At 38.0% G+C, this 72,089-nt stretch overlaps 3 protein-coding genes and 1 long non-coding RNA gene across 4 annotated transcripts; 1 reads left to right on the top strand and 3 right to left on the bottom strand.

Moving 5' to 3' along the window:
• The first annotated feature begins 17,369 nt into the window (after positions 1 to 17,369).
• LOC103972970 (probable serine acetyltransferase 4) lies at positions 17,370 to 18,625 on the top strand. The gene has a single exon (XM_009387396.3). The coding sequence runs from the start codon at positions 17,501 to 17,503 to the stop codon at positions 18,440 to 18,442; it is 942 nt and encodes a 313-aa protein (XP_009385671.1). The 5' UTR covers positions 17,370 to 17,500; the 3' UTR covers positions 18,443 to 18,625.
• A 1,038-nt stretch (positions 18,626 to 19,663) lies between these two features.
• LOC135598164 (uncharacterized) lies at positions 19,664 to 22,660 on the bottom strand. Its single transcript, XR_010481506.1, has 3 exons — positions 22,230 to 22,660; positions 21,964 to 22,095; positions 19,664 to 20,013 (listed from the first exon to the last, which is right to left on the bottom strand). It is a non-coding gene; the product is annotated as an uncharacterized LOC135598164 (long non-coding RNA).
• Positions 22,661 to 23,428: 768 nt separating this feature from the next.
• On the bottom strand, positions 23,429 to 31,347 carry LOC135599099 (pentatricopeptide repeat-containing protein At5g65560-like). Its single transcript, XM_065093832.1, has 3 exons — positions 28,253 to 31,347; positions 28,063 to 28,163; positions 23,429 to 23,887 (listed from the first exon to the last, which is right to left on the bottom strand). Exon 1 carries the CDS (start codon positions 31,219 to 31,221, stop codon positions 28,441 to 28,443), a length of 2,781 nt encoding a protein of 926 aa, XP_064949904.1. The 5' UTR covers positions 31,222 to 31,347; the 3' UTR covers positions 23,429 to 23,887; positions 28,063 to 28,163; positions 28,253 to 28,440.
• Positions 31,348 to 54,535: 23,188 nt separating this feature from the next.
• LOC135598163 (uncharacterized) lies at positions 54,536 to 55,267 on the bottom strand. Its single transcript, XM_065091701.1, has one exon. The coding sequence runs from the start codon at positions 55,176 to 55,178 to the stop codon at positions 54,747 to 54,749; it is 432 nt and encodes a 143-aa protein (XP_064947773.1). The 5' UTR covers positions 55,179 to 55,267; the 3' UTR covers positions 54,536 to 54,746.
• Positions 55,268 to 72,089: the final 16,822 nt, after the last annotated feature.

Here is a 72,089-nt window from a genome sequence, read left to right as displayed (position 1 = left end):
ATGGAGAAAGGGTTTCATTTAAATTCAAAGCATCAAAATTAACATCATCATCAAAATCATTTTTCTTAACTTCGGAAACCTAATTAAAACAAGAATAGATTCTTCTATAATCAAAGTCTTTTATTAAAGATACGAAATGCTTTAGAAATAGAAGAATAGCTAAGAAAAATTCCTTCATCGGATTTAGCATCAAATTTTTCTAAGGTGTCTTTTTCATTCAAGATAAAACACTTACACCCAAAAACTTTAAAATATGAAATATTAGGTTTTTTGTTGTTCTACAACTCATAAGGAGTTTTGGTGAGTAAGGGTCTTACTAGAACTCTATTCATGACATAGCATGCCGTGTTTACAACTTTGGCTCAAAAATATTTGGGTAGGCTATGTTCATTCAATATGGTTCTTGTCATTTCTTATAAGTTTCTATTCTTTCTTTCTACTACTCCATTTTGTTGAAGATTTCTTGGAGTAGAGAAGTTGTGGTTGTATCCATTAGATTCACAAAATTCTTGGAAATCATAATTTTGAAATTCACCACCGTGATCATTTCGAATTGATGAAATCATAAAACCCATTTTATTTTGAATAAGTTTACAAAACTTAGAGAAATACCTAAAGCATTCACTTTTGTGTGCCATAAAATAAGTCCATGTGTACCTACTATAATCATCCACGATGATAAATGCGTATTTGCTACCTTCTAGGCTTGATGTAGAAATTGGTCCGAACAAGTCCATATGGATCAATTACAAAGGTCTAGAGGTGCTTATTTGGTTCTTAGGTTTCAAGCTACCTTTTATTTACTTTCCTAGTTGACATGCATCACACACATTATCTTTAATGAACTTGATATGAGGAATTTCTCTCACAAGTTTTTTAGATGAAATTTGAGAAATTAGTTTCATGCTAGTATGACCTAATCTCCTATGCTAAAGCCAAGCATCGTCATTCAAAACCGAAAACATATTTCATTGCAAAGATCATTAATGTCAATAATGTATACGTTATTTTGTTTTAGTGCAATCATAGATGTATTTTTGTGTAGTTTTTCAATAATGTAAGCATTAGATTCAAATTTAATAGTATATCATTTATCACACAATTGACTAATGCTCAAGAGGTTATACTTTAAGCCATCAACTAACAACACATCTTCAATAAAGAAGTTGGATTCGTTACCTATGGTTCATTTACCAATAATTTTACCCTTGTTGTTGTCTCCTAACGTGACATATCCTTCGTCTATACTAGTGAGCTTAGAGAATTGAGATGGATCTCCGGTCATATGCCTTGAGCATCCACTATCAAGGTACCATCTCTTGCTCCTAGCTTATGATGGTAAATGTTTCTATAAACAAGGATGATTTTTAGGTACCCATTTGACCTTAAGTGCCTCAAAAATCGATCTACATAGCTTATTATTTTGCATTGAGTCATTTGAGGTTCTTTTCAGGAACCCAAATCAATTTGTGTGGACTACATTTCTTAAATGGACAATGATAAGCTACATGCCCAAATTTATAACAAAAGTTACATTTCTTTCAGGGTGAAACATGCAAAGTACAACCTTTAACAATGGTGGTTGGATTTTGGTGAGAGCTACTCATAAATCCGATTCCGCCTTTTTTATGAACGTGACCCTTGTTGGCAAAGATCATGCTCATGGACTTGCTACCAACCTCAAATTTCTTCAAGGCTTCTTTGAGTAGCAAGTTTTTCTTTTGAAGTATTTCTAGTTCATGGCATTTTTTGCAAGATGCCAAGCTATTTTCATGCTTAATCATTACTCTATCAAAGTTGTTAATAACATAAGCATGTTCTTTTTTCAAAGAGTTGTACTTTTTACTTAAGATTCTACATTCATCAAACAATTCATGAAAAGCACTTGAAAGCTTATCTAAAGTTAAATTTACGTCTAATGAACTTGTTACCTCATCTCCAATAGGCATTAGCACATAGTGAGTAACTTGCTCGGTGTTGGTTGGTTCTTCTTTAGAGGCCAATGGGATGAAGCATCAGTTGGGATCACTTATTCTGAAGCCTTAGGAACCATCTTCGATAATCCTAATTTATCTATTTTTCCAAAAAACTGTGAACATTTATTACCTTTCAATACCAAACTACTTCATCACACCTTGATAAGCATTATATTTCCAAAACAATATCATCATGATGAAGTTAACCAAATGGAAGTAGGAATGATGTATTGGATTATAAAAGGATATGAAAATTGTTTTGGCTACCTAATTCAATAAAATATGATTGAACTATCGAGAAAGGATATGATAATTCCATATGGTGGCTTGATCACAAGACTAATCCATGCTCATGACATAGTTATCCTACCTAACAAAGAAGTTATGAAACTAGATAGATTTAATGTCATAAATAGAAACCTACTTCGAAGATTGAGGTGTACATTCAAAAATGGGATATGGTCTAGATTACCTAGAATGACTTATCCACTTCCACCTGAACCATAACCGGAAATACTAATATTTAGGGGTAATCAATCTCCTCCTACTGGTCCCTTTGAGGTAACACCTCCAACAAAGCAAGTCCCCCCCTCATCAATCGACGACATAGGGACTCGAATGGATCAATTTGAACAACGTTAAGATAGATTTGAACAATGTCATGATCAAATTTTAACTGAGTTACAACATATGCATCAATAGCTTAATACCTTATTTAGACATTTTGACTTGCCTGAATAAGTTGTGTATGTCTTTTTGCTAATGACAAAGGGGGAGAAGTGGACGAAATTTCTCTCTTTTATTGTGTTTACTTTGATGTTGTAATCTTATGCTGTTTTACTATAATGTTGTAATCTTATATTGTTTACTTTGATGTTGAAACTTTAAATGTTGAAAACTTCTATGATATTATGATCTCTTCAATGCTAAAAATTTCTATGATGTTGTGATCTCTTTATCATACAAATGATGCATTATCAGATTCTTAATGTTATGAACTTTTGAATACTAAAATGTAATAATAATGACATTTCATGCAAGTAGTGATGAAAGGCTATACCAAAATATTTTATAATGCATAAAGTGATTGTGCATTTAATATCTTGATAACTTGAAATTATGGTGATGCACAATACATGTGATTTTTAGTTTCAATCAAAGCTTGAATTCAAGGCTATGAATTCAAGTTTGTATGGCATATAGATAGGGAGAGTTAAGATTAACTACTTCACCAATTGGTTGTCATCATAAAAAAAGGGGAGATTGTTGAATCTTGGATTTGTTGAATCTCAGATTTTGATGATGAAGTCAATTGTCATTTGTTGTCTAATTTATGTGTTGAGATAAGTTTGCAGGATTAACTATGATGAAAGTTAGACATGCAGTAGGAGTTGCGCCGGAGTCAAGACAATGATCACGTTGGGAGTTCGAGAGTTCGACGGAAGTTCGGACAGTCGTCGGAGGTTCTGCGGGAACAAATCCGAGAAGTCCATAAGCTTGCCAAAAGAAGCTCATCGGAACTCACCAAGTGGATCGTTGCAAGTCCAGGAGTTTGCCGGAAGTCCGCAGGAGCATCACCGAGGGTTCAACGGATGATCGATTGAAGTTCGCCGGAAACTCACCGAAAGAAGCGATTGACGCACCGGAGCAAGTTGCAGAAATTGTCTTAGGATTTATCGTAGTTAGCACAATGATTAAGTTGGAAATGGGAGGTGATCCCATTAGCTTAATCTTGGGGCAATTGGGCCCTGAAAAATCCAAACTGGGCCGAATGGATCTACCCATTCGGACCCTGATTGCTGTGGGAGGTGCAACCGCCCAAGCCAGGATGTAGCACTGCCTGGGCTAAGTCTCCCAGGGAGATTGGGCGGTGCAACCGCCCTAGCCAGGAGGTAGCACCGACTGGGCTCAGTCTCCGAGCGAGACTAGGCGGTGCAACCTCCCCTGACAGGAGGTAGCACCGCCTGAGCTCGGTCTTCGAGCTCTGGCAGGCGGTGCAACCGCCCCAGTCAGGAGGTGCAACCGCTTGAGCTCGGTCTTCGAGCTCTGGCAGAGAGGTGCAACTGCCCCTGACAGAGGTGGCACCGCCCAGAGGCTCAGTCTTCGAGCTCTGCCAGGCGGTGCAACTGCCCCAGTCAGGAGGTGCAACCGCCTGATCCCGGAATTCCGGGAATTGACAGTTTTGAGCTCCAAATTTGAACTGGGTTGGGGCCTATAAATACCCCACTCATTCAGCACTGAAAGAGAACAACTTACACTCAAAATCTTGATCTTTTTCTGTGATTCTTAGAGCTCAAAATTGTTGTAAAGGCCAAAAGTTCTCCTCCCTCTGTTCTTCAAAGTTTTGAGTTGCAAAGAGAGGAGAGAAAATTTCTGTAAGGGTTGTCTCCTAAGCCCATCAAAAGGAGTGAAACTGTAAAAGGGTAGTTGGCCTTTGCCTATTGAATGAAGGCCTCTAGTTGACGTCGGTGACCTCATCGGTGGAGGAAGCCAAAAGTGGAGTAGGTTAAGATTGACCGAACCACTTTAAATCTCGGTTTGCATTTACTTTGAGCATTTTATCTTTACTGCAAACCTCCTAAATAGCTACTGCCTTCTGCGCTTTTACGAACGAGTTTCTAAGTTCAGAGCTTTCCGAATCTGCGTTTAGACGTAAATCAGCTTTTTCGTACGATCATTACATTTCAGTTTACGTTTACGTTTTGATTTCAATCATAACTGCAAACTACCTTCTGCGCATTTATAAAACTTATCTCAAAGATCAGTATCTTCAAAATTGGCATTTAGACGTAAACCGATTTTATCGTACGAAAGTCGCATTTCAGTTTGCGCTTGCATTCTGATTTTCATCATAAACTGCAAATTGCCTTCGTAGATTTACTTTAACATCATCTCGCTTAATCTTAAGTTAAAGTAATCTTAGAATCGACTTTTACATCGAAATCGTTTTTATCAAATGAACGCAGCTTTCGATTTTAATAGTGAAAGATTTCCGCTGCACTAATTCACCCCCCCCCCCCTCTTAGTGCTCTTGATCCTAACAATTGGTATCAGAGCGGGGTTAACTCTCAAACGGATTAAAACCCAAGAGAGATGGCTTACACCGGAAACCAAGAGGGCCATTCTATTACACGTCCACCCATGTTCAATGGGACGGACTACACCTATTGGAAGACCCGAATGAGGATCTTTCTTATTTCTATGGATTTTGAACTTTGGAATCTTGTCGAAAATGGTTTTTCGAAGTCTTCTCTTCCAATGATCGATTGGAATGATTTGGAGAAGAAGGCTTTCGCTCTTAATGCAAAGGCTATGAATGCCTTATTTTGTGCACTTGATAAAAACGAGTTTAATCGTGTTTCGATTTGTGAAACCGCATTTGATATTTGGCACATACTCGAAGTGACTCATGAAGGCACAAGTAGAGTGAAAGAGTCAAAAATCAATCTTTTGTTACACTCTTTTGAACTTTTCCGGATGAAACCGAGTGAGACTATTGGCGACATGTTTACCCGTTTCACGGATGTCGTCAACGGTCTAAAAGGACTCGGAAAAAGTTTTTCGGATTTTGAGCTCGTAAATAAGATTCTAAGATCCCTTCCTAAAAGTTGGGATCCTAAAGTCACTGCTATTCAAGAGGCGAAAGATCTAAACAACTTCCCTCTTGAAGAACTAATTGGGTCATTAATGACATACGAGATGACTTGCAAAGCTCATGAAGAGCAAGAAGACATCCTTCCAAAGAACAGGAAGGATATGACACTTAGAACTTCAGAAGACCACTTGAGAGAAAACTCAAGTGATGAGGACTGTGACGATGACTTAGCATTTCTAACAAGAAAATTTAAAAAATTCATTAAAAGAAACAAGTTTAAGAATGACACAAAAAACAAACTTGAACCCAAAAAGGACCAAGTCATTTGCTATGAGTGCAAAAAGCCGGGACACTATAAGAGTGATTGTCCCCAAATCAAAAAGAGAATACCAAAGAAGAAGGCGCTCAAAGCAACATGAGATGATTCGAGCGCATCCGAAGAAGAGGGGTCCAACACCGAGTAAGTTGCTCATTACGCCCTAATGGCCATCGGAGAAGAGGTAACGGATTTAATTGATGCAGATTTACCTTATCATGAATTATTAAATATTTTTCATGAATTATTTGATGAATGTAAGACAATTAGTAGAAAATACAAATTGCTAAAAAAGGAGCATGATAGTCTTATTTGTAATTTCGATAAGTTAAAAGCTGAATATCATGATAGTTTAAGCTCATGCATAAAATGTCATGATCTAGAAACTCTCCAAACGGAAAACTTGCTACTTAAGGACACCTTGAAGAAATTCGAGGTTGGTAGCAAGTCATTAAACATGATCCTTGCAAACAAGGGTCACGTTCCCAAAAGAAGTGGAATTGGATTTGTGAGAAGTCCTCACCAAAATCCAACCACCTTCATAAAAGGCCCCATCTTACATGTTCGACACCAAAGCAAATGCAACTTTTGTTGCAAACTTGGACACAAAACGCATTATTGTCCACTTAAGAAGATTAGTCCGAATAAATTAATTTGGGTCCCTAAAGGAACCATGATAAACTCTATGCAACATGATAAACAATGTAGATCTATCTTTGAGGCACCCAAAAGCAAATGGGTACCTAAAAATCATCCTTTCTTGTAGAAACTCATACCATCGCAAACTAGGAGCAAGAGATGGTACCTTGATAGTGGATGCTCAAGGCATATGACCGGAGATCCATCTCAATTCTCTAAGCTCACTAGCATAGACGAAGGCTATGTCACCTTCGGAGACAACAACAAGGGTAAAATCATTGGCAAAGGTATCATAGGTAACAAATCCAACTTCTTTATTGAAGATGTTTTGTTAGTTGATGGTTTAAAACATAACCTCTTGAGCATCAGTCAATTATGTGATAAAGGATACATTGTTAGATTCGAATCTAATACTTGCATCATTGAAAAACCACACAAAAACATGTCTATGATTGCATTAAAACAAAATAACGTATACACTATTGACATCAATGATTTGTGTAATGAAATGTGTTTTTCGGTTTTGAATGAGGATGCTTGGCTATGGCATAGAAGATTAGGTCATGCTAGCATGAAACTAATCACTCAAATATCATCTAAAGATCTTGTAAGAGGAATTCCTCATATCAAGTTCATCAAAGATAATGTATGTGATGCTTGCCAATTAGGTAAACAAATTAAGGGTAGTTTCAAATCTAAGAATCAAATAAGCACCTCTAGGCCCTTACAATTGATCCATATGGACTTGTTCGGACCAATCTCTACATCAAGCCTAGGAGGTAGCAAATATGCCTTCGTCATTGTGGATGACTATAGTAGATACACATGGACTTTCTTCTTAAAATAGAAAAATGAATGCTTTAGATCTTTTACCAAGTTTTGTAAACTTGTTCAAAACGAGAAGGGTTCTATGATTTCGTCAATTAGAAATGATCATGGTGGAGAATTTCAAAACCATGATTTTCAAGAATTCTGTGAACTCAATGGATACAACCATAATTTCTCTACTCCAAGAAATCCTCAACAAAATGGAGTAGTAGAAAGAAAAAATCGAAATTTACAAGAAATGGCAAGAACCATGTTGAATGAACATAGCCTACCCAAATATTTTTGGGCCGAAGCCGTAAACACTACATGCTATATTTTGAATAGAGTTCTAGTTAGACCCTTACTCACCAAAACTCCTTATGAGTTATGGAACAACAAAAAACCCAATGTTTTATATTTTAAAGTCTTTGGGTGTAAGTGCTTTATCTTGAATGAAAAAGATAACTTAGGAAAATTTGATGCTAAATCCGATGAAGGAATCTTTCTTGGTTATTCTTCGGTTTCTAAAGCTTTTCGTATCTTCAATAAAAGAACATTAATTATTGAAGAATTCATTCATGTTGTTTTCAATGAGATTTTCGAAATTAGGAAAAACGATTTTAATGATGATGTTAATTTTGATTCCTTGAATTTAAATGAAACCCCGTCTCCAACTAGCAACTTGAATGCATCCACTTCCGAAACATCCTTACCCAAGGATTGGAAGTATGTAAATGCTCATCCTAAGGAGCTAATCTTAGGAGACACATCAAAGGGGGTTCAAACACGATCCTCTCTTAAAAATTTTTGTGCCAACACTGCTTTTCTCTCCCAAATTGAACCCAAATGCGTTGACGAAGCCATGAAAGATGATTCATGGATTATCGCAATGCAAGATGAATTAAATCAATTTGAGAGAAATGAGGTGTGGAAGCTTGTTCCTAGGCCAAATGACCATTTAGTTATTGGTACTAAATGAGTCTTTAGAAACAAGCAAGATGAAAATGGTATCATGGTTAGAAACAAGGCTAGACTAGTGGCCAAAGGTTTCAACCAAGAAGAAGGTATCGATTACGAATAAACCTTCGCTCCTGTGGCTCGATTAGAAGCCATAAGGATGCTCCTTGCCTATGCTAGTAGTAATAATTTTAAGCTGTTTCAAATGGATGTTAAAAGCGCTTTTCATAATGGTTTTATTTCTGAAGAAGTCTATGTTGAACAACCTCCTGGATTTGAAAATAATAGCCTCCCTAATCATGTGTTTAGATTAACTAAAGCTCTCTATGGTTTAAAACAAGCTCCGAGGGCTTGGTATGAGAGACTTAGTTCTTTTCTTATTAAAAATAATTTCATAAAAGGCAAGGTTGATACTACATTATTCATCAAGAATTTTGAAAATAATTTTCTCATTGTTCAGATTTATGTTGATGATATTATCTTTGGTTCTACGAATGAATCTCTTTGTGAATCTTTTGCTAAAACTATGAGTCTTGAATTTGAAATGAGTTTAATGGGAGAGTTAACATTCTTCTTAGGTTTACAAATTAAACAACTAAGCAATGGCATCTTTATTAGTCAAACTAAATATGCTATGAATTTACTAAAAAAGTTTAATATGAATAACTCAAAAGCTATTGACACTCCTATGAGCACCTCCACTAAGTTAGAAATTGATGAAAGTGGAGAAAGTTTCGATCAAAAAACTTATAGGGGTATGATAGGAAGTTTACTTTACCTCACTGCAACTAGACCAGACATCATGTTTAGTGTAGGACTTTGTGCTAGATTTCAATCAAACCCTAAGATATCTCATCTCAAAGCAATTAAAAGAATACTTAGATATCTTAATGGTACCATAAATCTAGGATTATGGTACCCAAAATCAGAAAATCTTGAGTTAATTGCTTATGCTGATGCAGACTTTGCTGGCTGTAGACTAGATAGAAAAAGCACATCAGGAACATGTCAATTTTTAGGACATGCCCTTGTTTCTTGGTCATCTAAGAAACAAAACTCGATTGCACTATCAACAACCGAAGCTGAATATATTGCAGCAAGTGCATGCTGTGCACAAGTTGTATAGATGAAAAACACTTTAGAATATTATAAAGTTCATCTTAAAAATATTCTCATTAAATGTGATAACACAAGTGCAATATGCTTAACAAAAAATCCTATACAACACTCAAGAACAAAACATATTGATATTAGACATCACTTTATACGAGATCATGTTACTAATCATGATGTAATCATAGAGTTCATTGACACTAAACATCAACTAGCCGATATTTTTACAAAACCTCTAAGTGAAGAACAATTTGATTTCATAAGAAGAGAATTAGGAATGTTGATGTGTCCGAACACATAAACTAGTTAAAATTATCTTTCGGACTTTATTGAATGATCAAATCACTTGACTACCATTACATGCCTAAATAACATGTTGGAAATTATGTGTTGAATACAAAAATATTTTATCTTTTGATTATATTTGAAAATATGTAGCATAGTCTTGTCCGAATGCATGAAAGAGTTAATTTCATTTTCGGATTCGCTTAACAATTGGAATGCTAAAAATCGGATTTTCTTGTACACTCTTATGAAAAATATTTTTCTGAAATGGATTTGATGAAATGATTCCATCTTGAAATATGGATGATAGTATTTCTATTTACAAAAAGTTGTTTCACATATCTTGACTCAAAGCAAACTCACAAATAGCATGAATCAAAGCAATCAACATATCATGTTTTCCTTTATGTGCTTGAACAATTAATTTCCTATCATTTACTATTGGAAATAACATGAATCAAGTAAAGGCATGAAACAATCATCGCACTTATACTCAAAATTTACTTGTATTGTTCTCCTGATATCACAACTACCTTGCTTTTTGTTGATGAGAAAGGGGGAGAAATATATGAATTGATGCTATAAACACTGATGCTATAATTATGCCATGCTTGCATCACCAAGAGATATATGAATAAATGCTATGATTTGCATTATGCCTTGTATCGTGTCAAGATATCAAACAAAAAACTTGCATCGTAATTTTACGAGTTGATATCTTACCGTGTGATGAAATGCAATACTTGCTAAAATATTTGAAATGTGTACTTGAAATGTGTACATCACGTAATGATATCAAAATCTTACTTCACAATTTTACATGCTGATATCTTACAATATGATGAATTGTTACTATTACCATCATTCAAACTTGTAATGTAAAATTTGAAAATGAATGTCAAGCCTTGACATCATCTTCAGAGAGATACATCATGATAGGAATCATAATGGGAATATTGATAAGTTCTAATGATTTTAACTTATCAATATGTCTCTTGAATTCTTAAGGTTTTGAATTCAAAAATGACTTATCTCAAGTATGGCATATAGACAGGGGGAGTTAAAGTTAACTCAATTATCAATTGATTGTCATCATCAAAAAGGGGGAGATTGTTGAATCTCAGATTTTTATGATGAAGTCAATTGTCATTTGTTGTCTAATCTATGTGTTGAGATAAGTGTGCAGGATTAACTACGATGAAAGTTAGACATGCAGTAGGAGTTGCGCCGGAGTCAAGACAATGATCACGTTGGGAGTTCGAGAGTTCGACGGAAGTTCGGACAGTCGTCGGAGGTTCTACGGGAACAAATCCGAGAAGTCCATAAGCTTGCCAAAAGAAGCTCGTCGGAACTCACCAAGTGGATCGTCGCAAGTCCAGGAGTTTGCCGGAAGTCCGCAGGAGCATCACCGAGGGTTCATCGGATGATCGACGGAAGTTCGCCGGAAACTCGCTGGAAGAAGCGATTGACGCACCGGAGCAAGCTGCAGAAATTGTCTTAGGATTTATCGTAGTTAGCACAATGATTAAGTTGGAAATGGGAGGTGATCCCATTAGCTTAATCTTGGGGCAATTGGGCCCCTGAAAAACCCAAATTGGGCCGAATGGATCTACCCATTCGGACCCTGATTGCTGTGGGAGGTGCAACCGCCCAAGCCAGGAGGTAGCACCGCCTGGGCTAAGTCTCCCAGGGAGACTGGGCGGTGCAACCGCCCCAGCCAGGAGGTAGCACCGCCTGGGCTCAGTCTTCGAGTGAGACTGGGCGGTGCAACCTCCCCTGACAGGAGGTAGCACCGCCTGAGCTCGGTCTTCGAGCTCTGGCAGGCGATGCAACCGCCCCAGTCAGGAGGTGCAACCGCCTGAGCTCGGTCTTCGAGCTCTGGCAAAGAGGTGCAACCGCCCCTGACAGAGGTGGCACCACCCAGAGGCTCAGTCTTCGAGCTCTGCCAAGCGGTGCAACCGCCCCAGTTAGGAGGTGCAACCGCCTGATCCCGGAATTCCGGGAATTGACAGTTTTGAGCTCCAAATTTGAACTGGGTTGGGGCCTATAAATACCCCACCCATTCAGCACTGAAAGAGCAATGAACTTACACCGAAATCTTGATCTTTTTCTGTGATTCTTAGAGCTCAAAATTGTTGTAAAGGCCAAAAGTTCTCCTCCCTCTATTCTTCAAAGTTTTGAGTTGTAAAGAGAGGAGAGAAAATTTCTGTAAGGGTTGTCTCCTAAGCCCGTCAAAAGGAGTGAAACTGTAAAAGGGTGGTTGGCCTTCGCCTATTGAAGGAAGGCCTCTAGTTGACGTCGGTGACCTCGTCGGTGGAGGAAGCCAAAAGTGGAGTAGGTCAAGATTGACCGAACCACTCTAAATCTCGGTTTGTATTTACTTTGAGTATTTTATCTTTACTGCAAACCTCCTAAATAGCTACTGCCTTCTGCGCTTTTACGAACGAGTTTCTAAGTTCAGAGCTTTCCGAATCTGCGTTTAGACGTAAATCGACTTTTTCGTACGATCATTACATTTCAGTTTACGTTTACATTTTGATTTCAATCATAACTGCAAACTGCCTTCTGCGCATTTATAAAATGTATCTCAAAGTTCAGTATCTTCAAAATAGGCATTTAGACGTAAACCGATTTTATCGTACGAACATCGCATTTCAGTTTGCGCTTGCATTCTGATTTTCATCATAAATTGCAAACTGCCTTCGTAGATTTACTTTAACGTCATCTCGCTTAATCCTAAGTTAAAGTAATCTTAGAATCGGCTTTTACATCGAAATCGTTTTTATCAAACGAACGCAGCTTTCGATTTTAATAGTGAAAGATTTCTGCTGCACTAATTCACCCCCCCCCCCCCTCTTAGTGCTCTTGATCCTAACAGGATTTTGATGATGAAATCAATTGGTAAATTGTTTAACCTAATCTATATGTTGAGATAAGTGTGCAGGATTAACTATGATAGCAGTAAGGTGTAAAGCAGATGATGAGCTGGAATCAAAGATTCGGATGATGTACGAGGAGCTCCCCGAGAGCTCGTCTGAAGATCGCCAAGAGTTCGTCGGAAATTCGCCGAGAGTTCATCACCGGAAGCACGTTGGAAGATCGCTGAGAGCTCGTTGGAAGATTATTGAGAGTTCGTCGGGAGTTTGCCAGAAGTGCGCCAGAAGACTTGCCGAGAAGTTCATCAAAGGATCGCCGAGAGAAATCGACATATCGAACTAATTGCTTGCCTTAATTGTAGTTAAGTACATTCATTGGGAGGTAATCCCACTAACTCAAATAGGGGCCAATTGGCACCTTAACATGGCTAATTTGGGCTGGATTGAATAGCCCATTCAGCATCTGAAATCACGGCTGGCGGTGGCACTACCTAGGACTCGATCTCCCAAGTGTTGTAGATTGTGGTACCGCCGACAGTTAATGCTGTCAGGCGATGGTACCGCCCCTATCAAGTGGTAGTACCATTAGAGCTCGGTCTTTGAGCTTTGTCAAGTGATCGTACCACCTAGACTGAGCGATGGTACTGTCTAGTGTCAGTCTGCAAGCGGTAGTACCGCCCAATAATGACGGTAGTACCGCCAGTACCCCAAAATCCAAGGAAGTGACACTTTTTAGCTCCAATTCAGAAGCCATTGAGGCCTATAAATACCCCATCTTTTTTGCATGAAAGTGTAACAAAGTGCAATTGATAGTGTGAAAAATTCTAAGTGTTTAGTGTGTTAAAAGTATTGTAAAAGTGAAAAGTGTCCTCCTCCTCTCTCTCTTAGCTTTGTAACCATTTAAGAAAGAGGAGTGAGACTTGTAAGGGTTATTTCCTAAACCTGGTAAAAGGAGAAAGAGCTATAAAAGGTGGTTGGTCTTCGCCTATTAAAGGAAGGTCATTAATGGACACCAATGACCTTGACAGAGGAGGAATTCGAAAGTGGATGTAGGTCACACCGACCAAACCACTCTAAATTATGGTTTACATTTCGTCTTAAGTAATTTACCTTTCTTGCAAGCTACTTTACCTTCCTTGCAAGCTACTTTACCTTCTTACTGCCTTCCCTTCGCTCTAATACGCTTTTAAGTTAAAATCTTTATGAAACGGTTTTCGTTGGAATCGTGTTTAATTGAAACGAAGACTTTTGAAATGAATAATTTTTCCACTGCACTAATTCACCCTCCCTCTTAGTGCCACTCTTTATCCTAATAGGTACCACTGCATGGGAGACTGTGTATGAGCGATACCACCGCCTAACATAGTCTCGGAGATTGTGTCATGATGTTGCCACTTGTTGGGTCACTATTTGGGCCTTTCACTTGGCCCAACACAGTCTATACATGGGCCCAAATGGCTCCTAATTAGGTTAGCTTAATTCTAATCTTAATTATATGCTAACTACAAAATTTAAGGCATACACTAAGCAAATCTGGTCTGATTAGTCTTGGTTTCTTCTAGCGAGCTTCCGGTGATCTTCTGACGAACTTCCGACGATCTCTCGGCAATATTCCAGCGAACTCCCGGCAAGCTGACTTCACGATGATCTTCATGGCGAGTTCTGACGAGCTTCTTCGGCAAGCTCCTGGACTTCTCGATCAATTCTAGTAGAACTTCCGACGAACTCTCGAACTCCCAAAGAAATCTCGTTCTGGACTCGGGGGCTTCATTGTGCTTTATGCCTTGATCACTATCGTGGTTAATCCTACACAAATAAAACCTACTTCGATCTAGACAATTATTACAAAGCTTGAATCATGTTGTCTGGCATATTATTAGTTTATCGACGCTTCATTCGATTCTTCGACGTATCGTCCTCTCTTATGGCCTATTACCCAATCGGCTAATTGACCTCCGTAACTCCGATTTCCTTAGTGTAATTTTCGCTCTTCTTGGCCCAATGCCCGAACTCATTGACCGAACCCTTCTGTCGATATATCGACTGAACCTCCTGCTCGACTTCTAATCTTCTAGCATGTTCTATTCCGACCCAACATGATTCTTCCTGCTTTAATTGTCTCTCCCTGATCGAAGCATCCTACATCACTTAAAACATAAATCAAATCATAAATACTATCAATTGGTTTCATTATCAAAATCCGAGATTCAACAAGAAATATAATATTTATTTCTTATAGTTCACACATGAAAATGAAATGTAAACTATTTACTTCCTAAAAATCCAATCACTCATTAGAAAATAAATTAATTAATAATTTAATTAATTAGTAGAATTCCTAACTTATCTACATGATTAAGAAAATCAAATTTAATCATTTTCTTAACTATAGTATACAAACAAAATTAATAATAAAGTAATACATCATTTATAGTAATTAATTTATGTTAATAGATTATTTTTTAATGATAGAGTACTAGAAAGAATGATAACAATGAAAAAAAAACAAAAGAATGACTACCATTCTCACTCTAACTTAAGTAGTAAACTCACATGATGAAAGTGGCATATCTCCCCGAGTCTTGCATATAAAATTTGGCTGTTCAAAATGGATAAAAAATCGAATCAAATTGGAACTGAACTCGAATTGAGTCAGTAACAAATCAGTTCGGTCTAAACTGTTTATAAATTATTCGATTTTGAAGACTATAAATAATTTTAATTTAGAATATCCTTTTTTTATTCACTTAATCAATTTAAATCAAATCAAACATAATTTAATTTAAAAGATATCGATCAAGATCTTGGTTTGATTCAATTGAATTGAATCAGTTAATTTAAAAACTATCATTTTTTAAAAAATAATTTAAAATTATAAATTAGTTAATCAGTTAACTAAATCAGATTGATTAATTTTAAAATAATTTGATTAAATAAATCTAAATCGATTTCAATTTAGACTATACCAAACCAAAAATAGTTTGGTTTAAACTGATTTGAACATCCCAAACATAAAGGATAGAATATCATACAGTTACAAATCAAACTATGAGTTTCACCACTCACATATAATTTGTGAAAAATTTCTCATTTCATTAATTAATATATTATAATATTTTAGTTCCTTTTAGGGGTTCAAATAAAAATATATATAAATTAAAAAATTATAATTTTATCAAATCAGATATATAATTTGTTTTGGAAGATAATATAATGAATTGATTTGAGAAAAGCAGATAATATTCTTGAATTGATTTGAAAATATTTTTTTAATATTCTTATTGATATAATTACAAAAATAAAATTTTTAAGATCTTCAATCAAAATTATAATCTTCAATGAAAATCGAATTTGATTTCTTTTCTGTTTTCTCTATTTGTTTTTTTTTTTGCCTCCTTAAGTGGATATTGCTATATGACAACCACTTACAACATATACAAAATATGTTTAAACTAATTAAATTTATTTAATAAGAGATAAACTAAATAGGTTTTGCATGAATGACACTACGATCAAAAGATTAGCGTACATACTCCAATTCCATTAGTTAAATAATCAACATAAACACATAGAATATACTAGGAAGGCTTTTATGCTATAAGAGTTCCAAGTTTTCTTTTCTTCAAAACTTTATGTGGATTATATTTTCGATGAAGGAATGATGTAACTGAGGACATGCAACCAAAGTAGATATACTGTATTGAGTAGCCTAGTGCAAGACCAAGTTATGTTCATGCTTATAAAGCACAAATTGTTTCGGAATACTTACGTGATTCTTACAGATACCTTTACTATGAACAAGTTATGTTAATGTCTATGCAGCACAAATTACATCGATGCTTATAGATATAGATACAGTTACTAACGAACAGTAGAAATTGTAATTGCACTCTGTTTTACCCCTAACGAGTCATTAATGGGCTTATCAAACCTTTAATCCAAAAGAAATCCAACAGTCCGACATACTTGTAGCCGACACTAAGCAGCCTTATGTTTATCCTTGGACGCGATTGGTTGCTGCATGGGTCTCACCAGTGGGTCCTCATTCCCGGGGCAGTCACGTACACGACGTCGGCAATTTTATTTAATGTCGACGGACTTGCTTCGCAAGCCATCACCGCACCGCCTTCGAGTCGAAGATTCTGCTTTGACTATCCGAATGACGGCGTCATCTCAAACGTCACCCTTTTCCCCGCCGCCGCCTCAACGTTGTACAACCCACAATGGTCAACTGTCCCCCATCCTTGGATGCCGTTCACGCCTCTCCAACATTCGTGGCGATCTCTCACTTGCGGAAACGAATCTTCGATCGTCCGATTTGAATCTGACGGTCCTAATATGTTCCTTGTGGGGCGTGCCAAGTCGGCCCGGCAAATCCCTGGTTTGGCTCACCAGTCTCGGCCCAGCATCAGCCAGTAAATTGGAGCTTGCCATTCGTCAGAAGCTGATTGCAGTCGAAAGGTCCCGTGGCGCCGCCAATGAGAAATGGTCTTTTCCTCAGTGATGGCTAGGACAAAACACGATAATTGCACCCGTTGCTCCACTCGGAATCACGGAGAACCAACGAGGGACCCACTGGCCTTCTGACTGTGGGAAGCTAAGAGAACCGCGTGGGTCCCACTTTTGTTTTCTCTAATCAGAAGGTCGGCATAAGTCTTTAACGGTTACATAAAGCATCACTCCTCATCTCTATGGATCAGCCTGAAATGTCCAAATAAAGACAATTACAATATTATTTACAATATTAATAGATAATAATTACTGTTGCAAAAATTATTATTATTAGGTGGATTAACTTTCTCGTTGAATCTTCCGTGTTCTCTCGATTGCATCATCCATTCTCTCACCACACCACAGCTTTACATATATATATATAGTCCCATCATTTGCATCCCCTTCGCAATTCTCCGTTTACTCTCAGAGCAGATCGATAGACATGCCTTGCGAGGTGATGGCCGCCTGCGTCCAGAGCTGCTGCGCCAAGTCCGCCATGATCAAATCCGTCGCTTTTGACGCTACCCGATCTCTCATCCACGGGACCGGTCTCTGCCAGCTCATGGTCGACCTCTCCCTCGTCGACGAGGTGTGGTGCAGGATACAGGAAGAGGCGCGAGCCGTCGCCGAAGAAGAGCCCCTCCTCCACAAGCTCTACGACGACCTCGTCCTCTCTCATGAAACATTAGAATCCGCTCTCTCCGCCAACCTCGCCAGCAAGCTGGCCGTACCCGCCCTCCTCTCCACCAGCGTCCTCCGGGATCTATTCTCCGCGGTTCTGGGGAACGACCCTGAGATCCGACGGGCCATCCGCGTCGACCTCCGCGCCGCTAGGGACCGTGACCCGGCTTGCGATAAGATGGTACATTGCTTCCTCTACTACAAGGGCTTCATGGCGCTGCAGGCGCACCGGGTGGCCCACCGACTTTGGATCGAGGGTCGTAGGTCGGTGGCACTACTGCTGCAGAGTCGCGTGTCAGAGGTCTTCGCGGTAGACATCCACCCGGGGGCTCGGATCGGGGCCGGCGTGTTGTTGGACCACGCCACTGGGTTGGTGATCGGCGAGACGGCGGTGGTTGGAGATGACGTCTCGTTCCTGCACGGTGTCACGTTGGGCGGCACCGGAAAGGAGATCGGCGATCGGCACCCGAAGATCGGCGATGGGGTGCTGATCGGCGCTGGGACACAAGTGCTGGGAAATGTGAGGATCGGGAAAGGGGCAAAAATCGGGGCCGGGTCGGTGGTGCTGAAGCCGGTGCCGCCGAGGACAACAGCAGTGGGGAACCCAGCAAGACTGATCGGCGGCAAGGAGAAGCCGGTCCGTTTGGAGAGCCGAGCCGGCCTGACCATGGACCACACCTCGTGGTCGGCTTGTACCACCTGAGAACACTCGGTTGCTGCGATCATCATCATTAACAGTGTAATTGTCGAGTGCACTGAGGAAGGAGCTCAGCTCAATTTGTTTTGAGCCGTCTCTCTTTCTCTCTTCCTTTCCCTTATTACCTTCATATAATATGGTCCAGAAACAAGCAAGAAACAAGGTTTTCGCGGGTTCCCTTTTCCCTTATTTTACTTTGCATCAAAAGGGAGCTTCTGTAATCTTTTTTGTCTGCGTCTCTGTGTCTGGTTTGCCGTTGATGATAGCTGCAGAAAGCATCTGGTAAGGGTATATGCTTCTGTTGTACAGCAGTGGCTGCTGCTCCCCTTGCGTGAGATGGAATGGACGAGGAACTGTCTCGCTTCCTATACTTTTATTGTGGTCTCGGAAGAATCCCCTTACAAGATACTGTCTCTTGGTTTCTTCTCGCATTGTTTTGATCGGAAAGCTTGCACGCCATCGGTTGGAGAATTCAGACTAGGTTTGAATGAGCGCCTCTTGCTTTTTTCACACACTTTATAGCGGCGCCCACATTTACTACACGGATTCATGGATATCGCTGTGCCACATTTCGCTTTGACGACCAATGGAAAACAGCACCCTAACGTGCCACCTTCTCATCCTCGATCTAAAATAAACCCACATGTACCAGTGAGATTTCAAAGTACTAAGCTAGCTTGTGCGTCAATTACGTGTCGTCACCGAGTAGTAAAACAAAAAATATTTTTAATTAAAATAAATTTATTTAAATCTTTATTTTACTAGATCCTTCTCTATCTCATCTCTTCTGATTACATCATCCATCTACAAATCTTCTTGGTATATGTTAACGTGTCTACTTAATTCAACTTATTCGCTCTCACTTGCACTGCCTCTTATGTCCTCTTGCTTTATTCGCCCAGTTTTGGGACCAAAGACAAGTTGATGGTGCCGCCAGAGAAGATATGGTTAGATAAGGTAGGATAAGCATAAGCACCAACGTTACCGTTACTTTTGTCATTATCACCAATACCATCATCGCCAAAGATATTATCCCTACATGATTAAATGAACGTCCTCATTCCCATCACTTTCTTAAGATCTCAAATCTTCTCTAAAACATCCCTAATTTCATTTTCTTTCGAGAACATGAAGCCAATAACTCAAAGCCCTTTTTCTTGTTTTTTTTTTCCTGCCCAGCGGCAAAGAAAACATAACATGGTAGAAGAAGAAGAAGAAGAAGAAATTTGAAAGATTCTACAGGACCATTGAATAGATTTAGAAGTTATGCTCCTCTCATGTACAAGAATCTTCCCATGAATTTAAGGTGAAATTAGCCAGCCCAAGATAATGCATTCTACCTTAATGTTGTTCCATTTGCACTAGATGAGATGAGACCTTGCAAACCCCAGCGAGTGAAGCCAATGCCACATCCTTGTGGCAGGCTACCAGCTCAGCATCTGTAAGTAGGTCACCTGCACCTTCTCACAGACCTGGCTGATCTTGGCACTCCAAATGGTGTCAGGCTCACCAGAATACCAAGGAAACGCCACTCACTCTCTTACTACAGCTGATGCAGGTGGGTCAAACAATTCCACCTGTAATTTAATTACCATGTTAGCATATCGTAGTCAACCCTTGAATAAAAACCCGAAATACCAGTTTTCTAAGTTGTAGTTAGGAAAGCAACTTATTTGAGCTATAAATAACTCATTTAAAATCCAGAAGCAGAAAGATGAAGGCTATTAGGTCAAACTTAAACATCGTACAATCCATCATTAGAAGATAACTTTTTAGAAACTTTTTATGATGATAATAAATTAAGTTCCCAACAATATTGTACTCTTAGGACACCTAGTCTGACCGAAAAAAACCTTCTAAAACTGTTGCCTAAATTTGACTCTGATAATCCTGGGAAAGAAATATGAACCAATTCTTAGAAGTAATAATTTTCATCGATTTTCTATCAATCAACACAAAAAAGTCATATGCAAGAATGAAATTTATAGACTGACAAGACCCTACTCCATAAATAAATAAATTGATGAAGATCTACATTGGGGCTTTTCCTCCACAACTAATATGTTTGAAGAGTAGAACTCATGTTTTTGGCAAATGCTATCTTTGACTATATTTGATGTCCACAAGTTTTTTCCATGATCAAAAGCCTGACAAGTAGAGCTTCGACCAATCGTGTGATTCAATGTCCTCATGCTAATTGTCATCCACCAATCTATAAAGGCAAATTGAAGACCTGGCATGTTATATACCATGTTTTATCCAAACATTTCAATGCACCTTAAGATATGTTGATGTGTCAAATACCCTGTCTTCCATTGCTTTTAATCATCATAGAGGTGAACTAAACAACACCGTGGATCTTCAAACAGGTCATTTCATATATTAAAAGCTTAAGTAACAAAGGGAAAGCCAAAGAAGTTGTTCGAAATAAGCATAAACCTATTAAACCTGCTCTCAAATTTTTGGATCAACACCCCAACAGTTTCCCATATTTGATAACAAGAATTCTTGAGCTAATGGCCACATGTGAACACGTGAAAGGTATTGTATGTGTTTGCTGAGTTTGTACCGAAACATGCCTAAGCTAATGTTTGCCTTATGCTGATCATCATAGAGGAATGTAGGCCAATATCGTACAATGTCATGCTATCGATAGAGGCATCAGCATATGACCTTATCCATAATTATCCTTGTTTGAGGACAGCGAAACTGGACTTGTTTTTATGGAACCAAAAGCTCACCACTAATAACCTGCACTCAAACCTGTTAATCTATGCTGTTAAGGTTCATTCAGCAAATTCTTCAGGAGGAAGACAAGGTAAAAACTAAGAGACATGCCAATACAGAATTCCAACTTGACTCCCAGGATCAGCCAAACCCAATCTGACTGAGCCAATCAGAATCAGAAGTGGTTGAGTCTGATCTTGAGTAGCCCAGTCACAAGGGGAATTTTCAGGACTCAGAATTAGACAAGAGGAGCAATGTCCTTATTTTTGGTCTACTCTGGGCAATCCTGCCCGATACCAACAAACTTCTGCTCGATCTTTATTCTGGCAAATTCCAGAGTTTTGTCCAAGTATAAGCCACTTGCACCAATTGCTTGCTGATGTCCAGATATTGTAAAATAAAACAACCGATAAAATAATCCACTTAAACTTAAATCCTACACGACCATTTCCAATTCTATGAACCTTGATGTAGAAGGCTCTCTATGAGAAACTATAAATCTCCAACCTTAGAGAAGGAGAATTCTGGTGAGCCCTAGGAGAAAAAGGATTCAGAAAAATGATCTTTTGAGGGCACAAAAAGTAAGCAATGGTTATTTAGAACTTAAAAATCAAATTCGCTGCAACTAATTTCATTTTATATTTATAAACAGGATGCCACAAGTATATAAGCTTAAATTACTTTAAAAGATCATCCAATAAACTTATTACCATCACTAATAACTTCGAATTTTAGTACTAAACAGAGGGAAAATTACTGATTAAGAAATATATAACAAAGATTATTGGGAAGGTACAAACTTGTCACAAGTCTCCCTGGAGGAGCAATTCTCCTTCATAGCCCTGTCTCGGCAGCGATCCGGTTCGCTTCCATCCCACACATACATACTGCATTATACCCTCGAATCCAGCAATATCAAGCAAGCACATCCCCTTTCAAAACATCTTAATCCAAAATTAGAAAAAAGGTCTCATATCTCATTCTCATAACACTAAAAAGTCCTGAAAGAATCATTGTTTGGAACGAGAAAAAAAGAAGAAAACATAAAATTGGATGGGAAAATTACATCCACGTTGTCGACGTTGGGAAGGGAGCGGCGGTGGTAAGGAGGATGTTCCGGTAGTAATGCAAAGGAAGCCTGGGGGAATTCTCCGCCGACGTGTCCCCCATCGCCAACTCAATCGAGGCGAAACAGAGGAGAGACTAATTAGGTCCGCCGATGGTTTTGTCCACGTTTCCATAGGGATTTCGAAGTAACTGATCGACATTCGTCCGGAAGCCAAACAAGAGGAAGAAATCGCACACGATGATCGTTCATGGGTTTATGACCGTTTGGATTGCCTTAAGATGCGCAAAAAGAAAATCCAACGGTGAATAGAAAATTATTACAAGGAATGCATGCCCTGACGATTAAAATGTGGAACAACTTGCAACGGATATCGAGCTTTTTATTCACACAACCCCCACATTTAAACATACATACGTATATAATGGTTTCATTATTTCATTAATATTTATTCTATCAACATAGGACTTATCCCCTGAAATAGAGTCGGAAGACTTTTTAGCTCACCAATAGCTGATTACCGCATTATCAGATCAGCAGAAACAATTGATTTCATACTGAGCAATTCACTTACTGTTCTACTTGTGACACCTACTGTTGAGACACAGGATGAAGACGACAGAGAAGACTTTTTTTAGAATATATATAGATATATATTTGGTGTGCTTTGCTTATTTCTAAGCATAAAATGTTTAGTAAAATGCTCTATCCAACTGTCTGTATCAGCTGAAGTATGCAAACTGATGCACTAGTGTTTCTGGAGGTGGATCCGATGAATGAATCCTTTTTTCTGCTAAAAAGAGATCTGCTATGTTAGTGATGACGCAGGGAATGCTCACCATAGAAACCACTATTTGATTTGTGATTACTGTTCCGATAATAGGAACGAAAAGAACACAGTGACAACCAACAAACCATGAAAGAAGAGACTGACAACCCAGCATACATGTTATAGGTGAAGGACTGTGTGTGTAGGTGGCAGTGTGAGTGATCGCTTAACAAGGAAGCGATTCTGTCTTACTGCATTAATTCACATAAACTGTTGATCCAGGATGATGCGAGGAGAAACTATTTAAGAAGAATAAATTTGTAACAGGTCCTTTTCTTTTGAGAGGCTTGGAAGATGGACTCTTCTCCAGCTTCCACGTCTTCTTCCAATTCTAAAATCTGATCAAACATTTGTTTGGTTACAGAGGAAAAAAATTAAACATATTTGTTTTATTTTATTCTACAGGTGCTTGCATCATCATGGGAGCACCAACACCAGTGAGCCCAGTCTAAGCAAAAATTCTGTTGGATCAGAAATTAAGCTAGATACATCTGATCAAAAGAATTAACAACAAATTTAATGCATGTGAGAAAAAGAGAGTTCAAAAAGAAAGAACCTGGAATATTTTGAGTTTTATCTCTTGTTTCCAATATATTGGTAAGTTGCCTCTAATACCTCATGAGTTGTTATTAACATGGGAGCAGTTTCAAGCTCTTATGTCTGCTAAGTTTTTATACCTTGCCTTGGAGTCATTAGGAATAGCCAGTTTCATAGCAGTTGATGCAAGCCGTTCTTTGTCATGCTTCTTTTTCTTGTTCGGAGTACTGCTATAATCTTCCAATCCCCATCCTTATTTTGCTTGTTCTCTGAAATAGTCCTTTGGATGGTCCTGATTTTCCATTTGCCATGGAATCAAATTCATCAAAATAGATTTTGGGATGAGTTGCAACATGGTCTCTAGGATGATGGATTGACAATAAGCAAATAAGAGCATTATAACTTAAAACAGGACTGTATCATCATTAATGAATCAGCATGCCCAAGTGCCAAAAATATGCCATGGATTACCATCTTTTGGCAATTTCAGAGGGGGGAAGTTTCCACCCTCATAACAAGGTAGAAGCTGATTCAACCTATGGCTTCAAAGAACATTAAGATGCAATCGTGAGCTAGATAACATGAAGGTTTAGGCAGTGAATAACTTAATTTTGGAAGAGAGAAAAGAAGAGTAAAAAATGAGTGAGAATTTGAATGTCTGAAGAAAAGAAAAATAAGAACTTTTCATGCTTAACACAGTTAGCTCTACCACTGATTACTAATTTTCAAAAAATTAAACGAATGCTGTACATGTTATGATATTAAATAAATAAATGTGTTCCTCTGTTGGAGAAAGGAACAGAACCAATAATTGCCAAGTAAAACTTTTTCTCCTACTAAAGCGAAAGCTAAATAAAGCAAAAGCTACGTAAAGCAAACAAGTAATTATCTTAAGGAAACAAATAAGATACAGTCAAACACAGCAAATTTTATTATAAAAAAATGGTTTGTTTTGACGTGAAAAACACATGGACTGAAAGTCCACACTGCAAACTTCCACTATATTGAATAGCAACCTTATAATGACGTCTTCTTTAGTCAAACCAGACAATAACTACGGCAATTACCATCAGAATAATGCAATCTTGAAATATTAGCATATACATGGCCATCACCATTATTATGATGGAACCAGATCAGGAGAAGAAAATGGACGGATCTCATAAAGATGGGCTGTAAAACATCATACAAAAGGCTGCTGTAAAGAACTCCAGTCCCGCACATGTTGGGACCGAAAATCGTGTAGATTATCAAGGTTGGAAAATAAGGTCATTCACATCAATTGTTAACTGGTGGCTTTTCTGGGCTTCTTTTCTGGGTAGTCCTCAGAATATGATTCCCAACATTACCACACATTATACTTTCTGAGTGATAATTTATTCATATCAGTGTTATGAAAAGGCACTAGAGCGAAATGTGATGCTTTTCAATATAAAAATTATATAAAAAAATATATATTTTTTGTGAGAGAGGGAGCAGAAAAGAAAAATTTGCATTTAGTTTTTATTGATTTAGAGAAAGCCTATGATGGCATTGCTAAAGATTTATTATTGTGGTCTTAGAAAACAAAAGTATATCCACTAGTTATATTGATATTATTAAGGATATGTATGATAATGTAACTACTAACGTTAGAGGTATAAGGAGTGTGTCTAGTGAGTTTCCTATTAGCATGGAATTATTTTAAGAATCTACACTATGTCCCTATCTTTTTATATTGATAATGAACCAATTTACTAGTCATTTACAAGATAAACCTCCTTGGAGTATATTATATGTTGATGATATTATCTTAGTTGTTGAGAGCCTAAAGAAATTAATTATAAACTTAAGTTATGAAGGCAATATTTAGATTTAAAAGTTTTAAATTAAATAGGACTAAAATTAAATATATGAGATATAGTTTTAGTAACTCTAGGAATAACAAGAGGATATGGTTAAGTTGGATAAACATGAAGTTCCTTTAAGTAAAAATTTTAGATTTTTTAGATTAATTATTCAACAAGATAAAAAGATTAATAAAGATATTATCCATAGAGTAAAATCAAGATGGTTAAAATGGTAAAGGGGCATCAAGAGTCTTGTATGATCATTAGATATATTTGAGATTAAAAGAAAAATTTTATAAAACAGTTGTTAAAACAACAATGCATTATGGATCCGAGTGTTGAACGGTTAAGAAATTACATATACAAAAAAATTATATTACTAAGATGAGAATATTAAGGTGCATGTGGAGTTAGTAGGAAAGATAAGAAAAAAATTATTTTTTCGTAAACAACTAGGTATTGTTTCGATAGATGATAACGTAAAAAAATTATTTAACATGATATAAACATTTGTTTAGGAGACTTACGAATATGATAGTTAGAAGAGGTGAAATAATTACGTTAGTGGTATCAAAGGTAAAGGAAGCCCTAATGAGACTTTAGTAGAAATTATAAATAAAGTTTTAAATATATTTAACTTAACTAAATATATGACTTTTTATAGAACTCAATGATGGAAAATGATCTGTGTAGCTAACCCCAAATAGTGGGACTTACGACTTTGTTATTATTGATATGTTGTTTAGGGTGGTTTAGTACCAGTAAAAGATCAGAGGGATGATGAGGGTAGCTTGAGAGCTCTTCTTAAGCTGATTTGGTTCAGGCACTCACCCTAAGCTTAGGCTCAAGCGTATGCTTGGAATATTCCTAGTTAAAATAACCCATTGGAACCCAAATGAGGTGATCAGACCTCGCCTTACCCAAGTGCCTAAATGAACACCAACCATTATTCGTACACAAAAACCAAAAGTTGCCTATACAAACAAATAAATCTTGGGATTCTTTCACGGAGACAACTTCTTAAGTTCATAACTAATAGACTATAAATACTTGATAAAGTAACTAAAGCAATAAAACAGTTGCCACCCAGTATGATCCACACCACATATAATTTAAACTTTTGGTGCAAAAGTGGTGCATGGACCAACCACGCTGACAATTCCAAGCAGGTTAGCCCAAATCTTAGGTACTCAATTTTGTTTAAGTTTAATATTGGGCTAGTTCCATACTCAACCAGTCCAATACTTTAAGCATCTCAGTTCAAGGTTATCAACAGATTTGGGGTGCGCTTGAGAACACATTTGAAATGTACATTGAGGGTTCAATACGCGTTTCAAATCTGAATTGGTGTTTAGAATTTCTTTTTTCAAATTCAATTTGGCTTGGATGATGTATTACCAATGCTTAAACACTAATGCTACCTTTGAATAGCATTAACATTTCAGCATTTGTGGAATACTAATGAAATTTTCAAAATTTTCAAAGTACCCTATGACATTCTCCAAAATCCACTATATAATAGGAACCATAACCTTATGATATTTTCTTAATGTAATGACATGATTTAGTGAGAAACCAATATGATTTGTCTTCTATAAGGTAAAATTGTATTTATTTATTTTCAAATATTATTTTACACTCATTTATATGATTATTTATTTATTATATATCTAGGCCATATGAATTTTTTTTTACAAGATTACATTAATTTATTTACTTATTATTTAAATAAAAATATGTATTCGCTTTTGAATGAATATTAAAAATGATACAAGGGTAAATTTATCACATAATATTCAATGAATTTTTGAAATATAATTTTATCAAACAACACTTCTGTCAATGCATATTTAAAATGTAATTTTCATATAATTTTTACCAAACACTCAAAGCATTTCATAACTACATATTTACTCAAATCTCTTTCTCCAAATGCACATTAAAAATACAAATGTGTTCCCTAATGAACACTTGATCCTCTACTTCATATATCAATAAGACGAAAAGGATTCTTGCACAAGACAAAAACAGAATAAAAACGATAATAAGCAAGATATGAAACAAAATGACACAAAAGATGCTAGAAGAAGAATAAACAAACAAAAGAAAACAATGTTGCAAATGAATTCCCCCCTTTCCAGTCTCTGCATGGAGAGTCTAAAGTTTGGCTCTTCTATTATTTGTTCTTTTTACTTTTGCAATATCTTATTAGGAAGTTATCTTGTTGTCTTTGGTTGACACAGTAGCAAAAAATGAGATGAAACACCTTTTTAAGGAGGATATTAGTCATATCTAACGAATTACTATGTAATAGAGGCTAAAGATCCTAAAATAACCTTTATCGCATATTTGATTGGAGGCTTGAATACAAAATGTAAAATTATGTTGTTGTATCAGCTAGTAACCATATAATCACATCATTTCACACTTTATCAATGAGTCTCATTGAAATATTTTATAGTCAAGAAGAATATACTTTTGAAGTGAACACTTCAATGTACATCTTTATTGTCTAAATAAGTAATCCATCTTTCACAAAGATGGTGACATGCACTAAAATATTATCATTTGACAAACAAATGGGATAATATAATCATCATTGTAAAAAATCTTATTTTAAATTGGAGTTAAATACTACCTTAAAATTGTTTGGATTTCTGGTTAAGAACTTCCGAGCTGTTTCTGCATTTGCTCGAGCCTCCCATTGGCATACTTCACTCATTCTCTGAGGGAAAAATCCTGGAAGTCGTACTTGGTAAGTTGAAAAGAAAAAAAGTAATATAATCTACTAAAAGATGATACTAGCATTTTTTTCAAGTTACACATACCTTTTGTTCGATCCCACTAATGACAAATATGTATTCAGCTGAAAAGTTGATTCTCATGAGAAATGATAGAATGATTACTGCAGAATTAATTTGTCTGAATCTGAAACTCACTTCACTTGGCTGACCATCAATTCAGCAGCTCACCTGAACAATGCCTCAATATTCAACAGCTGAACAAGAAATTAGTCTCAGGTCTCCAGTATCTCAACTATTGAAGTTTTTGATGATTTGTCTTTTGCAGACAATTCTCTGGCCAGAATAGCATGAGTATGTAAAGTGGGCTTGCAACCCTTAGCTTCCATTATCTGGAGAAACTCTGTGCATAGAGTTGGTTTGCCTCCCTTTATAAGTCCATCAATTAGTATTGTCCAAACAACTTCATCAGGGCTCCAGTGCTGCAGAAGCATACAATGGAAAAGATTCTGAGCTTCTTGCACCCTATCAACTTCGCATAAGGCACATATTAGTGACTTATAACCCATTAGACATGGCTCGAATCCAATGGAAGTCATTGCATTCAGTAATTCCAAAGCATGTTCAATTTTCAGATTATTTGCATAAACTTGTAGCAAGGAATTATAGATCTCTTCATCTAGAGGCAGGCCTTGCACAGCCATACTTTTGACAACCTGATCTGCCTCAGACCACCTACCTTCTCCACATAAGCCACATACCAAGGTTCTATACTCATCAATATTCAGTTCATATCCATACTCGGGTAATCTCATTAATAGACTAGAAAAAATATCTACACTGGTAGCTTTTTCATCTATGCTACATGTGGAGACTGCATTTGGCACAGCTGCAAGTTTCTTTGCTGTCAGTTGTTTCTCCTTCCATAATCCTTTCATCAAAACACTGTACGTCCAATAGTTAGGTTTATTTCCGGTAGTGACCATCCGCTTCAATAGTGAAAAGGCATCATCGACCCTACCTACCATAATCCAACCATCCATCATCGAAGTATATGTAACCTCATCTGGAACTAATCCTCTGTCTTCCATTTCCAAAAACATCTTCTCAGCATCCTGAGCCTTGCCCTCCTGACATAAGCCATGGATGAGAGCACTATAAGTATGAAGATTTGGTGAACAGCCTTGCTCAACCATTTCATCCATGACTCTTATTGCAACAGATGTGGCACCATTCTTGGACAACCCATTGATCAGAGATGTATAAGTTACAACATTAGGCAACAAACCTCGTTGAACCATCTCACTACATAGTTTTTCTGCTTCTGCTAACTGATTTTGCTTTGCAAAACCACTAATAATAGCATTAAAAGTCTGCAAATTTGGCTTGCAGCCATTTTCCTCCATATTATTCAATAAGGACAAAGCAATATCTAGCTTCCCTTCCTTGCTATACCCATCAATTAAGGTAGTGTAAGTGACTACATTCAACCTTAAACCTTGTTCAGCCATTACTTCAAGTGCCTTGCAAGCTAAATCCAGCTCACCTCCTTTGCAAAATCCACAAATAAGTTCAGTATAAGTCCACTCATCAGGCTTGTGTCCATTTTCTTTCATCAGATAAACCATCCGAATGGCATTATTATGGTTGCCAATCTTACAGTATCCATATATGATAGTGTTATAAGTAATCTGGTTTGGTGGAGGACCTGATATGAGCAATCTGTGAAAGAGAACCATTGCCTTTTCAACAGCACCAACCAGGCAGAATCCCTTCATCATCTCATTGTAGGTCTGCAAATTCGGCATGCAACCTCGCCCCTCCATTGCTTCAAAAACCTTTGTGGCAGATTGAATTCTCCTCTTCTCACACAACCCATCGATCAAAGCATTATATGTGATCGTATTCGGAGTCATTCCTTCCCTCAGCATCTTATGAAACAACCCAATTGCCAAGTGAAGTCCATCAGATTTGCAGAACCCACTGATAAGGGCTGTGTAAGTTTGCACATTAGGCATGCATCTCCTACTCCTCATATCAATCACCAACCTGCAGGCCTTGCTTACCTGCCCAGAGTTGCAAAGGACTGAAATTGGGACAGTGTATGTGTATACAGTTGGCTGCACGCCCTTCTGCACCATCACATTCATTAGCCCTAATGCTTCATCCACCTTACCATCATCACATAGTCCATTGATCAGCGTCGAGTATGTCACAGAATTCGGGTTGCATCCCTCCTTAACCATCCATTCAAAGATCCAAAATGCTGAATTGAGATCACAATTCCTACAATGCCCAAGTATCAGCGAGGTGTAAGTAAAAGTATCGGGCTTCATCTCGAGCTGCAAAATCCTACTCAAGATGCATCCAGCCTCCTTGACCTTGCCATCCCTACACAAAATATTGATCATAGTATTGTAAGTCAAGAGATTCGGCTCCATGCCACGGCCCAACATCTGGCGGTAAACATTCATCGCAACCCCGACCATCTGAAGCTTCCCCAGCTGGATCAAGATGCCGTTATAGCAATAAAGATCGAGCACCAATCCGTCGCTCCTCGAGCCATTCAAGAAATCGATGACGCGGATCATATCATCCATAGTCTCGAAAGATCTGACCATCTGGCTGCAGGCGCGATTGGCGGGCGTGAGCATCCTCGCGGCGAGGAGCCGATCGATCAGCGCGAAGTAGTCGTCCGGACAGGGTTTGTAGAAATGCCGCTGAGAGAGCCAGCGGAGGAAGGAGACGGCGCGGCAGGGGTCGAGGTGGGTTCGCAGGATCTCAGGTACGTGGCGGGGGAGGAGGGCTTCGGCGAGGTGGATGAGATCGGGACTATTGGCCCACTTGGTCTGGGAGAGGATATGCTGGGCTTTGGAGACGACCCACTCTTCTTCCTCGTCGTCTTCTCCTCCCCCTCGTCTCGGTCGTTGCTGCAGAGATTCCTGGGAGTGGGGGAGGAAGGAAAGGAAGAGGTGGGAGAGAGGAGAAGCGAGGGAGAGGAGAGAGAAGGATGAAGGGTGACTCGGGAGAGAGGGAGGGAGGAGGAGTCTCACCATTAGAGGTGACGAAGAGTTTCATCTCATCTCATTGGGAGATAAAGCAAGTAGGTTTCCAGAAGGGAACCGCCCCGGGGGCGCCCAGGGAGTGGGTGGGTGTGTGGGTGTGTGTGGGGAGGGGTTGGGTTTGGGGAGAGAGAGAGAGAGAGGAGAAATAGCGTTTCTTGGTCAATGAGAAGCCATAGGTTTTGGATTTAGGTTTTGGATTTAGGTTTTGTTAACAGGAAGGGGGAAACCAGAAGAGGATCCGTACATTTAAGGTGGGATACGTGTGGAGAGAGAGGGGAACGACTTGTGGCCATTTGAGGTAAGTGATGATGTATTATAGACGGCATTATTGTGTATACTAAAAAAAAATTACTATTCACATTTCTCTCTTTATAATCCCTTTATTATTAATAATCTTTAAAAAATAATAAAATATTATTTTATTATTTACATTTTTAATATTACCGATTTTATCATTTTTTTCTTCATAAGTCTCACTTGCCTTGAGTACCATCAAGTATGGTTGTCAACGTTGAGCCATAGCTCAAACTCAACCATCCCAACCTTTGTGCGCTCCATATTCTTCCAAGCTTGCTTGTTCTCATGGTGCCTTTTGCGCGAAGGGTTGACCATTCCTCTGAATGCCAATCTCAGATGCTCGATCCTCTGAGCGACTCCTTTTCCCTACATCTCCATGCCCGTTTTTCCCCAAATGGTCACGCGTGTGCTGACTGCTCTCAACGCAGCCCCACTAGGTCCCCCACATTTGTATGCTAAATGTTTCTATGAGTGCTTGTCCCGCTCTTATACTATCTGTCACGGACTTAGCTGGTTTTACCTAAGTCGTACGGCACCCTTGCATGTCCATCCGCAAAGATCAGCCTCCTCGAAGCCTCCCATGGTCCCTTAGGACCCACAAAAGAGAAAACGGGTTAGAGAGAATACCTCACTCGGGATCCATAAGCAAACATTCCAGGAAACACTTCATAGACAATGCAAATTACAAACAGACTTTACAAGCTCTGAAAAGTTGCACAACAAAGGGTCAAAATGATCCATTACAGACCGAAAATCTTTCACAAGTGTCCATATGACACAACCTTTATTTGCATACCTAAAGCGGCCACCAAACCCAACTAAAATTGGATTATTAAGCCTTCGGTCATCCCTTTACATGTTGTGCATAGCATAAACATACCAAAAGACATGGACATACATAAGTATTACATCAAACATCTTGTTTAGAAGTTTGTTCGTGACAAGTTGTCACGGGTGGTAGGCGGTAGCACCACCCAGCTAGCGATGCCACCGCCCGTAACCTGCCCTTTATAAACAACAAGTTAGGGCCGACGGTAGAATCAACCCCAACCCATTCTGCACTTCTCCAAATAGCACCAAACTTCTTGAATCTCTTGCTCTCCCTCTAGCAACTCAAAAATCCCCACTTCCTCTTAAAACATGGATCAATCTCCGACATCCTTTTGGAGATCACTAGAAGGAAAAACTTCTAAGGTAAATATCTAAACCAAATTGATTTCCCCTTTGTATAACTTATTTTTGTCACTTATTTGTCTTCATAATTGTAGTCTCCATGAGTTCTAGAAGATCCTCTAGGGATAAAAGGAAGAGGAGATTAGATGAAAACTATGACTCCTTACTTTTAGATTCTAATCAACATGTCCTTAAATTTTCATCGAGTCTAGAAATGTTCATAAGGGTAAATATATTGATTTAGAGAAATTAAGTGATTTGGAACCCATTCAATGGTTTGCTAATCTAGACATTTGCCCAATCCTTCAAATAAGTGAGCCTATCTACCCTAGAATTGTTAAGCTATTTTACAATAATTTACCTATAGATGAAAACAAAAAGGTATCTACCTATCTCTTAGGACATCATATACCCATTTCGGATAACATAATTTGCAACCTCATAGGAATTGCAGAGAAAGAAAAAGACAATTATTTTAGAGGACAACAGGATGAAGAATCAGTTAGGACTACTTATACTGATGCCTTATGTCACGCCCCTCCGAATAATATCGATAATATTAAAATTTTCCATCACAAATCAATCCAGGATCCAAACTAACATTTAAGGACACCGAGAAACATTCAGTCAAATTCACATCCATAAAACCTGTGCAGTTTATAATCATGTATCACATCACTCGATAATTCACATTTATGGAAACCCAAGCCAACTTAACAAAACATTAACAACACTTACAAATCCATAAGCTAAACAATTTATACAATCAAAACTTCAACCATTTACCACCAGTTCATATCATTGTAAACTAAATTTAACATTCCGAAATTCCAAATAAGAGAGATCTTCTAACACTTTTACAAGATATATCCATTCAAGTTTATCGACAACATTTCATTACATACAAAATATGCTTATACAACAATAACATAACAACCTACAAGACTTGCCCACAATTCTAAATAGCTCTCCACTGTCTCAGTCTAATTCAAACATCTCAAAGAGTGGTAAGCTAACTTGAAAGATTTATATAATAATGGAGTGAGCTAAAAAAATACCTCAGCAAGTGACAAAACATATCCAGAACAAAAGGAATAGTTTCAAACAAGTAAGGTATCACAATGCAAGGTAGAATACAAGAGATTCAAGGATACCATCTCATTAGATACAAAATCGTAAATGTTATTTCAATCAAAATATATTTGGTTCATAAAAATGGAGCACAGAGTAATTGAAGCATATCAATAGCGTATGAGATGTTCTGGAGCATATCAATGACATATGGAACATTTCGAAGCATAACAATGACAGATAAAATATTTCGGAGCATATCTATGGCATAGGAAATGTTTCGGAGTATATCAATAACGAATGAAACATTTCGGAGCTTATCAATGGTGTATGAAATATTTTAGAGCATATCAATGACAAATGAAGTATTTCAAAATATATCAATGGTATATGAAATATTTCAAAGCGTATCAATGGTGTATGAACATTTCAGAGGCATAGGGAGCATTCCGGAACATATCAATAGCATATGAAATATTTCAGAGCATATCAACGACATATGAACCATTTCGAAGCATATCAAAGAACAAATACGAAACAGAAGCTCAAACGTCGTATTTGACGTTGCATTCATATCATTCTTATCCAAAGCATGTATAGAAAAACATAACCAAAACTCTAGATATTATATCAAACATACAGAAGGTGTAGTGGAACCATAGACAGAATGTGATTCATCCATTTCTGAATGACCACCAGACATAAGTCTCCCACGTTTGGGAGCTCCAACCACCTACGTCTAGGTGAAGTCAAAGGGGGCCGGTAGAGCATCGTAGGCTCTATGTATAACTCCCTTTACCATTTCTAGCAAAGGTTCATAGTATCTCACAAACACCAAAGTACAAAAGGACAGTATGAACAATAAAATTAGCACATATCAGAAGCACATGCGGAACAACGAAACATACATGTGCTTTTATAAGTCAATACGATGCAAACATAATCTTTCACAAATGCATTCAAACTTGAAAAGAAACCAAGGCAAGAGCATACAAGGATTTTAGCATATATCATACGCACATGCGGAACAACGAAACATACATGTGCCCATACGAAACAATGCGATACAACATAAACTTTACATAATAGGTTTCAAGAATGCAAATAATTTAAGGACAAGAGCATACAAGAATACAAAGCAGTAATATAAAGCTCATTTGAAGAAAGAATGCTAAATAAAATCAATTTCCAAAGGAAATGGAACAAGAACAGGCGAAATCAACCAAAGCTCAATTTCTAACAGAATTCGAGAGGCACATTGGACAAATGATTCAAACTATCAATTATACTCTAATTTACTCAGGAAATATATCATTGAAAAGATATTTCAACCTACTTTCAGATAAAACAAGCTTTATATGAATTGAAGTTCCCAATAGAGAGTTACAAATAATTTGGTAAACAAAAGTCGGAGAACAAGATCTCTATTTGGTCGAATTCATAGGATCGGTTTCAACAGATAGTTAGGCAAGTATTTGTACTCCAAATCTTTCATTCTAGGTATAAAAAAAAAGATATTGGAGTCTAGTTTCCAACAAAATAAATTTACATAAATCATTATTCTCAGCATAGACTTATAAGCAATTTAGTATCAAAAGGTTAGAAGGTACGGACTCTGTTTTGTAGAATCCGTAGGGTCAATCGAAACAGAAGTTTAGGCAAGCAAATATACTCCAAATTATTCAAACAAGCTGTCAAAAGAAAGGTTTCCGAGTCTATATTCCGATCAAATAAGTTTTGTCCAGATTGAAAATCTATGTAGGGATTTATAGCTAAAACAATGTGGAAGGGTCAGAATCTCGAAAGTTTTCTATATTCAAATCATTACGTCTAAACAAGAGATGTATCAAATATAAGGATAGAACAATTCAAAGTTTTAATATTCAAGGCAAAAACAAAGATGGAATTGCAGTAGAAAAGATTGAAACACATGCAATAGGAAGGATCAGAACACTTGCAATAGGAAAGATCAGAACACTTGCAATAGGAAAAATTGAAACACTTGCAATAAGAAGAATCAGAACACTAGCAATAGAAAGGATTAGAACACTTGCAATAGGAAAGATCGAAACACTTGCAACAGAAAAGATCGAAATCGAAACACTTGCAATAGGAAAGATCAAAACACTTGCAGAAGAAAAGGTTTAGGACACTTGCATGAGAAAAGATTGGGGCACTTGCCTTTCGAAGGTTTTGATCCAAAGATCCGAAGAAGGTGTAAGCCCAAATCCTTCTTTTACTTTTCCTCCATGTCCTCTCCCTATTTCATTTTCTGCACCTATCTTCTTTTTCGCAGTCGCAGACGTAGCCACGGTCGCAGCCGCAGCCACCGTCGCAGCCCCTTCCACTTCACTACTTCTTTTCTTCTTTCTCTCATTCCTTCTTTTTCTTTCCCAAATGCCGCAGCCGCAATCGTACCGCTGCCACAGCTGCAACCACAACCACTTTTCCCTCTTCCTCTTCCCTCTTTTCTCCCTCTTCTTCTTCCTTTCCTTCTCTTTTTTCCCAGCTGCAACTGCTGCAGTCGTAGCCGCAGCCACGACCGCAACCTCTTCTTACTCCTCTGCTCTTCTTCATCTCCTTCTTCTCTTCATGATGCAGCTGCCATTGCCGCAGCGCAGCCCCTTCTTCTTCTTCTTCTCTTCTTCCTCTCCTTCCCTTCTTTCTTCCTCTTCCTCTTTCCCGGCCACAGTTGCAGCTGCCACAGTCGCAGCCGCAGTTCTCCTTTCTTCTTCCTCACCTTCTTTTCTTCCTCTCCTTCTTCTCTTCCAGCTGTAGCTGCTACCGCCGCAGCCGCAGCTGCAGCCCCTCCTTTCCCTTCTCTTCTTCTCCTCGTCGTCCCTGCTTCTCTTCTTCTTCCCTTCTCCTCCCCGATGCACAGCGTCTCCTCTCCTTTGTTTCCTCCTGCAGGAAACAGAGGTGCTGCAGCTACCTCTCTCTCATCTCCATCATCCCTCTCTTCTCCTTCTTCTTCTTCTTTTCTTCTCTTCTCCCTCTTCTTCTTCTTCTCGTCTTCTTCCCTTCTCCTCCCCGACACCCCACACCTTAGTTTCCTCGTCCAGGAAACTGTCACGCCCCCCCCCCCCGAATTATCACATTCAGGAGGTGTGACCCTGTCTAAAATCAATTATATTATAATTCATCATTAATTCAATCCAGGATCCAATCTAGCAATTTGAGGATACTAAGAATCATTCAAAAATCAATATTCACAATTCATAAACCTGTACATTACATAAATCATAATCCACTTCAATCAGAGATTCACAAAATCCAAAGACAACTCAACTAAACATCAACCACAACACAAATCCCTAATCATAGAAGTATATACAATCACAAAAAGATAATTATTTACCATGAGTTCTTATCCTTACACATCTTAAACTTATCATTTCATACACATGAGCGGTCCTTTGACATTTTACAACATATAAGTATCAATAGATCCTTAACATTACATCAGAAGTAAAGTTTACTATACAACAAAAACCATCATCCAACAAAGATTAGCTCAAAAATCTTCTAGCCTTTCACTGCTTTAACCCAATTCTAGCTTTTCAGTGCGTGACAAGCTACCCTAAAAAATTTATATAGCAACGGGGTGAGCATAAAGAGCTCAGCAAGCGTCTAACATATCCATGGCGATAGGAGAAGTTCAAGCAAGCTTAGTATCAAGATACAAAAGTAGAAATACAAGTGTTCATTTGAAGTCATCTCATTTGATATAAAATCACAAAGGTTTACCTCGTTCAAAACAGGCATTAGACATAACAATAGGAGAAAGGAAATTGGAGCATATCATTGGCATAAGGAACATATCGATGACATATGGTAATTTCAAGGCATAACAAAGACGTAAAGAGCATTTTAGATATCAATGGCATATGGAAATATTTCGGAAGCATAAGAAACATTTCAAAATATATCAAAGAACAAATATGAAATAGAAGCTCAAACGTCGTACTCTAGCATAGTGCATGTGAGGATTAACTCAGTGGTGGCTCCACGCCGTGATGAGTTCTCGACTCCATCCATGGGTAGCCCTTTCCTACTCGAGCCCTCTCACCCTGCCCAAGTGCTAGGTCGGCTCTGAATTTTATATCAAACAGATAGAAGGTGAAGTGGGATCATAACATAATATGGTCCATCCATTTTTGGATGACCATGTATAAGTCTCCCACGTTTGGGAGCTCCATCCACCCACGTCTGAGTGAAGTCAATGGGGCCGGCAGAGCAATCGCGGGCTCTAAGCATAACTCCCTTTACCATTTCTGGCAAAGGTTCACAATATCCCACAAAACACCAGAGTACAAAAAAGGGTAGTATGAACAATAACATTGACACATATCAGAAGCACAAGCGGAACAACGAAGATATGCATGTGCCTTTATTAAACAAGGAAATGCAAACAAAGCATTACATAATAAATTTTAGATATTCAATAATTTCAGGATGAACAATACAAGAACTTCAAAGGACTAATATAAAGCTCAATTGAAGAAGAATTTAGCAAAAATCAATTTTCCAATAGGATGAAAATTGAATAGGCAAATTCCAACAAAGTTTTCAATTATGACAGGATTTGAATGGTATAGTTTCTGAATTGTTTGAGTGACCAAATATGCTCCAAATCACTAAAAATAGGTGTCATTGGAAAGCTATATCAATCTATTTTCCGATGAACTCAGATTTATAATTTTTTTGAGTTCTTAACAGGAAGTTACAACAAATAGAGTAAAGGAAGGTAAAAAATGATCATCCCTGTTTTGCAGACTTGATAGAATCGATTTAAACAGAAGTTTCAGAAGGCAAAAATACTTCAAAATTTCCAAATAGGTGTCAAAAGAAAGATACACGAATCTAGTTTCCAAAGAACTAAGTTTTGCTTAGTTCAGAATTTTCTCTAGAGAGTTATGAGCAATTTAGTAACAGAATGTCAGAAATTTCAGTCCCTATTTTGCAGAATCTGTAGGGTTAATTGAAACAGAAGTCTTAGTAGGCATTTAAACTCCGAATCATTCAATCTTAGTATCAAAATAAAGATATTTGAGTCTACTTTCAAATGGAATAGGTTTTGTCTAAATCAGAGTTTATTACAAAATGTTATGACCGAAACATTGAATAGAGGTCAGATTACCGAAAAAATTTCAGATTCATGGATTTGTATCAAAAGGAAAGAACGGTTTGGTACTAAGCTGAAATCTTTTGCATTATGAAGAATTAAAAGGAAAACAAAGATTAGGAATTATGTAGGAAGATATTAGAACACTTGCCTTAAACAAATTTGATTCCCAAATGGGGGGAGTTGATGCAAAACCTCAATCAAATCTTCTTCTTCCCTTCTCTTCTCTTCTTAAACTCACGTTGGATGCAGCATCTGAAGGTTACATTTAGTTTCTCCTTTAATCTCTTACTTAATTACTTTTGGTTAACACAAGAGTTACAAAGTTTCAAGGTGGCAAGCATGCATGAAAAGTGCTAGGTGTCATCCTTAGGGCAAACTTAGGTGGCATCATTAAGCTAGCTAGTGACACATGTCCACTAATTTTTATTTTATTTTATTTTTATTTACTCAATTCTGAATATTCTATAAATCATATCAAAATTTTAATATTTACTCTTAGGTCCTTAGCCATAAACTTTAATATTATTTAATATAAATAATTATTAAATAATCCTTATTTTTACAAACAAATATTTTACTAAATTTTTAAAAATAGAGAATGTTACAGAAACAGAGGTGCTGCAGCCCTAGCAGCAGCTACCTACCTTTCCTCTCCCTCTTCCCTCTCTTCTCCTTCTTCTTCTTCTTATTTTCTTCTCTTCTCCCTCTTCTTCTCCTTCTCTTCTTCTCCTCTTCTTTTTCTTTTTCTTCCCTTCTCCTCCCCGACGCCTCACACCTCCTCGCTGCAGCCCTTGCCGCAGCCACCTTCCTCTTTTCTTCTTCCTCCCTTTCTTCTCCCTCTACTTCTTCTTCTTTTCTTTTTCTTCTTCTTCCCTTCTCCTTCCTGACGCCACACACATCCTCTCATTTGTTTCCTCCTACGGGAAACAGAGGTGCTGCAGCCCTAGCTGCTGTAGCTACCTCTCTCTCGGCTGCTGCAGCTACCTCTCTTTCCTCTCCCTCTTCCCTCTCTTTTCCTTTCTTCTTCTTCTTTTCTTCCCCTCATCTTCTTCTTCTCCTCTTCTTCCCTTCTTCTCTACTTCTTCTCCCCAACGCCCCACAACTTCTCTCTCGCGTGGGAGGCGGTGGGATAAAACCTTCACCCTTTCATTCTCTTTTTTTTTTTTTACAACTTAACAGTTTAGTCTTTAAAATTTTTATATTTACATATAGGTCCTACGATTTACATAAATTTCAGAAAGGATATTACACCTTAGAAATAATTTTTGGTAATCCTAACTTATCTATTCTGCCTAACAACTGTGAATATTTATTACCTTTCAATACCAAACTACTTCATCACATCTTGACAAGCATAATAATTCTAAAACAATATCATCATGATGAAGTTAACCAAATAGAAGTAGGAATGATGATTGGATTATGAAAGGACATGAAATTTGTTTTGACTACCTAATTCAATAGAATATGATTGAACTATCGAAAAAGGATACGATGCTTCTATATGGTGGCTTGATCACAAGACTAATCCATGCTTATGACATAGTTATCCCACCTGACGAAGAAGTTATAAAACTAGATGGATTTAATGTCATAAATAGAAACATACTTCGAAGATTAAGGTGTATATTTAGAAATGGGATATGGACTAGATTGCCTAGAAGGACTAATCCCCTTCCACCTGAACCAAAACCTGAAACATCAATTTTTAGGAGTAATCAATCTACTCCAACTGGTCCCTTTGAGGTACCACCTCTAGTAGAGCAAGCACCTCCTTCATCTACCCATGACATAGGGACTCGAATGGATCGATTTGAACAACGTCAAGATCGACTTGAATAATGTCAAGATCAAATTTTAACTAAGTTACATCAGATTCATTAACAACTCAATACCTTATTTAGACATTTTGACTTGCCACCACCTGAATAATTGTGTCTTTTTGCTAATGGCAAAGGGGGAGAAGTAGACGAAATCCCTCTCTTTTACTCTGCTGTTGTAATCCTATGTCGTTTACCTTGATGTTATAAACTTAAAATGTTGCTTACTTTGATGTTGAAATTCTGAGCTTTGATAATGTTGTGATTTCTTTAAATGATGAGCATGTTATCATACAATGATGCAATATCGTGCTTACTTTGATGTTGAAACTCTGTGCTTACTTTCATCTCTATGATAGTGTGATATCCTTAAAAGCTGAGAATTTTGAATGTTATATTGGATTCTTAATATTATCAACTTTTAAGTATTACAATGCTATAATAATAATATTTCATGCAAGTAGTGATGAAAGGCTATGGCAAAACATTTTATCATGCATGAAGTAAGTGTGCATTTGATATCTTGATAACTTGAATTTACAATAATGCATAATGTATATGATTTCCAATTTCGATTGTGAATTCAAGTTTATATTTTCTCAAGTATGGTATATAGATAGGGGGAGTTAAGGTTAACTCCGTCATCAATTGATTGTCATCATAAAAAATTAGGAGATTATTGAATCTCAAATTTTGATGATGAAATTAATTGTTAATTGTTTGATCTAATCTATATGTTAAGAAAAGTGTGCAGGATTAACTACGATGGCAGTAAAACATAAAGCATGTGTTGTGCCGAAGTCAAGATCGAGATCTCGTTGGAAGTTCAAGAGTTCATCGGAAGTTCTACCGGAACCAACCGAGAAGTCTAGGAGCTTGCCAAAGAAGCTCGTCGGAACTCGCCAAGAAGATCATTGTAAAGTTCAGGTGCTTGCCGGGAGTCCGCCGGAATATTACTGAGAGTTCGTTGGAAGATCGCCAGAAGAGCAATTGACGTACCGGAACAAGAGTGCTTTGATTATGTCTTAGTTATTGTAGTTAGATAGTAGATTGAGTTAAAATTAGGAGATAATCCCACTAACTTAATTAGGGGCCAACTAGGCCCTTAATAGGGCTAAATTGGGCTGGATTGAATAACCCATTCAGCCCCTGAAAACATAGTCGGCGATAGCACCGCTTAGGAGACCCGTTCTCCCAGGTGGTCTGGGTAGTGGTACTACCCCTGTCAGGCAGTGGTACCACCTAGTGTCAGACTGCAAGCAATAGTACCGCCTAGTAATAGCGGTGGTACTGCTAGTACCCCGAAATATGGGGATGTGATACTTTTTAGCTCCAATTTTGAAGTCATTGGGGCCTATAAAAACCCCATCCTTTTCTGTATGAAAGGGCACGAAAAGTATTGGCATAATCTTGAGTCTTTGAAGTGTTAAAGAGTTGTAAAAGTGCTAGAGTCCTCCTCCTCCCTTTCTAAGTATTGAGATCATTCAAGAGAGATGTGAGACTTGTAAGGGTTGTCTCCTAAGCCCGTGAAAAGGAGAAGGCGCTGTAAAAGGTGGTTGGTCTTCGCCTATTGAAGGAAGACCTTTAGTGGACGCTAGAGACCTTGACGGAGGAGGAATCCGAAAGTGGATGTAGGTCACAACGACCAAACCACTCTAAATTCTAGTTTGCTTTCCATTTGTGTAATTTATATTACTACAAACCTCCTTAATCTTCTCTTTGCACTTTTACGAAAGCTTTCAAATTCAATCTCTCTCCGAAACGGATTAAATTGAAATGAATATTTTTTGTAATCGGGTTTAATCGGGAAAGTTTTTCGCTGCACTAATTCACCCCACCCCCCCCCCCTCTTAGTGCGCTCTTGATCCTAACACCATCATTACAAGATGAGTCTGATTCGATGATATACCCTCGAGGGACTCGACCAAGCATACCATATCCTCAAAACACCGATGACATCTCTATGTCATAGGCAAGATAGCAAATCGCGATATAGGTGAGTATCGAGGGACTCAACCAACTTAACATATATCGAGAATCGGTCCCTACATATAACGATGGAAGGTCACGTGGGTCAATCTAATTGCCTCACGTTTACCGACTTAATATTATCGAGAGAGGAGATTTTGATTTGGTCTCCTAATATGATATGTCACACACATATATACATATTTAATATATATCTATATCATACGCAAATATATATATATATATATATATATATATATATATATATATATATATATATATATATATATATATATATATATATATATATATATATATAGTAGGTGTACAAGCAATCACACATCACATGAGCAATCACACCAGATGATCATGAACCACAACCTAATATGATCAAGCCCGAGCCAATGGGCCTAATCACTCACATCACGATCTATATGTGCAGCGGTGCATCTCTATGCCCTGTGATCATCTATCTCATCCTCGTTAATTCTATCGGCATCTCGATGCATCTCCATGCATCGTGATTGTCCGCCTTGTGGATCCCGCTATCGCTTCTATGCTCCCGCTATGCCTCCTCGTGTGATTACAACTTAATCATAGGTATGACCCGACAATAAACGAGAAATAAAATCGAGGCTCGCAGGCCCCAATAATAATAATAATCACAAATACACATACATCACATGATCCATGATCATCCATCCACGTCATACATCACATGCACACATCATCATCATGTAGAACTACTAGATAATAATAATAATAATAATAATAATAATAATAATAATAATAATAATAAAAATAAATTAACATATTTAATTAATTATTATTTTCTGAAATTAGGGATAGATAGAGAATTTTTTAAATTATTAAGGGTATTTAGGTAATTTAGATAAAAGGACATATTATGGAATTTCTAAAATTCACGGGGGGTAAAAATATCTTTTGCCAAAAAACCTAATTCCCTAATGTTCTCCAACATTGTGGCCATCGCCACCCCACCGACGAGGCCATTGGGCGAGGGTGGGGGGAGCCGTGCCGCCCTTGCCCGCGGGCGTAGTGCCCGTAGGTGGCTCGCCCGAGAGGCGGCACCCCCCTTTTACGGGCACTGTGCCACCCGCAAGCGCAACGCCTGCAAGCGCCACCACCCCAACAAGCGAACTGCCTACAAGCGTTGCCATTAGCGAGCCTCACCCCTGCGGGTGGCTCGCTCACGGGCGGTGCCGGTTGTTGGGGCTCTTGCGCAAGCCCAATGCCCACAACTGTTGCCCTTGCGTGCGAGCGCAGTGTTTGCACGCAGGTGGCTATCGCTGCAGGCAGCCTTGCTTATGGTTGCCATGCCTACAGCAAGCAGACTACAAGCGCTTGCATGTGTAAATGGCAATGCTCCCATCTATGAGGGCAGCAACAGTTGCTGCCCTTTCTCACTATTGCATCAATGATTTTAATGTCAAAAGCTTTTCTAAAATATAATTCATAATTTAAAACTAATCTATCGCACGAACAACCTGGCTTTGATACCACTATTGGGAAATCTAGGGCGTGACATCACATGGACAATGGAAGAATAGAAAATAAAATCCCTAACTATCCCAAGAGGTGTTCATCGTCGTGTGAAGATTAGTGCGTAAAATCCATAAAACTGAAAACTACGTATATGAAAGATTGTGTTACCTAGGGAGATCATATATCCTTGAATCCCTATAGATCTGTAGGAGAGGGTGAAGAAGGTCAGGCGTCCTCCTCTCTAGCGATGATCCACATAGTAGGGCTATGATTACGCTCCTCGAATCTCCAGACCTGCTATTTGAGGAGGAGAATAGGAGGTGGCAACCAAAAGAAGCTCTAGCCTATGAACCTTTGGTTCCCTCCTATTTATAGAGGCCTCATGTCAACTTAACCCTAATAAATCCTGCCCTATTGGGTATTGGATCTCCATCTAACTACCAAAGCCTCTTAGATTATTGGATCTATATCCAATAATATCTCATTGGCTCTTATTGGATCTCTTCCATAGGATCAAATAATTTAGAAGCTTATTGGATATCCAATAAGATAGGGTCTCCAGCAGATATCTCATATCTGAATCTCTACTCATCGCAATACCTACCATATATATATGACCCTTTAGGCTTAATATCGAGCTGGCTATTAGTCATACATATCAGAACTTCTTTTTACTTAGTGAATTATTATCTCCATAATAATTTACTCGACTCATCGATTGCCGACGTACTAGGCCACTACGCTGTAGTCCCTAGACGATATAGGGGAATCCAATCTATTAGACCTGTCTATCCTCAGTTACTGTGTACCTATAGTCCCTCATCCATGTAATATCCTAGAGATCGTATATCGTGCATGGTGTTGTCAGACCCATATGGTTTTTGCTTGAGTCTCGCTCTAATCAGATTCTCCCGAAGAATTCTTTTTCTCTCAATCTGAATGACCCTGGTTAGGGATTTGTCTGAGCAAGAACACATGATATATTCCTCTCATGATACTAAGAGCAGATGATCCTCTATCGACATTCAATAGCCCTCGTAAGGTTGGCTATCACTTCTGATGACCGGCTGTTCTAGATCTAGAACATCTAGACCTATAAGTCCGGTATCAAAGAGTAGAGTACTCATACATGACATCTTTAGTGACTCAAGTTTAAGGACTAGATAAACCGCTGGGACTAGGGAATCACTATATAACAATAAAGCATCATCAACCATCTAGCATTCTATGAGCGGATCAATCAGTGAACTCATTCTCCAATGAGCACATTGTAGCCCTAGTGTCCTCACATAAGCAATTATGAGATCAGTCACCTCCATCATATTTACGGGTATATAGTAAACTAGTCCATCCGGTTATCTCAATGTCTCTCTCGAATAACCTATGACCGGGATTATTTAGGGTATATGTTTAAAGGTGAATCGGTCTCATTATCGTGATCTCATCACGATCCGATTCCTATTACACAGATCCATGGACATCACTATATATATATATATATATATATATATATATATATATATATATATATATATATATATATATATACGTGATTGGCATATTGGGCACTTATAACTAGCATGATATGAAACTTCCACACCTATAAGTCCAGTATCAAAGAGTGTAAAAATCATACAGAACATCCTTGGTGTCTCAAGTCTAAGGACTAGATACACCACTGAGATGACGAAATCGTTGTTTGACAATAAGGTATCATCAACTATCCAACATTTCGTGAGCGGATCAATCAGTAAACTCATTCTTTATTAAGCACTTGTGCGGTATCCCTAGTGTCCCCACATGAGTAGCTATGAGACTAGCTACCTCCATCATATAAACGGATATACAGCATACCAGTCTATCTGGTCATCTCGTTGTCCCTCTCAAGTGACTTATGACTAGGATTATTTAGGGTCTATGTTTAAAGGTGAATTGGTCTCATTATCGTGATCTCATCACAATCCGATTCATAGTGCGTAGATCCATGTACATCACAATATATGTAACATGCAAGATAAAATGATAAAAATACTAAATAATATAATAAGCAAAAATAATGTATATCATGTCACACGTGCCATCACTTACTTGATTGGCTTGTAGGGCACCTATGACTAACAATCTCTCACTTGATCAAAAGCCAATCACCTATGTGTCTGATCTTCATCATACCCCTATGACACTCAAAGACAATATAAAACAATAGCTTTGTTAGTGGCTCTATAATGTTATATTTGTTGAATCTCGAATTTTGATGATGAAATCAATTGATTTATGATCTAATCCATGTGTTGAGAAAAGTGATGCATGACTAACTATGATGATGAAAAGATAAAACAATTAGAGAATTAAACGTTGGGCCGGAGTCAAAGATTGGGTATCGGGCCGGAAGAATCGAACAATGCGCTAAGAACAAATGGATCGGGCGTTACATCGAAGGTTCAGATGATGCACTAAAAGCTCATTGGGTGTTTGTCAGGAGTTCATCGGAAGTTCACTAGAAGTTCGGATAAACAATTGACATGCCGAATAATTGAGATTGCTAGTATTGTAATTATTTTAGCCTTAATTATCGTAGTTAGGTGTCAATTTGAGTTAGTTTGGGGAGTAATCCTACGAACTCATTTGGGGCCACTAGGCCCAAATCAGGGCTAAATTGGAGCCACGATAGGTGGTGGCACTACTAGGACTAATGGTGGAATCGCTTGAGGCTCGACCTCCCAAGTATTGATTAGGCGATGGTATTGTCGGCAGTTAATGCTATCAAGCAATGGTATCGCCAAAGCCTAATCTCTGAGACTCTGTCAGTTTATCGTACCGCTTAGACTAGCGATAGTACCGCTAAAGTAGGGTTGTCAAGTGATAGTACCACCCAATAATGACAGTGGTACCGCTAGTACCTTAGAAACCCAAGATAAGATATATTTTGGTTCTTTTTTTAAAGTCATTTGAGGTCTATAAATACCCCAATTTTTCCTGATTGCCTAAGCACAAAAAGTGAACAAAAAATTTATGATCTAAGTGAAAAAACGTTGTTATAATTCCTTGAGAGTTCCCTTCCTCTTTCCTAAGTATAATTTCTATTTAAGGGAGGGCTGAGAGAATCGTAAAGGTTATCTCCAAAAATTGTGAAAAGGAGAATAGAGCTATAAGAGAGTAGTTGATTTTTTACCCGTTGAAAGAAGTTCAATAGTGAAAATTAATAACCTCAACGAACAAGAAATCGAGGGTGGACATAAACCACTTTATATCGTACTTCTACATATTGGTTGTTAGGCCTTTATCAGAAAGTTCATCATTGTTCTCCGCCTTTGCTAGGTAAAGTGACAACATAGCACATTCTTTTTATGGATCCACGTGGCTGTGGAAAACTACTGCATATGGTGATGAACTTCCTGTCTTAAGTGCTGATTTTTCATTGGTTTTATCCAAGTTTACTTTCTTTTAGTATCGATTTATGTTGCTTTGGTTTATCAATTGGCCTACAGACGAAAAAATGTTGAAGTTGATATAGGAAGATACCAAGGAACACGGAAATCTCCACAACCTACTGGAACTTATCAGCTAATGTTCTCTGTTCTCTAGTCTCCACAGCCAACTGGATAAAGCCATTTTTGTTGGAAGTTACTTTCTCGACGCAGCATGTTCTTTGCGCTTTGTGAGTTCGATTTACCATGTTTTCGAAATGGAGATGCAATCTTAGTGGTCAACCACACTGTTTTGACCTCTTGAATCAACCAGAACCAGTTTAGGGTTGCTTACTTCTTAGGAGAAACTGCAGAATTAAAACATTAACATTAACATTAGACTTGCTTACCTCTTGAATCAACCAGAACCAGTATCCATCATCAAGGAGGGATACAGAACAACATTAACATTACGCATGTTCCTTAGAAATATCTAGACAGAAGTACAAACCTATATTCGTTGGGTTCTTTAACATATCAAATATGGATCAAACAATTATTTTATAGAATTAAAATCAAATTTTGGTCCAAAAACAAACTTAATAGATCCAAAACAATGAATTAAGAATGTTTTCATAATATTTATTAAATCCATTATAATATGCATAAAATCCTACAACAATTAAGAAATATATTAATACGGAAGCGTATCTGATGAATCCATTAGAGTATTTTCTAAATTAATTGGTGATTTGGTCTTCCAATTGCAAGTATCCTTAAGAACTTTAGATTTCTCCTTGACGGGTGAAGAGAAACTTTATTCGATACTGCAACTGGGGACTATAATCTTATTTATAGTCATGACTGATGAATCTATAATTATAATTATATTCATAATTGATGAATCTGTAATTATGCCTTAAGAGTTTCATATCCTAACTTATCTCGTCATTACGTTAGAAATATGACTGATGATATCTACACAATTAATTTTCATAATAATAATTATGTCCCTTAGCCAAATAACTTTACTTTAATTGGATCACTTTAATTTTGGCTAATAAAAAATAATGGCTTAACATATTTAATTATACATGTGTGACTCTTAAAATTCTAATAATCTCCCACTGAGTCACATATGTATCCTTATAAATATGCTATACTTTATGAGCTCAAAACTGTTGTCATTTTTAAACAGAACATACAAAACAATCTCGTCCATTAACCATATTAATATAGGACCAAAGCGATCTTCGCTATATCAATCATAGCTAAACCCATCAATGATCACTAATATTAACATAACCAAATGACATAGATCAATTATGAAATATGTAGTATGAAAATTACATGAATGTGATATGTACATGTCAATTTTCAACTGGTCCAACTTTATCTTTATGAGATCATTAATAACTTTAATAGCCATAATGTACAAAGTAAAATAAACTGAAGCTTTATTTCTGATCAGAAAATATCTGTACAAATATAGAATCTGGCATAGAACATATAACAAACATATAACAGACTCCTACTAAACTAAAGTTTTCTCAAATTCTGATATACCCATATAAGTAGTATGCTCATGAAAGACCTTGGGCGGTACAACTTTTGTGAGAGGATCTGCCAACATAAAGTTTGTTCCCAAGTGTTCTATAGAAATTTATTTACTTTGTACCCTTTCTTTCACAACTAGGAACTTGATGTTAATGTGCTTTGACTTAGTCGAGCTCCTATTGTTGTTGGAGTATAAAACAACTGATTTGTTATCACAGTATATCTTTAGTAGTCTTTCAATCCCTTATACTATTTGCAGCCTTGTGACAAAATTCCTTAGCCAAATTTCATGATTGGATGCCTCAAAACATGCTACAAATTCCGTTGCCATAGTGGAAGAAGCAATAAGAGATTGCTTGGCACTATGCCAAGAAATCGCCCCAGCCAAAATATAAATATAGCCCGAAGTGGATTTCCTACTATCTTAGCATCCAACAAAATCGGAGTCAGAATACCCAATGATCTCCAAATGGTCTGATCTCCTATATGTGAGCATATGATCTTTTGTCCTCTTTAAATATCTCATGACTCTTTTAGCTGCCTTCTAGTGATCCATTCCAGGATTGCTTAAGTATCTACCTAACACTCCAACAATATACGCTATATCCGGACGTGTACAAACCCGTGCATACATTAGACTCCCTATAGCTGATGCATAGGGAATCTTCTGCATTTCTTGAGTTTCCAAATTTCCTTTAGGGCACTGATTGAGACTGAACTTGTCTCCCTTTGTGACAGGGGTGTCTCCTGATTTGCAATCCTGCATGCCAAACCTTTTGAGTACTTTATCGATATAGCTCCTTTGTGATAATCCTAGAATGCCCTGAGATCTATCTCGATGTATTTGGATTCCTAATACAAAAGAGGCGTCACCAAGATCTTTCATCTCAAAATTTCTAGATAGAAATCTCTTGGTTTCGTGCAATTAGCCTATATCATTTGTGGCAAACAAAATATCATCCATATACAATATCAGGAAAATGAATTTTCTCCCACTGAGTTTGTGATACACGCAATCATCAACATCATTCATCTCAAAACCAAATGAGATAATTACTTGATGAAATTTGTGATACCACTGACGGGATGCCTGTTTTAGTCCATAGATGGATTTTATCAATTTACAAACCATTTTCTTTGGGTCTCCTAACACAAAGTTTTCTGTTTGTACCATATAAATTATTTTATTAATGTTTCCATTGAGAAATGATATTTTAACATCAATCCGATGAAGCTCTAAATCAAAATGTGCGGCTAGAGCCATAATTGTCCTAAAAGAGTCCTTTGTTGAAACCGGAGAGAAGGTCTCTTTAAAGTCAATCCCTTCCTTTTGAGTATAGCCTTTTGCCAGAAGACGTGCTTTATACCTCTCCACATTACCTTTAAATTCCCTTTTGGTTTTAAAAATCCATTTACAACCAATAGGTTTCACACCATCTGGTAACGGGACAAGTTCCCAAACTTTATTGTCTTGCATGGACTTATACTCTTGATTCATTACTTTAATCCACTTATCCGAATTAGAATCCTCCATGGCTTGATGGAAGTTGATTGGATCATCTTCTATTATACCACTACTTTCTTCATGTTCTTGGAGAAATACTATATAATCATCCGAAATGACACTTCTCCTTTCCCTAGTGGATCGTCGTAAAGGTGCTAGCTCTTACGGCACAAATTCTTGAGGATGTTGAGTTTGTTCATTATGAACAATTTCCTCGTACTGTATGGGAGTTGAAATAACTATATTCTTTTGAGATATAGATTTTGCCACATTAGTGGCAACTGTATGAATCAGATCAAACTGAACAAATTCTTCCTCAAAGATAAAGTCTTTAACCTTATTTCTCTCTCCAAACTCAATATCCTCAAAGAATCTTGCAATACCCGTCTCAAAAATATTTCTTGATTTGGGATCATAAAATTTGTACCCCTTAGATCGCTCAGAATAACCAATAAAGTAACTACTCACTGTTCGGGGTTCTAATTTATTTTCATTAGGCCTGTAAGACCTTGCCTCAACTGGACAACCCCATATACGAAAGTGTCTTAGACTAGGCTTTCTCCCAGTCCAAAGCTCATAAGGTGTTTTTGCAGTTGCTTTAGTTGGTACTCTATTAAGAATGTAGACTGCAGTTTTTATTGCTTCTCCCCAGAGTGACTGGCAAAGTAGATTGAGGAATCATACTTCTTATCATGTCCTTAAGTGTGCGGTTTCGTCTTTCAGCTACACCATTCATGCTAGGTGACCCAGGCATTATATACTGAGGGACAATTCCACACTCCTCTAGGTATAAAGCAAATGGTCCTGGACGTTGTTTACCTAAGCCATCATTTCTACCATAATATTCCCCTCTATGGTCAGATCTGACGCTTTTTATCCTTTTGCTGAGTTGATTTTCAACTTCAGCTTTAAATGCTTTGAACACATCCAAAGACTGAGATTTTTCATGTATTAGATACAAGTATCCATATCTAGAGTAATCATCTATGAATGATATGAAGTATTGTTGACCATTCCATGAAGGTATAGGAAATGACCCACAAATATCTGTATGTATCAATTCTAAGACGTCCGTAGCTCTATATGCACATAATCTCTTAGGTTTGGTTTGTTTACCTTTAATGCATTCAACACAAACATCTAAACCTAATAAGTCAATGGGATCAAGAATCCCTTCTGACATAAGTCTTTCAACTCTATTTTTAGAGATGTGACCCAAATGTTTATGCCATAATACATCAGAATATTCAATTTTATGTTTAGTACCTCGCAATTCCGTATTCAGGGATTCATGATAGGATGCTATAGTATCAAGTAAGTATAGATTGTCATAAGCCATAAGTGAATCAGTTCCAATTATATTTGAATTTAAATACAAAGTAAACTGATTGTTTCTAAATGAACAAAAATAACTAGATTTGTCCAAATAAGAAACAGAAATTAAGTTCTGTCTAAATGACGGTACAACAAAAGTGTCTTTCAAATCCAAATAATATCTAGTACACAATAACAATCTAAATGTGCCTATAGCTTCCACATCGACCGATTTTTCGTCTCCCACATAAATGCTTCTCTCAGTATTATTGGGCCTTTGGTAGCTCAGGCAACCCTGCTTTGAAACACTGATGTTAGTAGTTGCACCAGAGTCTAACCACCAAGTGTTTCTAGGTACTGAAGTTAAATTGACTTCAGAACAAACCAAAGTAAGGAACATACCTTTTTTAGCACGCCAAGCGTGATATTTGGCACAGTCTTTCTTCAAATACCTAGATTTTTTGTAGAAGAAACAAGTATTATCCTTATTTTGTTTCTTCTGTACTAGACCCTTATCAGCCTCATTCTTTCCAGATTTATATTTTCTTTTCTTGCCCTTGTCCTTAGAGGTGTTGGCCAAGTTGGCACTTTCAATCTTTTCTTGCTTTAACCTTTCTTCTTCTTGCACACAATATGAAATAAGCTCATTAAGAGTTCATTTATTTCTTTGGCAGTTATAACTGACCTTAAACTGATTGAATTGTGTAGGGAGAGATATCATAACCAACTGGACAAGTAAGTCCTCTGATAGGCTAAGTTTTAATGCTTTAAGCTTAGAAGCAATATTAGACATTTCCATGATATATTCCCTTATATTTCCTTTGCCGTTGTATCTCATAGTAAATAAGCTTTGAAGTAGAGTGCTTGTTTTCGCCTTATCGTTTTTAAGAAAATGCTTTTCTATTTCGGTAAGAAAATCTTTGGCTTTGGTAATCCCTTCGGATACCGCACCCCTAAAGGCTTCTGGAATGCCACGCTTAATGATCATAAGACTCATGCGATTAGGCCTGTCCCACTTCTCATATAGTCTCCTATCATCATGAGTACTATTTTCTATAAGAGAAGCGGGTTGGTCTTCTCTTAACACAAGGTCCAGATCCATGCAGCCCAAAACGATCAAAATGTTTTCTTTCCGATCCTTAAAGTTGGTTCCGTTTAGAATTGGTACAGAACTGACGTTAGCAGGTATTGTTGCAAGAGAACCTAAATAAGAGAACAATAGACAACCATAAATTATGCTCATATTTATTACCATAAACTTAAGTAAATTCAAATAATGATATAACCCGTCTCAAGATACCATAATAAGGCATGTCAAATGAGAAACCCATCTTTGGATTGATTTATCATTTACATGTATAACTTTATAATTGTCACGTGTTTACCATTATAAGTATGTATAAAATCTTGCCAGTGATTAACCTTCTTTTGGGCCGGGTAATTATCGCATATATGTAAATACATAATACATTTAATATTTTCATGAGAAATATTATATATGAGAGGTCACTTTGGCGACTTCATATATTAGATTACTCAATCTAATATTAAACAATCACTAATTGAATTTGAACCATATTAGTCAAATTAGCTTGACCTTAATTTGTTGACTTAAAATATTTAAAGCATGTAAATCATTCAATTTATGTCAACAAACAACTTTATAGAACCAATATTATGTTTAAACCAACATAATATTACAACAATATTATTAAACCAACATAATATTTCAATAATATCTAATTAATTAAATTCATATTAATTAGATAAAATCCAAAAATGAATTTGAAAATTTTATGCCTTGTAGATTTCAATACTTTGAAAAGGAAAAGATACGAAGAGGAAAAGACATTTCAAAATTGAAGTGAAATAACATCAGAAAAAAGACACTGAACTAGATATGAAGCTTGTTGTAGCATAATTACATAAAACCATCATTTTTCCATGATAGAACCAAATCACTTTAAAATACTGATGAAAATATCATTAAAATACATAAAAAAAAACAAGCTTAGATGTTCATCAATTATTGTAGGATAGCTCTGGTACCAATGTTGGGTTCTTTAACATATCAAATATGGATCAAATAATTATTTTATAGAATTAAAACCGAATTTTGGTCCAAAAACAAACATAATAGATCCAAAACAATGGATTAAGAATGTTTCCATAAAACTTATTAAATCCATTATAATATGCATAAAATCCTACAACAATTAAGAAACATATTAACACGGAAGCGTACCTGATGAATCCATTAGAGTATTTTCTGAATTAATTAGTGATTTGGTCTTCCAATTGCAAGTATCCTTAAGAACTTTAGATTTCTCTTTGACGGGTGAAGAGAAACTTTATTCGATACTGCAACCGTGGACCATAAACTTATTTATAGTCATGACTGATGAATCTACAATTATGATTATATTCATAATTGATGAATCTACAATTATACCTCAAGAGTTTCATATTCCTAACTTATCTTATCATTAAGTTAGAAATATGATTGATGGTATCCACACAATTAATTTTTATAATAATAATTATGTCCTTAGCCAAATAATTTTATTTTAATTGGATCACTTTAATTTTGATAAATCAAAAATAATGACTTAACATATTTAATTATACATGTGTGACCCTTAAAAATCTAACAATATTTAGCACACATTGAGAAGTTTCCACCACCAAACCTTGCCAAATCAAGTGACAGGACAGTTTCAAATACTAGATTTATACGAACGTCCACATGTCTTATAGTTGCTCTTCCTCTTCTACTCTTCTGCCTCAAATGCCGGCACCGGGAAGCTGTCGGAGAGCCCAGTGCCAGTCTTGAAGGTGATCTTCCCGGAGGAGGGATCGTCGATGAACACTTCGACGACAGAGAGCCAGAGAAGTAGCTCCTTGGTCTTGACACCTGTGATCTTCTTCAGCTTGCGTTGCTCCACGAAGGCGGTCACCTCGGTGGCATAGGAGACGTGCTGCTTGATCTTCTTGAACGTGTGCTCTATCTTCTTCTTCTGGACGAGCCACATGAATCCACTTGCGCGGTGGTAGCCGAATTCCTGGACGTCCTCCAGGGGTAGCAGTCCCTTGGGGAGGCCCAGCTCTTGGAGTAGTTGCATGGATTTCTTCTTACAGAGGGCAAGATCTCCATGGTAGACCTCGGCCTCAGCCTTGTAGTTCTCGATCATCTGCATCGCCATCCTCGCTAACTAGCTTGGACTATAAACACCGAGAAACGAATTAACGAAGAAAAAGAAAGCTTCAGGGGATGAGAAGGCTCAAGGCTGGTGGTGATACATGGAGGAGAGGAGGAAGAATTTATAGGGCGGGACTGCTGCCACAAACAACAGTCTTTGGACCAATGCATTGGCAAAGGAAGTCAACTTCGATTGGCTACTTCTCGCTGCATTCTTGACTTTGGATGATTTAGCTGTGATAGCTTGAAATCGTCTCCCGTGGATCTGACGTCCTAACGTAAATGCAACGTAGCATTTACGTTGCAGGCGCAGTTTGGTTGGAAGTTGGACGTCTACGCCAATCTCTGTGTTTATTTGAATGTCAATGGAAGTAGGAGCGGTGTAATAATAATACCTTAAACAAGACGCTAAAATGTTGTCGCGGTCAACTTGAGGCTGAATTGCTCTTTTCGATTAGTCAACGTTGGAGTTCGGCTTAGCTCAAACATTCTAATTATATATTTTATTATACAAATAATGTAGCTGGCTATAGTCTAGTCTTGGCACTCATGTTGCAAGCCTTGACCCAAATCCAACATCTCCATCAATCTGATATACTAATTTTATGTGGCAGGAGCAAGACTGGTTCAAGTGGCGACAATTGGCTCCTTCCAAATTGAGGCTGACTTCCCTAGTAAATGTCGAGTTGGAGGTTTGGCTTCATGCATTTTGCTTTGGACTGTTTTTCTTTTCTATATATTTGTTGGGTCCAGCCCATATGTGGGCTTGGACAAATTGGGCCTATTGAGCCCAAATCACTAATTAAGGTGAAGTAAGGCAAATTAGGGCATGCAGAGAAAATGCAGAGCAGGGTGCAGCGTGCAGCGTGCAGCATACGTGCACAGTGAACAGCGAAGACGAGAAGAGAGAAATAGAGAGAGAAAGTAAGGTTTCTGAGTTTTCTGCTTGACGATCGGTGGCCAAACGTTATCAGTTTCGGCCCAAATTTTATGTGGAGAATCCTTGCAGTAAACTCTACAATCCTAACGGTGTTGATCTACAGTTTACCCTCTCTAAGGTACTTTCCTGCGGTATCCACTTTGTGAGACCTAGAAAATCTCTTTGGAGAAGATCCATCTATGTGATGAAGATATGCTATTCTTGAGCCAAGATCTATGTTCTTGATGTCATTCTGATCCTCTAGTTATTCTAGAGAAGACCTACTGTAAACCTGTTATCATTGTTATTGATAGTGGAAGTTTGAGGTGGACTACGGTCCCGTGGTTTTTCCCACATTGGGTTTTCCACGTTAAAAAGATTTGGTCTCACTGTGTGATTGATTTATTGCTCTATTGTTTATGCTGTGCTGATTGATATTTTCATTTGGATATCAAGTTGGTATTTTGATGAGGAACCTATTTTGATACACAAAGAGGGAAAGAATTATTCCGCATTAACAGGTTTCTTCCCAACAAGTGGTATCAGAGCATCAGGTTGTTTGGTGCTAGTTTTCTTGTGTGATTGAAATGGAGCAGTCAGATGGTATGATTAAATTGAACTCATCAAATTATTCCACTTGGAGGCGTCTGATGGAAGATTTGCTCTATTGCAAAGATTTGTATAAGCCTATCAAGGTTAAAGATAAACCTTCTATTATGGACGATGAAGAATGGGAAGTTCAACATAGAAAAGCTATTGCCTATATTAGAAGATGGATGGATATAAACTTGCATGAGCATATTTCAGATGAAACCAGAGCTGATGTTGTTTGGCAAAGGTTAGAAAATCTTTTTGCGAAAAAGACAGTGGGAAATAGAATTTCTCTCCTCAGAAGGCTTGTAAATTTGAAGTATAAAGATGGTGGTAACATTATTGAGCACATAAGCCTATTTCAGAGTCTTGCAAACAAGTTGGTTGCTATGAAAATGAATATAGATGATGAGATGCAGGGATTATTACTTCTCAGCTCTTTACCAGAAAGTTGGGAAACATATGTGGTGACTATTTGTAACTCCACGCCAGAGGGGACTCTAACCATAGATATGGTTAAAGACAGTTTACTAAATGAAGATGCAAGAAGGAAAGAACAGGGTGAATCTTCTTCTGGTGCATTTGTTACTGAAAAACAAGAAAGACGTGGAAGAAGTCATAGCAGAAATCCATATGGTTATAGAGGAAGATCCAAGTCTAGAAGAGATATCAAATGTTTTCACTGTAACAGACCAGGTCACATGAAGAAAGAGTGTAGGTTTTGGAAGCGAGAACAGAATGAAATGAAGAAAAATGAGAAAGAGACCAATACAGTTGCTGCTGAAGGTAATATCACTATTGTCTGTGATGAAGGTTGTGTTAGCCTTGTAGCTCAGGACAGTAATTGGGTAATTGACTCTGGTGCTTCATTTCATGTTACTTCTCATGGTGATTTCTTTAGATCTTACACTGCTGGTGATTTTGGTAATGTCAGAATGGGAAACAATGGTACATCTAAGATTGTGGGTATTGGAGATATTTGCTTGGAGACCAGTATTGGGAGCAAATTGATACTCAAAGATGTAAGGCATGTTCCAGATATTCGTCTTAACTTGATATCTACAGGTAGACTTGATGATGAGGGCTTTGCACATTATTTTGGTGAAAGTAAATGGAAACTCACAAAAGGTTCTCTAATTGTGGCAAAAGGAAAGAAGATTAACTCTTTTTATGTCATGGAAGCTAAGCTACACAAAGGAGAGATTAATGCAATTCGAAAATGTGAAAGTATAGATCTTTGGCATAAGAGGCTTGGACATATCAGCGAGAAGGGACTTCAAACTCTTGCTAGAAAGCAGTTCTTACCAGAGTTGCAAGGTACATCTCTTAAATCTTGTGATCATTGCTTAGCTGGAAAAACACATAGAGTTGCATTTCAGACATATCCATCATCTAGAAGATCTGATGTTATTGATTTAGTTCATACTGATGTTTGTACTATGCAAACTAGAACTCTTGGAGGTGCTCTTTATTTTGTTACTTTTATTGATGACCATTCTAGAAAAGTTTGGGCTTTTGCTTTAAAATCTAAAGACCAGGTACTCGATGTTTTCAAGGAGTTTCATGTCAATGTTGAAAGGGAAACTGGCAGAAAGCTAAAGTGTGTTCGATCAGATAATGGTGGCGAGTACAGGGGTCCTTTTGAGAATTATTGCAGGTTCCATGGTATCAGGCTTGAGAAAACAGTTCCTAAAACTCCTCAGCAGAACGGTGTGGCAGAAAGGATGAACAGAACCATTGAAGAAAGGATTAGGTGTATGCTTTCCCATGCCAAGTTACCAAAGTCATTTTGGGGGGAGGCTATGAGAACTACAGTTGATCTGATAAATCTTTCTCCATCAGTTCCTCTGCAAGGTGATGTTCCAGAGAGAGTATGGAGAGGAAAAGATATATCTTATAATCATTTGAGAGTCTTTGGGTGTAAAGCATTTGTTCATATTCCCAAAGATGAGAGGTCCAAGCTTGATAATAAGGCAAAAGCATGTATCTTCTTGGGATATGGTCATGAAGAGTTTGGGTACAGATTATGGGATCCAGTGAACAAGAAGATTATTAGAAGCAGAGATGTTGTGTTTCTTGAAGACCAATTGTTTGATGATGGTGATAATGTTGAGAAGCCAGAAACCTCTGTTTATATTCCTTGGAGTTTGGGTCCAGTTCCTTCACCTGTAGTTCATGATGATCATGGGGGAGATGAACAAGAAGATAGTGGTGAGAATACCAGTGATGATACACCTACAGTTGATGATGCTGAACCAACTGAATAGGCACCTCCACCACCAGTTGAGATTCCATTAAGAAGATCCACTAGAGAGCGACAACCCTCTACCAGATATCCTCCACATGAGTATGTTATGCTTACTGATGGGGGAGAGCCAGAAACTTACCAAGAAGCTATTCTACATGAGAATAAGAATGAGTGGGTTAATGCCATGCAAGAAGAGATGAGATCCTTGCTTGAGAACCACACCTATGACTTGGTAAAGTTGCCTAAAGAGAAGAAAGCTCTCAAGAATAAGTGGGTTTACAAATTGAAGACTGAAAGCAATAGCTCACAACAGAGATACAAGGCACGACTAGTTGTGAAAGGATTCAGTCAGAAGAAAGGTATTGACTTTGAAGAAATATTTTCTCCGGTTGTGAAAATGTCCTCTATCCGAGTTGTTCTTGGTTTGGCTGCCCGCTTGAATTTAGAAGTTGAGCAACTTGATGTAAAAACAGCATTTCTTCATGGTGACTTAGAAGAAGAAATTTACATGGAGCAACCAGAAGGTTTCAAAGTCAAGGGAAAAGAAAATCTGGTATGTAAGCTTAGGAAAAGCTTATATGGACTCAAACAGGCACCTAGACAGTGGTACAAGAAGTTTGATTCCTTTATGATGAGCCAAGGGTATGATAGAACCACATCTGATCATTGTGTGTTTATGAAGAAATTTTCAGATGATGATTTTATTATTTTACTGCTATATGTTGATGATATGTTGATTGTTGGCCATGATGTTGGAAAAATTGAAAAGTTGAAAAGAGAGCTAAGTAAGTCTTTTGCGATGAAAGACTTGGGATCGGTGAGACAAATACTTGGCATGAAGATTCTTCGTGATAGGAAGAAAAGGAAGATTTGGCTATCTCAGGAGACTTACATTGAAAAGGTTCTTGAAAGATTCAACATGAGTAAAGCCAAAGCAGTTTGTTCTCCACTTGTAGGTCATTTCAAGCTGAGTTCAAAACAATGTCCTACAAGTGAGAAAGAAAAAGAAGAAATATCCAGAGTGCCTTACTCATCTGCAGTAGGCAGTTTGATGTATGCTATGGTTTGTACTAGGCCAGATATAGCTCATGCAGTTGGAGTTGTTAGCCGATTTCTTTCAAATCCTGGAAAAGAACATTGGGCAGTAGTGAAATGGATATTAAGATATCTAAGAGGTACTTCCAGGTTGTGTTTATGTTTTGGCAGTGATGAACCTGTGTTAGAAGGGTACACAGATGCAGACATGGCAGGTGATACTGATTCCAGGAAGTCCACTTCGGGATTCTTGATGACATTTGCAGGAGGAGCAGTCTCTTGGCAGTCTAAGTTACAGAAGTGTGTTGCTCTATCAACCACAGAAGCAGAATACATAGCAGTTACTGAAGCCTGTAAGGAAACTTTATGGATGAAAAAGTTTCTACAGGAATTGGGCTTGAAACAGGAAGTATATACTGTTTACTGTGACAGTCAGAGCGCCATTCACCTCTCCAAGAATTCAACATACCATTCTAGATCCAAGCATATTGATGTGAGATATCACTGGATTCGTGATGTACTTGAGATGAAAGAATTACAGTTGGAAAAAGTACATACCAGTGAGAATGGTTCAGATATGTTGACAATGTCTTTGCCTAAGGAGAAGCTTGAAGCATGTAGGCGAAGAGCGGGCTTGGTACAGCCCACCATATGAGCTGGAGGGGGAGAATTGTTGGGTCCAGCCCATATGTGGGCTTGGACAAATTGGGCCTATTGAGCCCAAATCACTAATTAAGGTGAAGTAAGGCAAATTAGGGCATGCAGAGAAAATGCAGAGCAGGGTGCAGCGTGCAGCGTGCAGCGTACGTGCACAGTGAACAGCGACGATGAGGAGAGAGAAATAGAGAGAGAAAGTAAGGTTTCTGAGTTTTCTGCTTGACGATCGGTGGCCAAACGTTATTAGTTTCGGCCCAAATTTTATGTGGAGAATCCTTGCAGTAAACTCTACAATCCTAACGGTGTTGATCTACAGTTTACCCTCTCTAAGGTACTTTCCTGCGGTATCCACTTTGTGAGACCTAGAAAATCTCTTTGGAGAAGATCCATCTATGTGATGAAGATATGCTATTCTTGAGCCAAGATCTATGTTCTTGATGTCATTCTGATCCTCTAGTTATTCTAGAGAAGACCTACTGTAAACCTGTTATCATTGTTATTGATAGTGGAAGTTTGAGGTGGACTACAGTCCCGTGGTTTTTCCCACATTGGGTTTTCCACGTTAAAAAGATTTGGTCTCACTGTGTGATTGATTTATTGCTCTATTGTTTATGCTGTGCTGATTGATATTTTCATTTGGATATCAAGTTGGTATTTTGATGAGGAACCTATTTTGATACACAAAGAGGGAAAGAATTATTCCGCATTAATCTGATATACTAATTTTATGTGGCAGGAGCAAGACTGGTTCAAGTGGCGACAATTGGCTCCTTCCAAATTGAGGCTGACTTCCCTAGTAAATGTCGAGTTGGAGGTTTGGCTTCATGCATTTTGCTTTGGACTGTTTTTCTTTTCTATATATTAAAGTCTTTTTTTTGTATGCAATAATCTGAAATGAACATTTTACGCAAATGAAAGTGAAGGAACAATCACAAGTAAGATCAAGCATACCCAAGTTTGATCACAATTTCGTATAAATAATATTTCACATTTTATGGGAGCCTCAAATTTTAGAAGCAATTGGTTTTACCCGTTCAAACGTGAAATAACATTGAACTATTAATTAAAAATATTTTAGTGTAAATTTATAATAATATACTTATCAGACTATTGGGTTTGGGCTGACAGCGCATATTCAACCCAAGATGGGCTTTATCAGTCCACAGCTCACCCCCTCTTAACCTAACCCTAATTTATATTAGGGGGGTGTGGTGACTATAAAAAGAGGTAGAAAAAGGCAACAACGAGATAGTTTTTGGCAGCCATGGGATTCCAAAGAAAATGAGGAGAACAAGGCAAAAAAGGAAGAGAAAGAAATGGAAGAAGACAAGGACAATACAAAGAGACTGTTCTCAATCATCTAGCAATGCTTTCATCTCAAGTTAGATAAGATCTATAGTAGATTCTTATTGTGATTACTTGGGGAGAATTAGGGGGGATAAAGATATTATACACAGTGACGTGATCCTTGTATCCCAATTATTCTCTTGTGATTATTGCTAGGGTTATAAGCAAGAGATTGAGATTTGTATATTTATTATTATTATAATGGATTATCTCTAGTTTGCTTAGTGGTTTTTACCCTTCACATTGAAGGAGTTTTTCATGTATATCTTGGTGTTATATATGATTGTGGTTCCATTTAATTTCGTTGTGTGTTATGGTCTGCTAGTATTTATTCATATACAAAAGATTATTTCATTTTATATCCTAGTAGGGTTGTAGTGATTTAATTTTTATATTTAAATATGGAGGCCAGTAATGTTTCTCGCATGATTAGTTTAAATGGAAACAATTGGATGATATAGAAACCAAGAATGGAAGATCTCTTGTATTGCAAAGATTTGTATGGACCTTTGCAGGGGATAGTGTAAAACCCGCAACTATGACAAATGATAGTGAAAGAGGTTAGATCAAAAAACAGTTGGGTTTATTCGACAGAGGCTTGATGATAGTGTCTTTCACCATGTTTCTATTGAAAGTTCTGCATACTCTCTTTGAAAAAAATTGGAAGGTCTCTATGAAAGAAAAACAGCTGGTAACAAATCTTTTTTTATCAGAAAACTTGTGAACCTAAAATATAGAGAGGGTGTTTCTATTGTTGAGCATTTGAATGAAATGTAGAGTATTACTAACCAGTTATCCTCTATGAAAATGTCTATTGATGATGAGTTGGGAGACACTAGTGGTTTCCCTCAGTAATTCTGCGCTAGATGGTATTGTCACCATGAATCAAGTAACAAGCAGTTTTTTGAATGAGGAGTTGAGAACAAAGAATTCAGCAATATCTCAGAATGATTCACAAGCACTTATCTCAAAGAACAGAGGAAGGTCAAAGTCTACACGCATTGGTAGAAGCAAGTCAAGATCAAGAAAAGATATTGTTTGTTATAACTGTGGTGAGAAAAGACATTATAAGAATCAATATAAGCAACCTAAGAAGAATAAAAAAAAGGGAAAAGAAGTGGAGTCTACAAAGTCAAAAGATAATATCACAGCTATAGTGTAGGGTGGTGATTATTTGATTTTGTCTCCTTTTGATGATATTTTTTCTTGTGTGTGTCAGGATCTTGAGTGGGTGATTGACACAAGTGCTTTTTATCATGCTATACCATGGAGGGATTTTTTTGCTACATATAGGTTTGAAAATTTTGGTGTTGTCAAGATGGGCAACTATGGCACAGCAGACATCATTGGCATGGGTGATATCTATTTAAAGACCAACCTTGGCTGTAAGTTAGTGCTTAAAGATGTGAGGCATGTGGTTGACTTGAGATTGAATTTAATTTCAATTGGAAGACTAGATGATGAAGACTACGATAGCAGATTTTATAGAGGACAATGAAAGCTCAGTAAGGGTTCTCTTGTTATAGCTAGTGGAAATAAATGTCATACTTTGTACAGGTTGCAGGCTAAAGCTTGTGGTGAGCAGTTAAATGCTACAGAGAAAAACTTTAGCATGGAGTTGTGGCATACGCGATTGGGACACATGAGCGAGAAGGGGCTGCAAGCTCTTTCCAAGAGAGAGATATTGCCATACCTCAGAAGTACACATTTGAACCCTTGTATTGATTGTTTGGTTGGTAAACAACATAGAGTTTCATTTGTTAGTCCTACTATGTCTAGAAAAATGTATGCCTTAGACCGTGTTTATACAACTATATGTGGTCTTTTGAGGACAAAAACTCCTAGTGGATCTGTTGATGTTCCTGGTATAAGTGGTACACTTTATTTTGTCACTTTTATAGATGATTCTTTTAGGAAAGTTTGGGCCTATGCTTTGAAGACCAAAGATCAGGTGATTAATGTCTTCAAAGAGTTTCATGCTAGGGTTGAAAGGGAGATATAAAGATAATTGAAATGTGTAAGATCAGATAATGGTGGTGAGTACATAGGATTATTTAATGATTATTGAAGTCACATGGGATACAACATGAGATGACAGTTCCTGGTATACCTCAGCATAATGCAATTACAGAGAGGATGAACCGCACCATCATAGAAAAGATCATATGTATACTTTCATAGGCCAAGCTACCCAAAAGGTTTTGGGATGAGGCTTTGAGGACTGTAGTTGATGTGATCAATTTGTCACTATGTACAACCTTAGATGGTGATGTTGCAGAGCTTGTATAGTCAGGGAAAGATATTTCCTACAAGCATTTGAGAGTATTTGGTTGTCCTAAATAATATATTTTTCTTGGTTACTCACATGATTTGTTTGGTTACAAACTTTGGGATCCAGAAAAGCAGAATGTGTTCAGAAGCAGAGATGTTGTCTTATTTGAGGATCAAACCTTTGAGGATTTGAAGAAGAAGACACAAGCCAAGACTTCTACAGAAGGATTAGCAGATTGTGACCCAATTACTCCAGTATATCAGGGTGATGGGGGAGATGTGTAGGAAGATGGTGTAGAGCCTGATATTGATCTACCTGCAAGACATGTTGAGCAAGTAGAAGTTGAAGAGTAACTTTCCGCAGAACCTCAGTTGAGAAGATCTTCTAGGCAACGTCAACCTTCCAGAAGATACTCTACAGATGAGTATGTGATGCTTACTGATGCAGGTGAACCAGAAAGTTACCAGGAAGCAGTTGAAAGTGAGCAGAAAGAGAAATGGTTAGTTGTTATGCAGGAAGAGATGGATGCTCTTCAGAAAAATCACACTTATGATTTGGTACTACTACCAAATGGAATAAAGACCTTGAAGAACAAGTGGGTTTTTAAGTTGAAGACTTAAGAATATTGTTCTCAACCAAAGTACAAAGTTAGATTGGTTGTGAAAGACTTTGGTCAAAAGAAATGTATTGACTTTGAAGAGATATTTTCTCCTAATGTTAAAATTTTTTCTATTCGTGTTGCTCTTGATATTGCTGCTAGCCAGGACTTGAAGGTTGAGCAGTTAGATGTGAAGACAGCTTTCCTTCATGGTGATTTGGAGGAGAAAATTTATATAGAGCAACTAGAAGGCTTCAAAGTTAAAGGTAAAGAGAATTTTGTCTATAAGTTAAAGAAGAGCTTGTATGGGCTGAAGCAAGCTCCAAGATAGTGATACAGAAAGTTTGATTCATTTATGACAAAAAATAGATATAAAAGAACGGCTTTAGATCATTGTGTGTACATCAAATGGTTTAGTGAGAATTTTATTATTCTCTTACTTTATACTGATGACATGCTTATTCTAGGGAAAGATATGTCTGAAGAAGGAATTAAGTGAGTCTTTTGCAATGAAGGACATGGGGCCAACAAAACAAATACTATGTATACAGATTTCTCATGATAGGAAAATAAGAAGATTTGCTTATCACAAGAGAAGTACATCGAGAAAGTATTGGAAAGATTCAGTATGAGTAATGCAAAACCAATTGGTTCTCCTCTTGTAGGTCACTTCAAGTTGTGCTCAGGACAGAGTTCGTCAAGTGATGAGGAGAAAGAAAAGATGCAAAAGGTTCCTTATGCTTCAGTAGTTGGAAGTTTAATATACGCGATGGTATATACAGGCCGGATATCGCATATGCAATGGGTGTTACTAGAAGATTTCTTTCAAATCCAAGCAAAGAGCACTAGGCAACAGTGAAGTGAATTTTTAGATATCTCAGATGGATCTCTAAGGTTTATTTAAGCTTTGGAGGTGGACCACTTATGTTGATAGGTTATATAGATGCAGATATGGCAAGAGATATAGATACGAGGAAGTCTACTTTAGGTTATGTACCTACTTTTGCAGGAGGAGATATGTCATGGTAAGCTAGGTTGCAAAGGTGTATTACTCTCTCCACCACAGAAGCAGAATATATTACTGCTACAGAGGTATGAAAAGAAATGTTATGGATGAAAGAATTCTTACAAGAATTGGGGTTGAAACAAGAAAATTATGTGGTGCATTGTGACAGCTAGAGTGCCATCCATTTGTGTAAGAACTCAATGTTTCATTCCTAGTCAAAGCATATAGATGTTAGATACCACTGGATTCAAAATGTATTTGAAGAGAAGCAGTTGTAACTTCAGAAAATTCATACAGATGACAACAGAGCAGACATGTTGACAAAGACCTTACCAAAAGAAAGACAGGAGATATGCCGACAGCTGGTCGGCATGGCATCATATTGAGGAGTTATGGGATAGTATCCCTTATGGGCTGAAGGGGGAGGTTGTTGGGCTGACAGCCCATATTCAGCCCAAGATGGGCTTTATCAGCCCACAGCTCACGCCCTCTAAACCTAACCCTAATTTATATTAGGGGGAGAGGTGTGGTGGCTATAAAAAGAGGCAAAAAAAGGTAGCAATGAGGTAGTTTTTGGTAGCCATGGGATTCCAAAGAAAAAGAGGAGAACAAGGTAGAAAAGGAAGAGAAAGAAAGGGAAGAAGACAATGACAACACAGAGAGACTGTTCTCATTCATCTAGTAGTGCTTTCATCTCAAGTTAGATCAGATCTATAGTAGATTCTTACTATAATTACTTGGGGAGAATTAGGGAGGATTTAGATATTGTGCACAATGACATGATCCTTGTATCTCAGTTATTCTCTTATGATTGTTGCTAGGGTTTTGGGCAAGAGATTGAGATTTATATATTCATTATTATTATAGTGGATTATCTCTAGTTTGCCCCGTGATTTTTACCCTTCACATTAAAGGGGTTTTCCACGTATATCTTAGTGTTTTATTTTATTATGGTTCCATTTAATTCCCCTGTATGTTATGGCCTGCTAGTATTTATTCATATACAAAAGTTTATTTCACTTTATATCCCATCATAGACCTTTATAAGTTAGTCTAATTTTTTTATCAACTTTCAATGTAAGTCAAGATCAGACATTATAATTGATATGATTGACCTATAGTTATTAGAATTGAATCAAAAAATAACCTGATCAAAATGGTAGAAAGAAAAGATGAGATACTGAGTTGGAGAGGATTTGAGGGATGATGAGGAGCTTAGAGAGAGTCACCTCAAGCTTGTTCATATTAAAATTCATTATAAACTAATAAACATAATCTGGTAGGGACTGAAGTACAAGGTCCAAGCACACATCATGTTGGGAAATCATGGGGGCGACATCACATGCGCAGCGGAAGAACAAGAAAACAAAATCCCCGATTCCCTTATGATGTTCGTCGTCGTGCGAAGATTGGTGCACAAAATCCGCGAAACATGAAAGCTGCGTATAGAGTAGGTTGTGTTACCTAGGGAGATCGTATATCCCTGTTTCCTTGCAGATCCTTAGGAGAGGGTGAAGGAGGTCAAGCGTCCTCCTCTCTAGCGGTGATCCACACAGCAGGGTTGCGACGACGCTCCTCAAGAAACTCCAGGCCTGATCTAAGGTGGAGAGGAAGAGGAGAATAGGAAAGGCAAGCAAAGGCTCTAGCCTATGAGGCTCTGAATCCCTCCTATTTATAGAGGTCCCCTGTCAAACCCTAATGGGTCCTCCCCTAGTGGGTATTGGATCTGCATCCAATAAGACAAGGGCTCCGTCGGATATCTCATATCTGAACCTCTACTCATCGCAATGCCTACCATATGTGTGTGACCCTCTAGGCCCAATATCGAGCTGGCCGTAAGTCATACCTGTCAGAACTCCTTCTAACTCAGTGAATTATTATCTCTGTAATAATTCACTTGACTCATCGACTACGGAAGTACTAGGCCACTACGCCGTAGTCCCCAGACGATACAGGGGAATCCAATCCATTGGACCTGTCTGTCCTTACTGTGTACCTATAATCCCTCATCCATCTAATATCCCAGAGACCGTATATCGAGCATGGTGTTGTCAGACCCATACGGTTTCTACTCGAGTCTCGCTCTAATCGGATTCTCCCGGAGAACTCTTTCTCTCTCAACCCGAATGACCCTGGTCAGGGATTTGTCTGAGCAAGAACACATGGGATATTCCTCTCATGACGCCGAGATTGGATGATCCTCTATCGACACTCAATAGCCCTCGTAAGGTCGACTACCACTCCCAATGACCAGCTATACTAGATCTGGGACAGCCAAACCTATAAGTCTGGTATCAAAGAGTGGAGCACTCATACAGGACATCCTTGGTGTCTCAAGTCTAAGGACCAGATACACCACTAGGACTACGGAATCGCTGTCTGACAATAAGGCATCATCAACCATCCAGCATTCCGTAAGCGGATCAATCAGTGAACTCATTCTCCAATGAGCACTTGTATTGTATCCCTAGTGTCCCTACACGAGCAACTATGAGACCAGCTGCATCCATCATATGGACGGGTATACAGCACACCAGTCTATCCGGTTATCACGATGTCCCTCTCGAGTAACCTATGACCGGGATTATTTAGGATATGTGTTTAAAGGTGAATCGATCTCATTATCATGATCTCATCACGATTCGATTCCCATTGCACAAATCCAAGGACATCACAATATATATATGCACATATGCAATAGTTATAAAGTGATATACGCCAAAATATAATAAGCAAAAAGATTCTGTATCAAGTCACACGTGCCATCACTCACGTGATTGGCATGCTGGGCACCTATGACTAGCAATCTCCCACTTGACCTAAAGCCAATCACCTATGTGTCTGATCCCCATCAGACCCCTGTGACGCTCAAAGACAAAATGAGACAACGGCTTTGTCAGTGGATCTGCAATGTTATCTTCGGATGGAACTCTTTCCACTGCTACATATCCTCGGGTTACGATCTCTCTGATAAGTTGGAACCTCCTCAGAACACTTCTGATGAGACCCGAGTTCCCTTATTCGAGTAATCGCCCTATAGTTGTCGCAATATAAGGAGATCGGCTCCTCGCTACCCGGCACGACTCCCAAATTTGTGATGAACTTCTTCACCCGGACTCCCTCCTTTGCTACATCTAATGCAGCAATGTACTCCGCCTCTGTGGTCGAGTCAGCAGTGGTATCTTGCTTGGAACTCTTCCAGCACACTGCTCCTCCATTCAAGGTGTACACATACCTTGAATTCGACTTGCTATCATCGACATCAGACTGAAAACTTAAGTCAGTGTAGCCTTCAACCTTAAGGCTATTACCTCCATATACTAGTAAAAGATCCTATTCTCAAGTACTTAAGGATACACTTTACTGCTTTCTAGTGCTCCAAGCCTGGATCCGCCTAATACCTGCTCGTGACACTCAGAGCATGCGCTATATCAGGCTTAGTACATAGCATGACATACATGATAGACCCTATTGCTGAGGCATAAGGTATCATATTCATGTTTGTCTTTTCTTCTAGAGTCTTTGAGGACATACTCATAGAAAGCGATATCCCATGTCTCATCGGTATGAGACCTCTTTTGGAATTTTCCATGCCAAACCTTTTGACAATGGTTTCTATGTACCTGGACTGGGATAAGCCAAGCATCCTTTTGGATCTATCTCTATAGATTATAATCCCCAAGATATAGGATGCTTCTCCTAAGTCCTTCATGGAGAAGTGTCTAGATAACCAAGCCTTTACTGTGGATAGCATTCCTACGTCATTCCCAATGATGAGGATGTCATCCACATATAACACCAAAAAGATGATAGCGCTCCCACTTACCTTCCTGTACACACAAGGCTCATCTTCGTTCTTAACGAAGTCATAAGATCTGATTGCCTCATCAAATCTTATGTTCTAACTTCGGGAAGCTTGCTTTAGTCCATAAATGGATCTAAGCAACCTACACACCTTATCTGGACAGTTCTTGGACATGAATCCCTCAGGTTGCATCATATACACCTCCTCCTCGAGGTTCCCATTGAGCAATGCGGTTTTCACATCCATTTACCAGATCTCATAATCATAGTGTGCTGCAATAGCCAATAGAATTCTGATGGATTTTAGCATTGCTACGGGTGAGAAGGTTTCGTCGTAGTCAACACCTTGCCTTTGACGATACCCTTTAGCCACTAGCCTTGCTTTATAGGTCTCTACCTTTCCATCTACTCCGATCTTTTTCTTAAAGATCCATTTGCAACCGATGGGTACAATACCTTCGGGCGCCTGAACTAGGTTCCAAACCTTATTGGAGTACATAGAATCCATCTCAGAATTCATGGCTTCTTGCCACTTCCCGGAGTCTATACTCATAATAGCCTCCTCGTAGGTCTGAGGATCAATATCTTCTACATCCTCTCCTCTAATATGTCCCACATATCTCTCAGGAGGATGGGATACTCTATCAGACCTGCGTAAAGTTGAAACTTGTGTATTAGGTACCTGAACAGACTCGGGCTGTAGAGTGGTGCTTGAGCTTGGTTCTCCAACCTCGCTCAACTCTATCATTCTCCCACTGTCTCCGCCAAGAATGTGTTCCTTCTCAAGGAACACTGCTCTCTTAGCTACAAACACCTTTTGGTCCTCGAGATGATAGAAATAATACCCACAAGTTTTCTTGGGGTATCCCACAAATTTGCATCGCTCTGTCCTTAATTCTAACTTATCGGGGTTGTGTCTTTTAATGTGGGCAGGGCAGCCCCAAATCTTAACAACCTTAAGATCAGGCTTCTTCCCTTTCCATATCTCATATGGTGTAGACACTACCGACTTAGTTGGAACTCTGTTCAGAAGGTAAGCTGCGGTCTCTAGGGCATATCCCTAGAATAAGATGGGTAGGTCAACGAAACTCATCATGGACCGTACCATATCTAATAGCGTACGATTTCTCTTTCCAGAGACACCATTGAGCTGAGGTGTATGAGGAGGTGTCCATTGGGATAATATCCCATGGTCCTTAAGGAACTGAGTAAACTCTGTACTTAAGTACTCACCTCCTCGATCTGATCGAAGAGTTTTGATACTCTTTCCAGACTGGTTCTCCACCTCATTCTTATACTCTCTGAATTTCTCAAAGGCCTCGGACTTGTACTTCATTAAGTACACATATCCATACCTTGAGAAATCATCAGTAAATGTAATGAAGTAGGGGTAACCTCCAATGGCATGAATTGACATGGGTCCACATACATCACTATGTATGAGTTCCAACAACTCAGTGGCTCTCTCTCCAGTTCCACTAAATGGAGATTTGGTCAATTTTCCACGAATGCAAGGCTCACAAGTTACATATGACACATAGTCGAATGGATCTAGATATCCATTATTTAGTAACTTTTGAATCCTTCTTTCATTGATGTGACCTAGCCTACAATGCCATAGGTATGCATTGTTCACTTCATCTCGTTTCCTCTTAGACACTTACATTCATGATATGTGGAGTAGTGTCTTGCATAAACAAACCTTTATGCAATATTCCTCTCGTCAATCTCCCCTTAGCTTTGCTAGAATTTACAATAAATTGTAGATGTGATAAGCAATACTGGTATCCAATACCAATGCACTATCAAAAAAATCTAACAATTAGAGATTGATCATGAATGTACCTGAAGCTTCACCAAGCTTCTTGTTTCGCCCTTTCTGCAAGGTACTCTTTGCAGTTCCTCTTCCAGTGCCCATCTTTACCACAGTGGAAGCACTGGTCTTTGTCCTTTGCTGGGTCTTTCTTAGCAACTTTTGCTTTACCTAGTCTGCCCTTGCCCTTACCCTTCTTAAGGGACCTTTCCGCTTTCCTTCTCTTTCTGGTCTCACCAGTGTAGAGAACTGGCTTCTCTTTCTTAATAGTACTCTCTGCCTCCCTCAACATATTGAGGAGCTCTGGGAGAGTCACCTCAAGCTTGTTCATATTAAAATTAATTATGAACTGTGAAAAGGAATCTGGTAGGGACTGAAGCACAATGTCCACACACAAGTTATCCTCTAGGACCATTCCTAGACCTGTGAGTTTCTCTATCCACTCAATCATCTTTAGGACATGGTTCTGAACCGGTGTCCCCTCAGTCATCCTAGCACGGAAAAGGCTCTTGGATATCTCATATCGTTGAGTCCTTCCTTGTTTCTCAAACAATTTACGAACATGTAGGAGAATGGATCTGGCATCCATCTTTTCATGTTGTCTCTGTAACTCAGGAGTCATAGA

The sequence above is a fragment of the Musa acuminata genome, chromosome BXJ2-1 (assembly GCF_036884655.1).
Source record: "Musa acuminata AAA Group cultivar baxijiao chromosome BXJ2-1, Cavendish_Baxijiao_AAA, whole genome shotgun sequence".
Classification (NCBI taxonomy): domain Eukaryota; kingdom Viridiplantae; phylum Streptophyta; class Magnoliopsida; order Zingiberales; family Musaceae; genus Musa; species Musa acuminata.
The sequence above is the reverse complement of the archived record's forward strand: the minus strand, read 5'-3'. Positions and strand labels throughout refer to the sequence as shown.

Coding starts and splice junctions, on each gene's coding strand:
- LOC135598163 (XM_065091701.1), bottom strand. CDS start 55,178: ATGGCGATGCAGATGATCGAGAACTACAAGGCTGAGGCCGAGGTCTAC.
- LOC103972970 (XM_009387396.3), top strand. CDS start 17,501: ATGCCTTGCGAGGTGATGGCCGCCTGCGTCCAGAGCTGCTGCGCCAAG.
- LOC135599099 (XM_065093832.1), bottom strand. CDS start 31,221: ATGGTGAGACTCCTCCTCCCTCCCTCTCTCCCGAGTCACCCTTCATCC.